Source organism: Elephas maximus, chromosome 3 (genome assembly GCF_024166365.1).
Source record: "Elephas maximus indicus isolate mEleMax1 chromosome 3, mEleMax1 primary haplotype, whole genome shotgun sequence".
Lineage (NCBI taxonomy): Eukaryota > Metazoa > Chordata > Mammalia > Proboscidea > Elephantidae > Elephas > Elephas maximus.
The window spans coordinates 63,598,212-63,670,300 of record NC_064821.1 but is presented as its reverse complement, the minus strand read 5'-3'; the positions used below and the strand labels follow the sequence as shown (position 1 = coordinate 63,670,300).

At 44.7% G+C, this 72,089-nt stretch overlaps 1 protein-coding gene across 2 annotated transcripts; it reads left to right on the top strand.

Annotated features, from left to right (window-relative positions):
• The first annotated feature begins 30,434 nt into the window (after nucleotides 1-30,434).
• Nucleotides 30,435-61,232, top strand: HTR1D (5-hydroxytryptamine receptor 1D). Of its 2 annotated transcripts, none has more exons than XM_049875897.1 (2): nucleotides 30,435-30,782; nucleotides 59,354-61,232. In XM_049875897.1, exon 2 carries the CDS (start codon nucleotides 60,050-60,052, stop codon nucleotides 61,181-61,183), a length of 1,134 nt encoding a protein of 377 aa, XP_049731854.1. In that variant the 5' UTR covers nucleotides 30,435-30,782; nucleotides 59,354-60,049; the 3' UTR covers nucleotides 61,184-61,232. The 2 variants fall into 2 exon arrangements, with proteins under 2 accessions (XP_049731854.1, XP_049731853.1); XM_049875896.1 differs by lacking the exon at nucleotides 30,435-30,782 and adding an exon at nucleotides 31,689-31,772.
• The last annotated feature ends 10,857 nt before the right edge of the window (nucleotides 61,233-72,089 follow it).

Genomic DNA, 72,089 nt, shown 5'->3' with positions numbered 1-72,089 from the left:
ACATCCCCACACCAGTGAGGTCACAGTACAGTGAGAGCAAGAGATGGCCTTAAAAATCTAGGGTCTTCTGCATCGCCGTAACCCCACAGCGCCACCTCCCACAGGCCAGTGGCTTAGATATAACACCTACTACATGCCAGGCTCACCAATAGCACCATTTTCTCTCACAACATTTTCATGGGAGAATAACTTTATCAGGCTCATTTTCCAGATGGGAAGACTGAGGCTTAGAGAGGTTAAATCACCCGCCCAGAATCACATAGGTAGTACGTAGCAGAGGTGAGGTTGAAGACTGGGTCTGCTGGGCCCTGGAGCTCTTGACCAGGGAGTTATTCCGGGAGAGCCACAGGTCAATGGAAACAAAATGTCATGGATTGAATTGTGTCCCACAAAAATACGTGTATCAATTTGGCTAGACCATGATTTCCGGTAGGTATTATGTGATTGTCCACCATTTTGTCATCTGATGTGATTTTCCCAAGTGTTGTAAATCCTATTTCTTTTTTTATGATGTTGATGAGATGGAAATTAGCAGCAGTTATGTTAATGAGGCAGGACTCAATCTACAAGATTGGACTGTGTCTTGAGCCAATCTCTTTTGAAATACAGGAGAGATAAATGAGTGGTGAGACAGGGAACTTCATACCACCAAGAAACAAAAGCCTGGAAAATAGCACGTCCTTTGGACCCAGGGTCCTTGCGCTGAGAAGCTTCTCTACCAGTGGAAGATTGGTGACAAAGACCTTCCTCCAGAGCCAACAGAGAGAGAAAGCCTTCTCCTGGACCTGAAGCCCTGAATTTGGACTTGTAGCCTACTAGACTGTGAGAGAATAAATTTCTCTTCGTTAGAGCCATCCACCTGTGGCATTTTTATTGTAGCAGCAGTAGATAACCAAGATAGCTGAAAATTCCTCTAGGACTAAGCATCTGAGACTCTGCCTGGCCCTCACACTTGTGTGAGAGTCAAGTGTCAGATGGATGTCACTGGGGAATGAAGCCCAACAACTATTTCTCCCTCCAAAATAACAAAAATACAACTCTCAAGGGCTGGAACAGCTCTAGTGACCCTGCACCTGGGCCGCCTGGGGAGTTCCCACTGAGCCCATCTCCCTGAAGACAGAGGCCCTGAAGCCATGGCCTTTCACCCTGCTGTCTCTCTGTTCTGTTTATGCGACATGCCCCAAATCCCTTTAACTTACTAGGAAAGTCTATATGTTCCCGGCCTGCTGGGAAAAGGAGGTACTTGGAGGGCCAAGTCTGCTGGACTAAAAATCCAAAACTTGCAGCTTCTGAGGACAAGGAAAGCTCTTCCCACCACAGCTGAGACACCAAGGGTCTGCATGAAGACCTTCCAGACCAGGGTCCTGGGTTTCTGTTAGCCCTCACTATCTTTATGGAAGGCTCAGGAGCTCTTTTAATGTTAATTAAGTGCCAAAATGAATTAAGCGTTGTACCAAAAAACAAATCAAAGCAATGGCAATTTATGTTTTGAAATACTTTTTCTTTATTTCAAAAGTTATACATGGTCATGTGTAAAAATATTTTTTGTTCAATGTCTAAAGAAATGTGTGTGTGGTGTTAGTTTTTGTTTTCTAAAACATGCTTTTTAAAATTTATTTAACAATATATTGTGCACCTCTTTCCAAGTCACTATGCATAGATACATCCATTTTGTGAGGGTGGATGGGACCAGGCAGTGTTTTGTTCTGTTGTACATAGGGTCCCTATGAGTAGGAAAAGACTCGATGTCACCAAACAACAATCATATCTAATTAATCTAAAATTTTAGTAAGTAATACATTCACATGGTTCAAAATTCCAGTGGTACGAAACAGTATTCAAGATGACCTTCCCTCTTGCCCCTCACCTCCAACCACCCAGTTATCGCCCCAGAAGCAACCAGTATTACGGTTCTAGCTTATCCCTCCAGAGCTATGTTAAGCAAATGTGTATATATATTGGCCTCCCATTTTGTGTGATAATACATATAATATATGTTGTTGCTGTTTGTTAGTTACTATTTAGTTGGTTCTGACTCATAGCGACCCTATGTACAACAGAATGAAACACTACCTGGTCTTGACCATCCTCACGATCTTTGATATGTTTGAACCCATTGTTGCAGCCATTGTTTCAGTCCATCTCATTGAGGGTCTTTCTCTTTTTCGATGATCCTCTAGTGAACCAAGCATAATGTCCTTCCCCAGGGACTGGTCACTCCTGATAACATGTCCAAAGTATGAGACAAAGTCTCGCCAACCTCAATTCTCATGAGCATTCTGGTTGTACTTCTTCCAAGACAGATTTGTTTGTACTGCTGGCAGTCCATGTATATTCAATATTCTCTACCAACACAATAATTCAAAGACATTAGTTCTTCTTTGATCATCCTCAGTCATTGTCCAGCTTTCACATGCATATGAGGTGATTGAAAATACCATAGCTTGGGTCAAGTGCACCTTAGTCCTCAAGGTGATATCTTAGCTTTATAATACTTTAAAGAGATATTTTGTAGCATATGTGCCCAATGCAATGAGTCCTTTGATTTCTTGACTGCTGCTTTCATGGGTGTTGATTGTGGATTCAAGTAAAATGAAATCCTTAACAACTCCAATCTTCTCTCTGTTTATCATGATGTTGCTTATTGGTCCAGTTGTAAGAATTTTTGTTTTCTTTATGTTGAGGTGTAATCGATACTGAAGGCTGTGACTTTTGATCTTCATTAAGTGCTTCAAGTCCTCTTTCAACAAGCAAGGCTGTGTCATCTGCCTATCACAGGTTGTTAACAAGCCTTCCTCCAATCCTGATGCCCCGTTCTTTTTTGTATAGTCTAGCTTCTCAGGTTATTTGCTCAGCATACAGATTGAATAAGTATGGTGAAAGTATACAACCATGACACACAACTTTCCTGACTTTAAACCATATGGTATCCCCTTGTCCTGTTCAAACAACTGCCTCTTGATCTGTGTACAGATTCCGCACGAGCACAATTAAGTGTTCCGGAATTCCCATTCTCCGCAATGTTATCCATAATTTGTTATGATCCACACAATTGAGTGCCTTTACGTAGTCAATAAAACACACATAAACATCTTTCTGGTTTTCAGCCAGGATCCCTCTGACATCAGCAATGATATCCCTTGTTCCACATCCTCTTCTGAATCCAGCTTCAATTTCTGGCAGTTCTCTGAAAATGCACTGGTGCATCCACTTTTGAATGATTACAAACAAAATTTTACTTGTGTGTGAATTAATGATATTGTTTGATAATTTCCACATTCTTTTGGATCACCTTTCTTTGTGATGGGTACAAATATGGATCTCTTCCAGTGGATTGGCCAGGTAGCTATCTTCCAAATTTCTTGGCGTACACAGTGAGCACTTTCAGTGCAGCAACTGTTTGTTGAACATCTCAGTTGGTAGTCTCTCAGTTCCTGCAGCCTTGCTTTTCCCCAGTGCCTTCAGTGCAGCTTGGACCTCTTCCTTCAGTACCACCAGTTCTTGATCATATGCTACCTCCTGAAATAGTTGAATGTCGACCAATTCTTTTTGGTACAGTGACTCTCTATATTCCTTCCGTCTTCTTTTGATACTTCCTGCATCATTTAGTATTTTCCCCATAGAGTCCTTCAATACTGCAGCTCGAGGTTTGAAATTTTTCTTCAGTTCTCTTAGCTTGAGAAATGCCAAGTGTGGTCTTCCCTTTTGGTTTTCTATTTCCCAGTCTTCACACATTTCATTACAATATTTTATCTTCTGATCTGTCCTTTGAAATCTTCTGTGCAGTTCTTCATTTCACTTTGGCTACTCTACGTTCAAGAGCAACTTTTAGAGCCTGTTCTGACATTCATTTTGGTCTTTTCTTTCTTTTCTGTCTTTTAAATGATTTCTTGCTTTCTTCATGTATGATGTCCTTTATGTCATTCCACAACTTGTTTGGTCTTCGGTCATTAGTGTTCAACGTGTCAAATCTGTTCTTGAAATGGTCTCTAAATTCAGGTGGGATACACTCAAGGTCGTACTTGGCTCTCATCGACTTGTTCTAATTTTCTTCAACTTCAACTTGAACTTACATAAGGGCAGTTGATGATCTGTTGCACAGCTGGCCCCTGGCCTTGTTCTGACTGATGATATTGAGTTTTTCCATTGCCTCTTTCCACAGATGTAATCGATTTGATTTCTGTGTATTTCATCTGGTGAGATCCTCATGTGTAATCGCCATTTATGTTGTTGAAAAAAGGTATTTGCAATGAAGAAGTCGTTGGTCTTGCAAAATTCTGTCATGGGATCTCTGGCATCATTTCTATCACCAAAGCCATATTTTCCAACTACCAATCCTTCGTTTCCAACTTTCAAATTCCAACTGCCAGAAATTATCATTGCATATTGATTACATGTTTGATCAATTTCAGACTGCAGAAGTTGATGAAAATCTTTAATATCTTCATCTTTGGGTTTAATGGTTCGTGCATAAATTTGAATAATAGTTGTATTAACTGGTGTTCTTGTAGGCATATGGATATTATCCTATCACCGACAGCTTTGTAGTTCAGGATAGATCTTGAAATGTTCTTTTTGACAATGAATGCAATGCCATTCCTCTTCAATTTGTCATTTCCGGCATAGTAGACCATATAATTGTCTGTCTGATTCAAAATGGCCAATACCATCCATTTCAGCTCACTAATGCCTAGGATATTGATGTTTGTGCATTCCTTTTCTTTTTTTTTTTTTATTGTGCTTTAAGTGAAAGTTTATAGCTCAAATTAGTTTCTCATACAAAAATTTATACATACATTATTATGTGACCCTCGTTGCTCTCTCCATATGTCAACATACTCCTCCTTTCCATCCCAGATTTCCCATGTCCATTTACCAGCTCCTGTCCCTTTCTGCCTTCTCATCTCACCTCCAGGCGGGAGCTGCCCATTTATTTTTATGTATCCACTTGAACTGAGAAGCAAACTCTTCACAAGCAGCATTTTATGTCTTATAGTCCAGTCTAATCTTTGTCTGAAGAGTTGGTTCAGGAATGGTTTTAGTTCTGGGTTAATAAAGAGTCTGGGGGCCATGTCTTCTGGGGTTCCTCCAGTCTCAGACCATTAAGTCTGGTCTTTTTACTAGAATTTGAGTTCTTCACCCCACTTTTTTCCTGCTCCATCAGGGACCCTATTATTTTGTTGCCTGTCGGGGTGGACATTGGTGGTAGTTGGGCACCATCTAGTTCTTCTGGTGTCAGGCTGATGGAGTCTCTGGTTTATGTGGCCCTTTCTGTCTCTTGGGCTCATATTTTCCTTGTGTCTTTGGTGTTCTTCATTCTTCTTTGCTCCAGGTGGGTTGGGACCAATTGATGCATCTTAGATAGCGTTTAAGACCCCAGACGCCACTCACCAAAGTGGGATGTAGAACATTTTCTTAATAAACTTTGTTATACCAATTGACCTAGATGTCCCCTGAAACCATGGTCCTTCATTATGTTGAGGAATTTCCCTTCTATTCCTATTTTGCTGAGAGTTTTAATCATGAATGCGCGTTGGACTTTGCCAAATGCCTTTCTGCATCAATTGATAAAATCATGTGGTTCTTGTCTTTTGTTTTATTTATGTGATGGATTACATTGATTGTTTTTCTAATGTTGAACCATCCCTGCATACCTGGTATGAATCCTACTTGGTCACAGTGAATTTTTTTTTGATATGCTGTATCAATCTATGGGCTAAAATTCTGTTGAGAATTTTTGCATCTATGTTCATGAGGGATATTGGTCTGTAATTTTCTTTTTTTGTGGTGTCTTTACCTGTTTTGGAAACCCTGGTGGCATAGTGGTTAAGAGCTATGGCTGCTAACCAAAAGTTCAGCAGTTCGAATCCACCAGGCACCCCTTGGAATCTGTATGGGGCAGTTCTACTCTGTCCTACAGGGTCTCTATGAGTTGAACTGACTCGATCGCAAAGGGTTTTTACCTGGCTTTGGTATCAGGGTTATGGTGGCTTCATAGAATGAGTTCAGGAGTATTCTACCTTTTTCTAGGCTCTGAAATACCTTTAGTAATATTGGTGTTAACTCTTCTCTGAAAGTTTGTTAGAATTCTCCACTGAAGCCGTCAGGGCCAGGGCCTTTTGTTGTTGTTGTTGGGCGTTTTTAAATTACCTTTTCAATCTCTTCTTTTGTTATAGGTTTATTTATTTGTTCTGCCTCTGCTTGTGTTAGTTTAGGTAGGTAGTATGTTTCTAGAAATTTGTTCATTTCCTCTAGGTTTTCAAATTTGTTGGAATACAATTTTTCATACTATTTTGTTATGATTCTTTTAATTTCAGTTGAGTCTGCTGTGTTATCTCCATCTCATTTCTTATTCAGGTTGCTTCCTCTCCTGTTTTTCTTTTGCCAGTTTGGCCAATGGTTTATCGACTTAAAGAACCAGTTTTGGTCTTTCAATTATTTTTCTATTCTCTATTTCATTTAATTCTGCTCTAATTTTCATTATTTGCTCTCTTCTGGTGACACTCCTTTTGCTGCTCTCTTTCTATTTGTTTGAGTTGTAGGGTTAATGTTTTGATTTGGCCTTTTCTTCTTTTTTGGATGTATGCTTTTATTGCTATAAATTGACCTGTTAGCACTGCTTTTGCTGCATCCCAAAGGTTCTGGTAGGATGCGTTTTCATTCTCATTTGAATCTGTGAATTTCTTTATTCCATTCTTAATTTCTTCTATAACCCAGTAACTTTTGAACAAGGTGTTGTTCAGTTTCCATGTATTTGATTTTTTCCCCCTTGCTTTATCTGTTATTGATGTCCACTTTTATGGCTTTATGGTCAGAAAAGACGCTTTGTAATATTTTGATGCTTTGGATTCTGTTAAGGCTTGCTTTGTGGCCTAATATGTGGTCTATTCTGGAGAATGTTCCATGTGAGTTGGAAAAGAAAGTATACTTGGCTGCTATTGGGTGGAGTATTCTGTAAATGTCTATGAGATCAAGTTGGTTGATCATGGCATTTAGATCTTTGGTGTCTTTATTGAGCTTCTTTCTGTATGTTCTGTCCTTCACCAAAAGTGGTGTGTTAAAGTCTCCTACTGTTATTGTGAAGCTGTCTAGTTCTCTTTTCAATGCTGTTAGAGTTTGTTTTATGTATTTTGGAGCCCTGTCATTGGGTGTATAAATATTTATTATGGCTATGTCCTCCTAGTGTGTTGGCCCTTTAATCCTTATATAGTGTCCTTCCTTATCCTTTGCGGTGGATTTTGCTTTAATGTCTATTTTGTCAGAGATTAATATTGGCACTCCTGCTTTTTTGCTTGATATTTTTTTTCATCCTTTGAGTTTTAGTTTGTTTTTGTCTTTAAGTCTAAGGTGTGTCTCTTATAGGCAGCATATAGACGGATCTTGTTTTTTATTCCATTCTGTCATTCTCTGTCTCTTTATTGGTGCACTTAGTCCATTTATATTCAGCATAATTATTGATAGGTATGAGCTTAGTGCTGTCATTTTGATGTGTGTGTGTTGTTGACAATTACTTTATTTTACTTAATTTTCTGTCCTGTGTCGTTTTTCTTTGTGTATTTTCTTTTCATCTTTTTCATTGTTGTTGATTTTGTATTTGCTGAGTCTTTATGTTTTTCTTTTTTTTAATTTTGATGTGTAGGATTGTTAGTTTCCTTTGTTGTTACCTTAATATTTACCCTTGTTTTTCTAAGTTTAAACCAATCTTTTATTTCTCCATATTGCCTTGACTTCCTTTCCGTTTGTAAGATCTATAACTACATTATTTAGTCTCTCTTTTTTGTTTTATTGTTGTCATCTTTTACATATTGACATCTCTGTTTCCCTATTTTCAGTGTTTTAGCTTTGATTTGTGTGTGTGTGTGACTACCCTATCTGGGTTGATATCTGGTTGTTTCGTCCTATGTTCTAGTCTTAGGTCATTATCTGATGTTATTGATTTTCTAACTAGAGAACTTCCTTTAGTATTTCTTGTGATTTTCATTTGGTTTTTACAAGTTCCCTAAACTCTGTTTACCTGGAAATGTCCTAATTTCACCATCATATTTGAGAGACAGTTTTGCTGGATATATAATTCTTGGCTGGCAATTTTTTTTCTTCAAGGCTTTATATATGTCATCCCATTACCTTCTTGCCTGCGTGGTTTCTGCTAAGTAGTCTGAGCTTAGTCTTATTGACTCACCTTTGTAGATGACTTTTTGTTTATCCCTAGCCACTCTTAAAATTCTCTCTTTATCTTTGGTTTTAGCAAGTGTGATTATAACATGTCTTGGTAACTTTCTTTTGGGATCTACTTTGTGTGAGGTTCGATGAGCTTCTTGGATAGATATCTTCTCATCTTTCACAATATCAGGGAAGCTTTCTGCCAACAAATCTTCAACAATCCTCTTTGTATTTTCTGTTATACCCCCACCCCGTTCTGATACTCCAATCACTCATAGGTTTTCCTCTTGATAGAGTCCCACATAACTTTTAGCGTTTCTTCATTTTTATCTGATTTTTCCTCAGATAAGTTGGTGTCAAGTACTGTATCTTCAACCTCACTAATTCTGACTTCCAGTTCCTCAGTGTTGCTCCTATGACTTTTTGCTGAGTTGTCTAATTCTGAAAATTTATTGTTAACCTTTTGAATTTTAGTTTGCTGTCTCTGGATTCTTGCAGCCTGTTAAATTTGTCATTATGGTCTTGTATAACCTTCTTAAGTTCCTTTATTGTGTTATCTGTGTGTTTCTTGGCTTGTTCTGCGTTTTGCCTGATCTTCCTGATCTCTTAAAGAGCTCTGTATATTAATCTTTTGAATTCTACCTCGGAATATCCAAAAACTTATCTTTCTCCAAAGGTTTCTTGACTGTTTTGGGCACTTGCTGAAGCCATCATGGTCTGCGTTTTTATGTGATTTGATATTGATTGTTGTCGCCAAGCCATCAATAAGTTATTACATTTATTTCTTTTATGTTTGCCTACTGCATGCTAGCTTCTAGTTTTGTTTTGATACATGCAAATAGGCGGGTCATATGAGCTAGATTGATTATTGAGGGCTTTGAAGCTCTCTTGTCCTGTTACCAGGTGATTAGAGCTGTTCCTAGGTATGTGAGCCCAGGAGTCTGTTTACTTTTCTTGTATGGATTCAGCTGAGGTGTCCAGGTAGTTGGTCACCAAGTGCATGGTACAGGTTCTTGCCTACAGTTCTAGACGGGCAGGATTGATTGGAGTAGGCAGAGGTATCTGGCTGCAGTAGGGGGTCATGTGCTGACCAAGGTAGGGGGCTGACGGCTGCCCCTAATCATCTGGGAGGAAAGTGTGTTCCTGTTCCGTAGAGCTTGTAGGTGGGTGGGTTTTGCAACCAGACTATGAGCACCCAGTGCTGTTGGCTGTAAGGATTGGGAGGCACCACTTATTCTTGGACCCCTTTCACAGGTGGCTAGGTGGTGTGGGTGGAGGCACCAGTCTTTTGGCCTCTGGTGTGGGTAAGAGAGAACCCTGCTTAATGGGCAAGGTGGTGTCAAATCCCACAAATCTGCCACTCCCCCTTATAGCTGATATAGTTGAAAATAGGCTTCAGGTATATACCCTGTTGCACTGTGCTAATGAGGGCCTATGCTGTTGAAAATGGGCCCACACTGGTCTATGCAGTGGTGAAAGGCATTCACAGTCCATGGACCACTTATACCTGTGCCTAGGCAAAGGGGTTGTGCCTGCCCTGAGTTCCTGGCCTAGGGGAGTTGGCTGATTATTTTTTCCTGTTTGTTAATTTGTTCCCTCTCCTAAGACAGGAGAATGTCTTAGGACGTGCAGTGGGTTCTACTTCTGGCTCAAGGACGAGGCAATCACTGAAGCCAGCTCAGACCTGGTGCAGAGCAGGGAAAGGGCAGGTAAATGGGAGAGAGATTCTTCCTAAAGGGACTGGGTTTTTGTTTTTTTTTTTTTGCTCCATATTGAAGGTTAGATGCACGTACTCATCTTCGGCCGATTCAGCGCCACTTCTTGCTGGTTTTAGAGGGTTGAGCAGACTCTCCGCCACTTGGTCTCTCCTGACATGGAGAACATGTCCCAAGTGCCACTGTTTGCCTCACTGTGCACGCCAGCTCATCTGGCATGCAGAGTGCCAGTTCCTGCCAGGTCAGGTCTGGCAACTCCTTGCTGCTTCTGAACCATCTTTCCCTCCCTCTTCTGGTCAGTCTGATCCCTCAACTTTGTCTTTGATGTTCAGGGCTCCTAGATTGTCATATATAATTGATTCACTTGTTTTTTCAGGTCTTTGTTATAAGAGGGACCACAGGAAGTGTCTGATTTCTCTGCCATCTTGGCTCTGCCTCCATTTCATTTTTAACAATTTCAATTTTCCTATATTTATATTCATACATTCCCTGTTCCTATTATTAATGGATGTTTGCAGCTGTTTCTTCTCATTTTGAGTCATGCCACATCAGCAAATGAAGTTCCTGAAAGCTTGACTCCATCTACATCATTAAGGTTGACTTCATTTTGAGGAGGCAGCTCTTCCCCGTTTGTAGTTTGAGTGCCTTCCAACCCGAGGGGCTCACCTTCCAGCACTATATCAGACAGTGTTCTGCTGTTATTCATAAGGTTTTCAGAGTGGTTAATTTTTTTCAGAAGTAGACTGCCAAGTCTCTCTTCCTAGTCTGTCTCAGTCTGGAAGTTCAGCTGAAACCTGTGCACCATGGGTGACCCTGCTAGTATTTGAAATACTGGTGGCATAGCTTCCAGCATCAGAGAAACACACAAGGCCCCACAGTAACCCAAACTGACAGACATGTGGGGAATATAATATAATAAATAGTGTATATATATGGAATTAAGGGAAAAAAGTAAGGTGCAGAACAGTATATGTTAATGTACTGTATATATATATGTGTACTAAAACTCGTTGCCCTTGAGTCAATTCCAACTCATAGCCACCTTATAAGACAGAGTAGAGTAGAACTGCCCCATAGGGCTTCCAAGGAGTGGCTGGTGGATTCGAACTGCTGAACTTTTGGTTAGCAGTCGAGCTCTTAACCACTATATACTGTTCTGCACCTTGGTTTTTTCTCTTAATTCCATGCCTTAGAGGCCATTCTATATCCACATGTAATGTTTCATTCTTTTTAGTTGCTAATAACATTCTATGGTAGACAGACATTTAGCCTTCTCCCACTGATGGTCATTTATGTTGCTTTCAGTTTTTGTTCTTTGCTGTTACGAAAAGTGTTTCAGTGAACCTCCTTATACACATATCTTTGTGTATGTATGCTTTTATTTTAGTAGGACAGACTCCTAGAAGTGGAATTGCTGAGTTAAGAAGTATGCATATTTTACATTTTCATCAATAGCGCTAGATTATTTTCCCAAAGGTTAAAACAATTTGTGGGCGCACCAATATTCCCCATATTTTACTGATTAAGTTTTAGCCAATCTGATGAGAGAAAAATGGCATCTTCTGGTTCTAAATGTTCATTTCCCTGACTACCTGGGAGGTGGAACATCTTTTCATAAGCTTTTTGGCCGTTTGCAATCAATTTCTATGAATTGTCTGTATCCTTTGCTGTTTTTTTTAGGGAGTTCTTTGTCTTATTTATTTCTTAGGACCACTTTTTATATTAACTCTTGTTTTATGTGGAAATATCTTCCCCTAATCTATTATTTGTTTCCCCTACTCGCTCTCTTTGCTTATAGTGTCTTTTGCAATAGAGAAAATCTACTTAATCCCCTGTGTTCCTAAATCACTCTATTTGTTTGTAGTGTATTTTGCAATAGAGGAAAGTTTATTTATATATCTTGTGTAGTCAGATCTGTCAAGCATGGTAATATTTTAAGGAAAAGAATTTTATTTTTATCTTACAAGATACATGTTTTTAATTTAGAGAGTGCGATTTCTATGTGAATGCTAATTTTGCTTGCTTGCCATATGCTTTACTATTCTAGATAATGTGAAAAAGATAGAAAATGACAGAAGCCAATGGATACAGCAAGTTCATTTTACACTGCTTTGTTTCAAATGACTCTCTCCCCTTTCAAATTTTCATAAGGATGATAAAGAAGAAAAAAGCATCCACTCTGTGCCAGGTACTGTGCTACACTCCTCACATATGTTATCTCATTTAAGCCTTACAACCGTTTTTGGAGGTAGGTGCTATGTTTTGTTTGTTTGTTTGTTTTTTCATTGAGATAGAATTCATATACCATAAAATTCACCCCTTTTTATTACTTTTTAAAATTTGTCTAAAATTTTAATTCACAATTTCTACATGAACGGTTCAACAGATTGGTTACATACTTCACATTGTGTCGCTACTCTCACTGTCTCCACACATATGGTTTCATCACCATTAAAGCAGGCTCTCTACCCCTTAAAGTTCTCATCTATGCTTTAGATTAACTGTTGTCAGTTTACACTCATATAGATAATTCTTTATAACGGCTCAAGGATCAAGGTGAACATTCCTTATTAATCCAGCTAAACTGTTGTTTAGTTGGCTACATGGAATAGTTTCGGTTCAAGGTTTAAAAAATTATTTGTGGGAAATAGATTCATAAGTTCCCCCAGTCTCAATGGATCCAGTAAATCTGGTTTCCATATGAAAATTCACCCTTTTAAAGTGTATAATTCAATGGTTTTTAGTACATTCATAAAATTGTGCAACCATCACCGCTATCTAATTCCAGAACGTTTTGATCACCCCCACAAAGAAACCCCATGGCAGGTGATGTTTTTATGTCCATTTTACAGATGAGGAAACTGAAGCTCAAGTAGATGAAGTAACCTGGCCAACACCACACAGTTAAGTCTGGATTTGAACCTAAGCCCCACTGTCTGGGATGGCATCTCCCTTAGTGAGAATCACTGTTCTAGATAGGAGTCAGCAAACTTCTCCTGTAAAGGGCCAGATAGTAAATATTTTAAGTTTTGTGAGCCATACTGTCTCTGATGTGACTACCCAACCCTACCATTGTAGCATAAAAGTAGCCAGAGACCATACATAAATGAGTGAGTGTGATTGTGTTCCAATGCAAATTTACTTATAGACATAGAAATTTGAATTTCGTATAATTTTCATGTGTCACAAAATACATTCTTCTTCTTTTGATTTTTATTTCAGCCATGTAAAAACATAAATAAATGTCCTTTGCTCACAAGCCATACAAAGACAGGTGGTGGGCCAAATTTGGCTCATGGGCCAACACCTATTCTAGACCACAGGCTCCTAGATGGCAGGGATGGAGCCCTGGTGACATAATGGTTAAGAGCTCAGCTGTTAACCAAAAGGTCTGCAGTTCAAATCCACCAGCTGATCCTTGGAAAAGCTTTGGAGCCCTTCTACTCTGTCCTATAGGGTCGCTATGAGTTGGAATCGACTCAACGGCAGCAGGTTTTTTTCTTTTTAATGTGTTAGATCCCTTTGTATCTGCTAAAGTGCCTCATACAGGACAAAGCCATAATGGGGGAACTAATAAATGTTCTTTAAATTAAATTTAGGGCAAAACCAGGACAAATCCATATGAAGAAGAAATTTCTAAATGCCCAAAAGTGGGTCATGATTCCGTGTGAGGCATTTAAGCAACGATTAGGCAAGTAGAGACAGAGTCTTAGAGGGTTAGATCCAGAATAGACCTAATGGAGCCAGAGTTGTGTTCAAAGTGAGGGGCATGAGACATGTGGGGTGTCTGCCATCTCAGCAATCCCCATGTCTAAGAGAGCACCTGGCAAATAATGGGCCCTTCAGTGGGCACCTGCTGCCCTTGCTTTTCCAGCATCCATTTTCCTTTCTTCAGGTGCCACCGACCTGATTTTTCCTTGGAGAGTGCCTTCCTTCTCATTCAGGCCTTGGGGTTCAGGTAGAGCAGCTCCTGGCCATAACTCGTCTATCTAATTAGCATATTCCATCCACATGCCATAGTGATTCGTTCAGAGATAGGAATGTGGCCCAATTTGATCCACTGAGAGTCATTCCAAGGACTTTTTACAGACCACTGGTGGCACCCACTTGGCTGCTAAATGAAAAAGGTTGGTGGTTCAAACCCACCAGCTCCTCCACAGGAGAAAGATGTGGCAGTCTGCTTCTGTAAGGATGACAGCCTTGAACCCTATGGGGAAGTTTCTATTCTGTTCTATAATATGGAGCCCTGGTGGCACAATGGTTAAGAGCTGGGCTGCTAACCAAAAGGTCGGCAGTTCAAATCCACCAGCCGCTCCTTGGAAACCCTATGGGAGAGTTCGGAACCGACTCAACGGTGTCACAATGAGTCGTAATTGACTCTATGGCAATGGGTTTGTTTTGTGTTGGTTTTTTTATTGAGGAAAAGGCATCCTCTTTCTGCTGGAGTTGCTGAGCAGATAAGACAGTCACCTGATGTTGCTGGTGGCCAACTTTGCTATACTTCATACTGTCTGAGAATGAAGGTGATACAGTGGAAAACAGAACCTGGATTCAGCTATACCTGAAGTGGTACTATTCCTAGACTTCCTCAGTTACACAAAACCCAAAGCCAAACCCATTGCCATTGAGTTGATTACGACTCATAGCAACCCTATAGGACAGATTAGAACTGCCCCACAGAGTTTCCAAAGAGTGCCTGGTGGATTTGAACTGCGGACCTTTTGGTTAGCAGCTGTAGCTCTTAACCACTATACCACCAGGGTTTCCTCCTCAGTTATATGAGCCAATAAATCCCTCTCTCTTCTTTTGCTTGATCCAAAAGAGTCTTGACTAACCATGTATTCATTAAATTTAAGTTGAATGAATGCAAGTATTCTCAGTGCTTGGTACACTCCTTGGCACACAGTAGGTACTTAACCAATCTTTATTGAATGAAGACCCCATTTAACAGAGGAGGAACATAATCTGTTGGAAACAGACAGAGCTAAGAAGTTTAAGGTGGTATGAATATTCTGGGCTGCACATTTTCATGTACTCAAGCCACTCACTAAAAGCCACCAAGAACCACATCCTTGCTGGGTCAGTATCACACATCTCTTGGTGGTCCTGTCCCCTGGTCCTTGGATAATAGGTTATCCAAACAGGAGGCCTTCCCCAGATGTGTGTAATGGTCTTTTTCAATGAAACATGTCAAAGAAAGAGTACCAAAGCTCAACAATATCTGATTTCTAGTGTAGCTCAATCTAATAACCACCGTTACAGGCTAGGCGGGGTAGATTACCTGAGTTCATGGACCCCCATGAGCTTCATGGATAGAAACAAGCGGTACATGCACTTGGATAGGGAAAAATTACATGTGGGCTTTCACTACCCTGTATCTGAAAGTTAGCATCCCCTTCAGTTGTGAATGAAGGCAATAAACCACACATTCTCAACAGTTCCTATGGCTTTGGTGCCAATAAAAATCACAGATATTTTGTATCACATTATGGTTACTGCAGATATCTTGAAATATTGTTTACGATCATCACAACTTTGAAATTAGAGTAGTTATTAGACCAGCCACTAGATCTTGTTATTTCATATGCTAATAAAGAAACAATTTTATTATTATATTATGGATTTGTTTTTTAATATCTCAACAACTGTATTTTATTGTAATTTCTTTCCCTTGTAATCCTATGTGTTTCTTTTTATGCACTTAGAGACATTTTTTGAGGAGTCCATGGGTTTCACCGGATTGGCAAAGGAATCTGTATCACACAAAGCAAGTTGTGGTTAGTTACCGTCAAGTTGGCTCTGACTCGTGATGACCCATGAGAAGAAAACATTGCCTGGTCCTGTGCCATCTTCATGATTAGTGGTATGTTTGTGTATTTTGAGTACCTTCCAACCTAGATAAATCATCTTCCAGCACTATATCAGGCAATATTCTAAAAGCAGACTGTTGTTGTGGTTAGGTGCCATCTTACCTTCTCAAGGCTGTTAACCTTCGGTATCCTACTGTTATTTTTAGGTGCCCTCAAGTTGATTCGGACTCATAGTGACCCCTTGTGATGGAGTAGAGCTGCCCCATAGGGTTTTCTTGGTTGTAATCTTTACGGAAGCAGATTGCCGGGTCTTTTTCCCACAGAGCCACTGGGTGGGTTGGAATTGTCAACCTTTTGGTTAGCGGCCGAGGGCTTAGCCATTTGCGCCACCAGGGCCCCATGAAAACAGGTTAGGAGCCCCTACTCCAGCCCAATTGTGTTGTTATCCCTTGAATCCAATTCTTAGCCTCACTGAACCTCAGTCTGTTCATCTGTAAAACGGGAACAATTATACAGACCTCACAAGATTGTTGGAAGTACAACAACATAATGTCTAGGTTCTGCTTAAAGCCTAAGTAGAAACCTGTACATGTTTATTTCCCCTCCTTCATCTCAGGCAGCCCCAACTGGTGACGTGACCAGCAGAACAGGGATTTGATGCCAGACCTCCCTGGGTTCGAATCTCACTTCAGTGGTCTTACTAGCTGTGTGACCTTAGCAAAAGGACTTAACCTTTCTAAATCTCAGTTTCCTCCATTTTCCAAATGGAGTCATTTCTTTCTAGCAGCGTTATGAGGATGAAAAGATTTTACATATGCAAATACACCATGAAAAGGCCTTATGTAATATAAAATGCCCTGCACAATGCCTGGCATACAGTGAAAAGCCAGTTGCACTTGAGTCGATTCTGACTCATGGCAACTCCATGTGTGTCAGACTACAGCTGTGCAACATAGGTTTTCAAGGCTGGTTTTTTGGAAGTAGATCTCCAGGCCTTTCTTCTGAGGTGTCTATGGGTGGACTTAAACCTCCAACCTTTCAGTTAGCAGCCGAGCACATTAACTATTTGCACTACCCAGTGGCTCCTGGTGCACCAAAAACCAAAACCAAACCCAGTATCGTCGAGTCGATTCCAACTCATAGCGTCCCGGTGCACAGTAGATTTCAAAAAATAGAAACTGACATTATCATTTATAGCCCCATCAATTCCTGTACAAAAAAAAGCTGGACACTGCCTTCCACAGGCCCATATCTTTCTTTGCCAGAGAATCGCCCTCATCCCTACTCCACCCTTTAATAGTCCCGGCTACATTCTTCTAAGTGATAAGCAAACCTGTGGGAGTTTCTCCTCCCTGATTCTGCTTCCCCCCACAGCCATGCCCCAGGCAGGCTTTGGAGGCAGTCTGGGAGGTCAAACCTGGTGTTATCATGCAGGAAATACTAGGCAGGCAGAGCTGAAACGGCCTCTAGAAGATCCTCACCCTCATGTCATGAATGCTTCAGGGACTTGGGTTAAGTTGCTGTCCTTTCTACAAATTGCTTCATCCTTTCTCTGCATCCTTGCCAGGGAGGTAAGAAAGGAGACAGACACACACCATGAAGGGGTCGGCCCCAGGCTTTTCTGGGAAGGCCAAGTGATAGTAATGAGAAATAATAACAAAAGGCACAGACTATCAAGTACTTAATCTTGTCAGGCGTCATGTTCAGGGCTATAGGCACATCACCTCACTTCACTTACTCCCGCTGTGAGGTAGGAATGACAATTTCCGTCTTACAGAGGAAGGAACTAAGGCCCAGAGAGGGTTACACAGCTAGTAAGTGGCAGGGCCAGGGTTTGAATGCAGGACTGTCTGATCCACCACGCATGCTCTTTCCGCTGTAACATCCAAGGCCCCTTATGTTTCTCACCTTTATCGAGCTCCAGTGACACTGTGACTTCACATTCCTGCAGCCTCTCCCTAGTGCCCGGCACTGTGCTGTCCCCCCAACCCTCATCATCAAAAGTCAGTGCCAGCTGCAGCTCCAGCATGCTCCAACTAAGAGTCAAGTTCAAATTCAAGAGGAGCACTGGAGCTGAGTTGACCTGCTGCCCACCCTGTGAGCAACACAGTCCCCCTTTCTTAAGATCACTGGGTGGCATGGACCTGCTAATTGTGTTTGTATTTCGGTTGATTTATATTTGTGCTGAGCATGAATCCACAACCCCCACCATGAAAGCAGATGGGCACGTTGTGCTTTGAATGAAATATAATTAAGATAATTTAGCATCTGCCTCAAAGGACGCTTTTCCTCTACGTGGGAGGAAATGTCTTTCGGAGCTGTTTCAGAAAGTTTCAGGTTTAATTCCGTGGTGCTCACAGCTGGTCCAACCTGGCAGGCTCACTGGGGAGGAAAGAGAAGCTTTTTTTTTTTTTTTTTGCGTAGGCTAGGACACTGGTAACTTGTTTTGTGACTTTGAGAAGGCCTCTTTCCCTCTCTGGGCCTCAGTTTCCTCATCTGTTTAAAACGAAAGGAAGAAAGACCCATAAAAATAAAACAACATCCGAGCAATCGTTTGACAGCAGCCACACAGATTCAGAACCTGGAAGTGCTTAATAAGTTTCACAGGTGATTCTGGACTCTGAACAGATTGCCAAACTGGGTTGGGAAACCTCTAGTTTTAAAATATTCTTTGCTTTACCGAAAATGCTTCTCTGTATTTGTAGAATTGTATCGCCAGAAGTAACCCTAGAAATCATAACTCAATCGCTTCTCTTATGTAATGTAGAGCATGAAGTCTGCTGATGTAAAGCGGCTTGCCCAGAAGCTTCAAATCACTTTTTTTTTCTTTCTTTTCTGTACACAGTCATGTAATTCATAACTTCCCTTAGAGCAACTTCTCACTGCATGGACTTCCGTGGTCCCATAAGGTTATACTCTTTCCTTTATTCCCTACAGAGCAATGAATAATAAGAGGTCTGGGATTCTAATCTTTGTTCTGTCATTAGCGTCTTGCATAACAAAATACCTCCCTGGGTCTCTTTCGTCCGCATAAGGAAGGGGTTTAGCTTGACATTCTCGAAACCCTTTAGGGCTCCAAAGTCAGAACTGAAACTCACGCAGCACTGAAGGCCCGCTCGCCTCAGGCGGGCTCCCTGGTGTGGGTTCGGTTCGTAAGGACCAAGGGCAGCGGGGCCGCTGGCAGACTAACCCCTGGTCCCCGCCGCCAAGAATCGCCACCCCGAGCCCGAGTGCACACCCCACACCGGCGCCAAAGCGCACAGACGGGTGTGTGCCCAGAGCCGAGGGGCGGCAGCGGTTGCCCACCCAGCCGCAGGCAGGGCGTGAGGCCCAGGAGTCCAGGCCTTCAGCGCCGGGAGGAGGAAGCGCCACCACAGGAGAGCGTCGTTGGTAAGATGTCCAAATCACAAAACTCCTATGTCACAGAATGTATCGTCGATGTTAAGCAACGCATGGCTGTATGTTTAAAATCACGCAAGTTACATGTCTGTAAAACATGTCAACAATATACTGTAGAGTGGTAGCTCTGTGGTAGAATTCTCGCCTTTCACCAGGGCAAGTGCAGCCAGCACCTGTCAGTGGAGGTTATGATGCCAAACAGCTTTCAGCAGGGCTTCCAGACTAAGACAGACTAGAAGGAAAGCATGGCGATTGACTTAGGAAAATCAGCCCCTGAAACCCTCTGAATCAGGACGGAGTCAGGGGCCGACTCAAAGGCAGGGAAAACCAACAGAGAGTTAAAGTCCTGTGCACACACCTGCACACACTCTCCCACCCACCCCCCCCCCACCCCAAGCACACACACACACACCATCCTTCTTCCTCCCCAAGCTGACTCCTGTTAGCAGCTTGGTGTTATTCCTTCCCGGTTACTTTTCTGGCATTTACATGCGCTTGTATAGCTGTATGTATACACACATAGTTTGGAAGTGTTTTGGGTACATGAATGAGATCACACCATACATACTATTCTGTAGCTTGCTTTTTTCACTTAAACGATGTGTCTTAGCTTATTGTATCAACACACAGAGACCTACCAAGTTGTTTTGACTTGCTTTTTGGTAGCTCATAATGTACATGTATTTATTTAGCCAAAGGTATTCAAAGGTGTTATGGATTGAGTTGTGTTCCCCCGCAAATTGTGTTCTAAATCTTAAACCTCCATGCCTATGGTGGAGCCCTGGTGGCACTGTGGTTAAGAGCTCAGCTGCTAACCAAAAGTTGGCAGTTTGAATCCATCAGCCGCTCCTTGGAAACCCTATGGGGCAGTTCTACTCTGTCCTATAGGGTTAGAATTGATGGCAAAGGGTTTTGTTTTTGTTTTTTTATGCCCATGGTTATAATCCCATTTATTATGTTAATGACATAGAATTAGTGTAGGGCGTGTCTTAAATCAATCTCTTATGAGATATAAAAGAGATCAAAACAAGTAAGCAAGATAAGCAGAGATGGGCAAAGAGAGATGCCAAGCCTAATAAAGATCACCAAGGAGCAGAAGCTCAAAGAGATAAGGACCTTCTTCCAGAGCCCAGAGGGAGAGAAAGCCTTCCCCTAGAGCCAGCACCCTGAATTCGGACTTAAAGCATCCTAAACTGTGAGAAAATAAATTTGTTTGTTAAAGACACCCAATTGTGGTATTTCTGTTATAGCAGCACTCGGCTGCTAACTAAAGGGTTGACAGTTCATATCTGCCAGGCGCTCTTTGGAAACTCTACGGGGCAGTTCTCCTCTGCCCTATAGGGTCACTGTGAGTCAGAATCGACTCGATGGCACTGGGTTGGGGTTATGAGTCGAAATAGACTCGACAGCAGTGGGTTTTTGGTTTTATGATAAACATACATCTGTGTGCATGTGTCAGAGTATGTTTGTAAAATGATGCCTAGAAATGGAAGAGTCAAAAAGCATGCTTAGTTAACATTTTGATAGATGCTGCCAAATTTTCCTCCAAAAAGGCCGTCCCAGCATGTACTTGTCCCAGTTGAGAATGAGCATCCCATGTCCCCACACCCTAGTCAACGCTGGATATCATCAATCTTTTTAAATTTCATCAGTCTGATGGGTGAACAGGAGCCTGGTGGCACAGTGGTGAAATGCTTGGCTACTAACCAAAAGGTTGGTGGTTCGAACCAACCAACAGCTCCACAGAAGAAAGATGTGGAAGCCTGCTTCTATAAAGATTTACAGCCTTGGAAATCCCATGGGGAAATTCTACCTATAGGGTCACTACGAGTCGGAATCATCGTGACGGCAACGGGTTTGGTTTTAGGTTGTTTTTGGGTGAGTGAAAATCAGCTTTTGAAAATTACCTGTTGAATGAATGTTTATTTCTACATGGAATTTGGTGGTTCTTTATGTTTTGAAGGAAATACCGAAGACTTTTAAAGGACACTTGGGAATTTCAAATGTGTCTGTCAACTAATTATCCATGCCACAAAGCTCCCTTGAATTGCAGAGGCTGTCAAACTGTCTTGTCTTGGGAGTGATGAGAGCCACTCATTTCACAGTCCCTGAAGGTTAAATTTGGAAGCTGCATTCGAGCATTATTTTTTTTTTTCTGAGCCACTTTTTAGAATTAAATCCTGCCTTTCAGCTTAGTTGGGTCCCAGTGGGAGTGGTACGACGGGATTATAAAGTCACAGGGCTGGTAGATGCCTGTGGTTTACAGCATCAGTCCTATTTCTCTCTGCTCAATTCAACGCTGAGAAAGAACCTGCTACCTACCAGATTCCTCTCTGTAATGACAATTAAACACACACGCAGAGCAGAAAAACCCTTCAGGAACAAGGCAGTCATGAGCTTTAGGGGAGAAAGGCAGGAAACTAGCTTTGTGGACTAGTCAGCAAGGGTCAGGTACACCACTGGGTACCAAAAAACAAACCAACAGTTGCCTTTGAATTGAGTCTAACTCATGGCGACCCCATGTGTGTCAGAGTAGAACTGTGCTCCATAGGGTTGTCAGTGGCTCATTTTTCAGAAGTAGATGGCCAGGCCTTTCTTCCGAGGTGCCTTTGGGTAGACTCAAACCTCCACCCTTTCAGTTAGGAGGCGAATGTCAATCGTCTGCCCTACCCAGGACAAACCATCCCTAATCTCCTTTAAGCTTGGTTCCAGAAAAGTAATCCCTCACTTCCTACTTGTGCTCTTCATAGTGCTCCCCTGTGAATTAGGATCTCATTTGTTCCCCCAGTCCTGTAGAGTAGACTCTACTATTCCTCTTTCATAGCTGAAGGAACACACTCCGGCAGAGTGGCGTTGGCTTCAGAGTCAGCTTGCCTGTGTTGGAATCCAGCTCTGTCTTTTTTTTTTTTTTTAGCTACGATACCTTAGGCAAGCTTCTGCCCTCTCTGTGGCTGCTTCCACACCTGTAAAATGGGAATAAACCACAGACCTAATGGATAAAAAAGATGGTCAGGAGGTATTGTATGTAAAGTGCTCCTCCAGGCAGTGCCTGGCTCCCAGTAAGCCCTCCTTAGCAGATGGCTTTAGTTTTTTTCCAGCTCTCCCCAGTGTGACCTGGGGAGAGTTATTGCAGCTGTGAGCCTCAGCTTGTTCATCCATAAAATGGGGGTGATAATTCCTTCCTCAAAGGCTGCTGCAAAGGTTAATTAAGGAATTAATTAAATGCTGTGCCAGTGCTTAGTACAACGTCAGAGTGGGTGATAGGCCTTGTGTTGGTCACATTCTTGGTCTCATCTGTTTCACCAAGTGACTGCAGCCTTCTCTCTTATTGATTGAAATGTTCAGAAGAGTATTGTTCTAAGATACTCTGTTAGCCAGCCACCGATGTGAATTCCAAGACTGTGGAGGGCGTCAGGGCATGTCTGTCTTTCTCTGGGTCTGGGATCGGTCTTATGAGAACCTAGTGGGTTTCTCAGAAATAGCCCTGATTTTTCTCCCCTCGTCTTCCCCACAGTGACTACTTTGGATCAGGCGGCTCCCATACTTCCTGCAACAGCCTCCTGCCTGGTCTCCCCCACTGCAGACTCGCCTTCACCCATCCTACATCTGGTTCTGGAATTTTCTCTACATCATACAACCAAGTCTGGTGGAAACCTTTCAATTCAACTACTGTCTGTTGAAGCCTAAAGCAATAGCTCAAACACCTGATTTTTATTGAACACTTACTGCGCACCGGCTCTATGCTAAGCACTTTACGGGCATCGTTTCATGTGTGCCTCTCACACAGGTGGATACTGTTATTATGTCAATTTTACATACAAGCAGGGACGTAACTCACCCAAGGTCCCATCACTGGTAAGTGGAGGAGTGGGATGTCAACAAACTTGAATCCTCGCCACAGTCCTGCCAGGTAAATAATAACCCCATTTTACATTATTTTATTCATTCAAGAGAACTATGTATATGGAATCAAACTGACAGCAGCAACTTGAAAGATTAGATAGGAAACTTAGGGGGCAGTGAGTTTATGTTAATGGGAGAGGAACAATTTGGAAAAGAAGGGTGAGAATGGCTGCACAACTCGAAGAATGTAGTCAATGTCACTGAATTGTACATGCAGAAATTGTTGAATTAATTGGTGTATGTTTTGCTGTGTATATTCTCAATAAAAACAACAAAAAATAAAATAAATTATGTATATATACCAAAACCCATTGCCGTCGAGTCGATTCCGACTCATAGCAACCCTATAGGACAGAGTAGAACTGCCCCATATGGTTTCCAAGGAGCGCCTGGTGGATTCGGACTGCCGACCTTTTGGTTAGCAGCCATAGCTCTTAGCCACTACGCTACCAGGGTTTCCATATATATATATATATATATGAAATACCTACGGTGTGTCTAGCACGTGCAGGCTTCCATCTAGGTCCTAGGGCAGTGTGGTAAACAAAGTAGACAAGGGTGCAAGGGGTAGATAATAAACAAAAAATATATATATATAATGTCCAGTAAGTGCTAAGAAAAAAAAAAAAACCCAAACTAAAACAGGGTAAGAGACTAGAGAGTGATGGAGGGTGTGGTGTTGGGGAGGCTTCTTGAGCAAGTGCTATTTGAGTGGAGACCTGAATGGAGGGAGGGAGAGAAGGAACTGAGGCTCAGAGAGAGGATGGGACCTAGCTGAGGTCACACAGCAAGAACTAACGGTCAATATGTAGGATCAAATTGATACCAGCAACTCGAAAAACTAGAGAGGAACCTTAGTGGGCAGTGAGTTTATATTAACGGGGGAGGAACAACTCAGAAAAGGAGCGTGAGGATGGTGGGACAACTCAAAGGATGAAATCAATGTCACTGAGTTGTACATGTATGTGTAGAAACTGTACATGTATGTTTTGCTGTATATATGCTCAACAACAATAACCAAAAAAAAAAAAAATTAGTTTTTAAAAAAAGAACTCAAAGGTTCTGGTGGTTCCTGCCTCTGTTTCTCATGACCTCAGTTCTTCTTAAGAGAACAGATAAGGGCTCCCCAGTCCCAGAGGAGGTGGCTCCTGATGAGGCCTTCACAGGTAAGGAATGTCGGCTGGCAGAGCTGGTCCCTGTTAGTTACCCTTAATAGTCAAAGGCTTGCAGGTCAGGGCAGGGAGAGTTGCAGGCCGGGGGGGTCTTGCCCTGTGCCCCAAATCAGGCCACACTAAGGGTTTGAGTAGGGCGAGCTGGCCCTAACTGGTATGTATCCTAGAAGGGACCACCGCCCCAAGTCTCTATCTTTCAGCTGGGGCGTAAAGATAAAGGCTTCCTTCTGGCCATTTGACAGCAGAAACACGAAAGTCCTCCTCTACTGGCTTCGTCAAGAATTAATCCCCGAAACCCCGTCTTAAAACAAAATACCAGAACACCAGCTCCTCCTGGGCGTGCGTATCTAATCACAAATCATGTCAGCCCTTTTGCTGAAATGATTAGTTTTAGTTCAGCATTCCTGGGGCTTTTATTTATTTCTTTGTTTATTTTTAACAGCACTGATCAGTGGATTTGGTCAAATGACTAATCTGGTCCTAGTACCAGTTGCTGTCGAGTTCATTCTGACTCCTGGTGACCCCACATATGTCAGAGCAAAACTCTGCTCCATAGGGTTTTCAGTGGCTGAGTTTTCAAAAGTAGATCTCCAGGCCTTCCTTCCAAGGTGCCTCTGGGTGGACTTGAACTGCCAACCTTTTGGTTTTTTTTTTTGAACTGCCAACCTTTTGGTTAGCAGCTGAGTGCTTAACTGTTTGCACGACCCAGGGACTCCAATCTGGTCCTGGGCCCAGTCGACCTTGCAGGAAGTTGAGGAAAATGGGTCCTTGTCTTTGCAAATGACAAGCTCTCCAGTCCAGCCCCGAGAAGGTTCAGAGAGCTGAGAGGCAGACAATTCTGCTAAATGACAAGCAATTCCTCCTCAGAAACTCCTTTCCTCCATGAAAAGTCCTGGGAGGCTGGTAGTGGTGGAGGGGTAAGGAGTGTTCAGATTTGACAAACATTTAAGGAGCGCCCTCTGCCGGCCAGGCCCAGTGGGTAATCCCATGAAGAAGAAACTATCGTCCCCGCTTTACAGATGGAAAAACCGGGGCTCCATGAAGTGCTGAGCCTACCCAAGTTTACATAGCTGGTGAGCAGCAGAGCTGGGATTTTCTCCCAGGCCTGTCTAATTCCAAAACTCAGGCTGTTTTCTCTCTGACACACCATCTCCCTTAAAAAAAAAAAAAAAAATCTGCCAGGTCCTTGTTTATTCCTCACTCCAACTTGGCAAGAAAGATACTGTCCTCATTTCATAGGTGGATCAAGTGATGGAGTAGGAGAAATTGTTCCCATTTTACAGATGCGGATACTGAGGTTCAGGGAAGTGAAATATCTGAATTTGAACTCAGGCCCACTGACATTGCTCTATACCCCAGCAATTCCAGGGAAGACAGTTGGAGTGGTGTGAGTGGAGATGATTGGGAATATCAAACTTTCCTTTTTCTTTGGCTGGTTTATACTTCTCTTAATTTGCACTGCAGAATCTAAAGCTTCCCAAGTTCCTATAGAGAGAGATTCTTGTGGTCAGACCAAATGTCCCCTGTGAGGTGAACTTCTCAGCTGAAGTTTAAACTGGCCTCCTTCTGATCTGAGTCTAGAGGGCCCCGCCCTCCCTCCCTGGCGGCTACCAGCCTCAGCCCCGCTGTCCCTTTGGATTTATATTCCCCAGACGAGGCAGTTGAGATCTTAATTAAATTCTCTCATTAGAAGTCAAGCCTGAGGAAAACAAACAGAAAAACCTCCTCTGAGGGCCCTGTCTCTTCCTGGCTCTGAGGCCCAGACTTGAGCTGGAGATAGCAGCACCACCACCCTGGGACAGCCATCCCTCACTGCTCCCTGGGAATTTTCTCTTGGCGCGGTCTCCACACAGTCGGGCAGAGAGGAAATTGCACCAGGAGGTGTGGGGATGTTATCAGGAGTCTCAGTGCATGTTCCAGTCAGGAGTGAGTCTCTGGCCTCCAGTCAACTGGGGGAGGCTTCAAAGAGGAGGAAGGTAGGCAGGAGGCACTGGGAGGCCACAGACATGGGTGGTTCACAGATCACTTAGGCCAGGCTGGGAGTGGTCAGGGCTGCCCAGGATGTGGCCTCAGGGACTACCTAGGAACTTGTCCTCAAGGACAGCAGACAGCTGACCACATGCCTCCCCCCAAAAAAGAACAAAATCAATTGATTCCAACACATGGTGACCCCGTGTGTGTCAGAGTAGAACATTGTTCCATAGGATTTTCATGGCTGTGACTTTCAGAAGCAGATTGCCAGACCTTTCTTGTGAGATGTCTCTGGGTGGATTTGAACTGCCAAACTTTCAGTTAGCTGAGCTCTTAGCCACTTTCACCACCCAGGGACTGTTTCTCTAGCCACATTCTAATGGACACAAGGAACCATAGGGAGCTAGAAAGAGCACTGGACTGGGAGTCAGGAAGCCTGGGTCTAGTCCAGGTCTGTTACTAATGCACTATGTGACCGTGGTTACCAGTAATCAAAGGAAAAAGTGTTATGTGTTATGATAAAGCTCGTAACATCACTTAACCGTCACAGCTTTATCCCTCTTTTTCAGATGAGGAAAGTGAGGGTCAGAGAGGTTGGGTAACCAATCTAAAGTCACACAGCTAGTAGGTGGTAGAGCTGGGATTCGAACCCAGGTAATCTGACTCCAGAGCCCAAGCTCCTAACCACACTCTCAAGTTAGTTCTGCCTTCTGGGTCTCAATTTACCATCTGTAACTGAAAAAGCTTGGAGTATTTGAACTCCAAGGACACTTCCAGCTCTGACAAGCTGTGCTTTGTGCAGCACTCACTGTATTGCCAGGCCTGAGCTGGGAATACAAAGATAAATAAAGCTGGACCTCTGTCCTCAGTTACAAATGTCTTGAGGGTAGAAATCACATTATAATTATCCTTACTAGCCCTGCACCACTTACCACCTCAATGTACCAAGAGAAGGTGCTCAAAATATTTGTTGTCTGAACCAGTGGTTCATGAAGAGGTGTATGGGCTTAGGGAGAAAGACAATTGAGGTCCCATCCTGTCATTACCTTTGCAAGAGAAACTCCCTTAACTTCTGTGGTTGTTTCCTCATTTATAGAGTGGGTATAAGTGACAGGACTTTCCTCCCAGGGCTATGGAGAAGACAACGCATGTTGAACACTTAGCACAGTGCCTGGTACACAGAAGCTGCTCGATAAATGCTGGTTCCTTTCCTTGTGGACTCTTGGTCCTTCACTTTTCCCCTGTCACCAGCAGGCCATGTTGTTCCCCTCTCTGTTGTCCCCATAGGAACACTGTGAATTGGTTTCCACTCTGGGGGCAAGTAGTAAACTTGCTCAGCTAAGTCCTGAGTAGCAAAGAAGGAAAAAAGAAGAGAAGAGGCTGGGCTTCTGGTTTCCTGAGAAGCCCTTCCTGGGATTCTGATTCCCACACAGTCCCTGCCCCTCCCCAGTGCAGACATCCCCTCTGTCTAGACAGCTCTTCCCTGAAGAAGAAATTGCAAACCACAGACCGTCTGATGATAACGCTTGCCCCAGACACTAGTGTCCTGACACAAATTCATTCAACCCTCTTCAGAAAAGAGCAAACCCGGCTCTCACTTCTGAAACGGAGGGGACTCTATATGTATAGGGGTGGCTAGGTAGCTTTATTCATTCATCCATTTATCCAGCAATCTTTGGTTGAATGCCTACAATGTGTCAGACCCAGTGCTAGGCATGGGGCATACCCCTGCCCTCCTGAAACTCATAATAATGGACACAAAATAATTGTAGTTGCGTGTCATCCCGATACAATTATAGTGATAGGGACCACTCCCAGAAGGTTTACTGCAGGCCAAGCACTCTGCTATGTCTTTTATATGCATGATTTCAACTTAACCCTCACCATAACCCCATGAGGTGGGTACTATTATAATGGTCATTTTACAGATTAGGAAACTGAGGCTCACAGAATTTAGATAATTTGTCCCGAGTTGCACAGCTACTGAGTGGTGAAATCAGGGTTCGAACCCAGTCTGATCCCTGAGTTAACACATTAACACCCACTGTGCCCCTGTACCTCCAAGGATCCATACCCTCAGCTCAGGAAGGATGAGGGGAGCTCCACAGAGAGAGGATTTGGGAGCTGGGTCTTGAGAGATGAGTCACGGTAGGCAGAGGGAACAGCTTTCAAAAAGCCAAGGAGACATGAAAGATTCTGGAAGCAAGGTGGAATGGAAATGGGGGTCTGAACTTTCCAGAAGGAGGGAAAACCATAAGCCAGGTCTGAGGCCAGGGAAGACAGGAAATACAGGGTGGGAAACAGACTGGGAGGAGTCTGGAATGCCAGGATAAGGGAGAGTGGGGACCTCCTCAGGGCGCAGTGGGCGGGGAATCAGAGCCTTGCTTTAGGAAGTCTGCTTTAGTGAAGCGCTGAGGACAGTTTGGAGGTGGCAGGGCAAGAAGCTAATCAGGCAATTGCCTCAAAGTTTTCTTTTTTTAAAACTTTAAAAATTTAGATCAAAGTTTTACATAACATAAAATTCACCATTTTAGCCATTTTAAAGTGCACAATTCACTAGTTTTACGTATATTCATAATTTTGTGCAGTTATCACTTTTGTCTAATTCCAAAAGATTTTCATCACCCCAAACAGAAACTCAGTGTCATGGATTGAATTGTGTCTCCCAAAAATATGCGTCCACTTGGTTAGACCATGATTCCCAGTATTGTGTGGTTGTCCTCCATTTTGTGATTGTAATTTTATGTTAAAGAGGATTAGGGTAGGATTGTAACACCCTTACCAGGTCACATCCCTGATCCAATGTAAAGGGTATTTTCCTGGAGTGTGCCCTACACCACCTTTCATCTTACAAGAGATAAAAGGAAAGGGAAGCAAGCAGAGAGTGGGGACCTCATACCACCAAGAAAGCAGAGCACGTCCTTCAGACCTGGGGTTCCTGCAAGATGAAGCTCCTAGACCAGAGGAAGATTGATGACAAGAACCTTCCCCCAGAGCCAACAGAGATAGAAAGCCTTCCCCTGGAGCTGACGTCCTGAGTTTGGACTTCTAGCCTACTAGACTGTGAGAGAATAAACTTCCATTTGTTAAAGCCATCCACTTGTAGTATTTCTGTTACAGCAGGACTAGGTAACTAAGACACTCAGTATCCCGTAATCAACAACTCCCCGCTCTTTCCATCCCCCAGCCCCTGGTAACCACTAAAGAACGTTTGTGTCCATGCGTTTACCCATTCTATATATTTCCTATAAGCGGGATCATAAAACATTTGTCCTTTTGTGTCAGACTTATTTCACTACGCCCAGCCCCCCGATGCCTGTGTAGCTGTGCAGCTCCTCTGAACCCCTTAGGCTCTCTGCTACCTGCCTCCTGGTCTTTCCCACACTGTGCTGTGCTTGATGTTGTGTGGGCTTTCTCTTGAGGACTGTGTATCTGACCCATCTGCTGGCCCAGGATAGGGACTGAGAGGTTGAAGTTAACCCTCTCCAGCAGTCTCAGCCTTTTCCTTAAATCAGCTCTCCAATGCTGTTTACCATCTTTGGCTGCTTTTAATTTTAAAGGCTATAAACCAGCCAGTGTTTTATTAGCATATGCCGAGATCATGCACAAGGTTTACCCCTCTCTCCTGCCCCTTACGTTTCTCATCCCTGGCCAGGGTGTCTTCTAGGGATGACAGAATCTTTTCACTGAGGACACACATCCAGGGCGTGTCTCCATTTCCTGGATCTGGTGGATTTTCCTGACTGCAGGATCCCAGCGTGGGACCCTCAAAGCAGCTGCAAACGCTGCATAGACAGGACATTGGTGACTGTTGACCCTGGGGCCACAACAGGAGCGCCTATTTTGAGAAATGCCTACTTTGGGCGTTGTTCGATCTTCCTGTTTCCTATTTGGGAAAAGAGCCCAGGGTCTGAGTAGAGCAGAGAAGACCGAGGTGTGGTTGCCGATAACCCTGGTCTATTTGGCAGTGATTTATTTGCCTGGAATTTGCACTAAGACAAAACGAACTTTTGCATTATTAACGATCATTGATCACAGCCTTCCAAAAGAGAGACTGAGAGAGATGGAGGCTCCAGGCCAATCACCAAATGGTAAACCCAGGAGGGTGAGGTGTGGGGAAAGGACGGGAGGGACAGGTGGGTAGGGGATTTTGTGTAGACAGAAGGACACAGAAGGACGCTAAAAAGAAAGCCTGGATAAGCTGCTGAGTTTGGGTCTGCCAGATGTCAAACAGCTGTGTGGGCTGTAAATAAACCAGTGCCAGTCAGTGCTGCTGGCCTCTGCCTATACCCAGCCAAGGAGCCTTCAAGACCAGAGTTAAAGGGTCGCTTCATAATGACAAAAACATCAATTCATTAAGAAGACATAACAATCCTAACTGCGTATACACCTAATAACAAAGCTTCAAAATGCATGAAGAAAAAAATGGGCAACAACAACAAAAAAAATTGAGGCTAAAGAAGGACCATTCCACTTCAGCTGCGTGAATCCTGCGTGTGTACTTATGCCTCTTCAGTGGAAGTTTCTTGGTGTTTTTGTCTTTGTGCAAAAGTCTTTCCTCTCTCCTGTTTGAGAGGAAGGAAGGAACCAGCCAGATTCATCTCAGCACCCCAACAACTGCTGGAACCTGGTGCCAAGGTAGCTCAAAATCGGTGAGTAGGAAACTGTCTTCTTCTGCCTCTCTGACCTCAACTCCTAGTATTCACTGCCAGTCCTTGGTCCACCTCAGGGTCTCTGCAGGTGCCGTTCCCTCTACTTGGGATGCTGTTCCCCTCACATCTACAGGACCCACTCCCTCACCTCTTCAGTCTTTGCTGAAACATCTCTTTCCCAGTGCCACCGTCCCTGATCACCCCTTTCAAAATCCCCACTCCACTCTCTACTCTCTTTCCCGGATTTATTTTCCTCCATCCCATTTACCGCCACATTCTTTATATTTTACTTATATTTTTTGCCTGTCTCCTCCAAATAGAATGTAAGCTCCATTCGGTACCTCCTCTGTTTTTTTTCACTGCTATAACTTTTTATATATATATATATATATCCCCACTGCCTAGATCATAGTAGATTAATAAATATGTGTTAAATGAAGACCCCCCCCCCCCCCCGCCCAGAACTACAGATGAACGCAGGGGCCAGGGATGGACGCAGGAAGCTGGGCTTCCCCCCCGCCCCCGCCCCAGGGTCTCTGGGCACGGTCCACCTTCCCACCACCCTACCACCCCGGACCCAGCCCACCTGCTCTCCTACAGATCACTGTTCAGGGGCCTGCCCCACCTCCCTTCCTCGGCACTCACCCACCCCAGGGGCTGGGTTAGGGACTTTGTAAAGGGGAGGCAAGGTCTCGCGCTCCTCCTAGGCCAGCCGGCCGGCCAGAGCCAGAGCCAGAGCCAGGGCTGCAGGTGTCCGAGCCTCCTGGTGGGCGGGGGCCGAGTGGGGAGGAGCTGGGGGAGGGGAGCGGAGGAGCGGGCAGCAGGAGCGGGAAGGGGAGCGGGGAATCGCGCCGCACGGCGGCGGGAGGCGCGAGAGCGAGAGGGCACAGACGAGCCCCGGGGCGCGGCGGGGCGGTGAGACGAGCGCTGCGAGAGGACGGAGGCGCCGGGAGGGCAAGCCTGTGGCCGCACCTGCGTGGCTAGAAGCGGGTAAGCGTTCAGAGCCGAGTGCGTCCCGGGAGAGGCTCGTCCGGGTCCCGGGAGAGCTGGGCAGGGAGGGCGCCCTCCTCGGGGCCGGGGACCGGGGCGTCCCGCCGCGAGGGGCGCGCAGGGGTAAGAGGGTCCCGGAGGGCCAGCCCGGTCCGAGGGGAGCGTCCAGGGGTCGCGGTCCGGAGCCCTGGAATCAAGGGGCGGGGCAGCGCCCCGAAGCGACTGCAGAACCCAAGGTGCACGCTCGGGGTGCCCAGCGCCAAAGGCGCGGCCCCGGGACTGGGGGCTGCTACGCCCCGACGTGGCCCGGGGCTGCCGAGGTAATCGGGGTGCTGCCCCCTGCCGGCCAGGTCGGGGCGCAGTGGCGGCAGCCGCGGGGGTCGCCCCTTTCCGGAGGGCGGTTGAAGCAGCGACCAGTGTGGAACCCGGGTCCCCAACTGGTCGGCCCTGACTTGCTGTGTGACCTTGGGCAGATCGCTGCACCTCTCTAAGCCTCAGCCTGCACATCTATCAAATGGAGGGGATACTTCTCCGGCTCTGCAGAATCCACAGAAGTGAGTGAGGGAAAAAAGAAAAAAAAAGATGGGAATGCCGTTTTATAATCTGTGAAGTTCATTGCAAATCCTAGCTAACCACATAATGTCAGAGCTGGAAGAGCACTAAGAAATCTGCTTTATCGCAGACGAGGAGAGTGGGGAGTAAATCTTCTCCAAGGTCGCACTGTCTGTGGAAGATAAGACTGAAGTCCTCTGCGTCACTCTTCCTGAGAAATTCTAGGATTAAGAGAAAAGGCTCTCAAATTGAACTACCCGTATTAGCAAACGGGGCGTGGCCACTTACGAGCTGTGTGACCTTGGCCAAGTCTCTTCACCTCCCTGAGCCTCCCTCCCATGCGAAATGCCCACCTCGCAGGCTTGCTGTGCGGATCATTGCTCCACGCAGGACCTGGCCCCAAACCAGGGTTCAGCCATCAGTCGCCATCATTGCTCTGATTAGTAGGAGCAATCTGTCAATCTCTTCCTTGGCGTTGGCTTCCAGTGTTTTCTAATTCAGCGCCCATTGTGGGTCTGTGCTCTCCTCTGGACTACACAGCCACTGGCCAGGGTCTCCACCCTCCTCAGGGGGACATGAAGGGGTCCTTCACTGGTAACTGCAGTGAGGCCACTTGGGCAGATGGGCCTTCTCCAGCCTTTCGTCCTGTCCAGCTAGTGGGGAGAAGTGGGTGGACTTTGTCATGGAAGCACCCAGGAAGCCAGTGGTAGAGGAGGGAGGGGGCTGGCCACCTGGAAATGGCTGGCACGGCGTGGGGCCTCCTCTCTTCGCCATGGCTCCTAGTACAGGGTCGGAAATACAGAGGTGCTGGTTACCTAATGGATAAAGATTGGGGTGGAGGAGGGAGTACACTGGGTCAACTCTTCTCTCCTAGGCCACAGATGACCATTCTCTTTGGCAAGAATGATGTGACTTTGAGCAGAAAAACAGATTCTCAGCATTTGGCATTCGCAGGACTTGCATAGTGGCTGCCTCTCGTTGCACAGTGGCTCCATCTGAGGCCCACAGAGGGGAAAGGGTTTGCCCAACATCATCAATGTCCTCCAGGAAGCTGAATTTGGCAGGCACTGTTTAGTTTTTAACCTGCTCTCTCAGCAGCAGTTGGCCCTGTTGACCACCCCTTCCTTCCAGAAACTGTCTTTTCTTGGCTCCTGCAACGGTTTTGCAACATAACACTTCCCTATTTCCCTCCCCTTCTTCCCTGTTGTTTTTGCAGCCTCCCCTCCTTACTACAGCCATTCGATGCTCCGCTTTCCCAGGTCACCTCCCTCCTCACAGTAGACACTCTCTCTGGGTGACCTCATCCACCCCTTTGGCTTTAGTAACCACACCTCTATGCACATGACTCATAAATTTATGTCTCCAACCCAGATTGCTCTTCTGGGTTATAGACCCATCTATTTATTGTCAGCCAGGCACTGTTCTAGGCCCTAGGGGATATAGTGATGAGCTAGACAGAAGGTGGAGAGGGGGGAGAAGATAAGCAATACACAAACAAACCAGAAATATCAGATAGGGTTAAGTGCTAAGGTGAGCATAAACCAGGGTGAGTGAGAGCTATTTCATGTTGGCTGGTCAAAGCTTGGTGATATTTAACTTGACCCTTGAATGCTAGAAAGAACCAGTCATGCTGAGGTCTGAGAGAAGAGGGAGTGGCATTTGCTAGACCATAGGGCAGGAATAAGGAGCCCTGGTGGTGCAGAGATTAAAAGTGCTCGGCTGCTAACTGAAATGTCGGTAATTGGAACCCACCAGCCGCTCCGTGAGAGAAAGATGTGGCAGCCTGCTTCTATAAAGATTACAGCCTTGGAAACCCAATGGGGCAGTTCTGCTCTGTCTTAGAGTGTTGCTATCAGTTGGACTGACAAGTGAGGAGTTTTCGGTTTTGGTTGTAAGGTAGGAATGAACTTGGGGAATGTGGTAAGAAATTAGAAGAAGCAAGAGGGGATAGCAGGTAGGATATGAGGGCGGAGAGGTAGGCCAGGCCTTGTAGGCCATGGTGAAGGCCATGGTGACGACTTTGAGGTTTTTCCTGAGTGAGATGAGAGGCATTGGAAGGTTTTATACAGGGAAACTTGAATGTTGTTATTTCTCCAGGGCTCTTCTGAGCTCCCCAAGAGGAGTTATTCTATACTGATTACAAGCCTACTGTGCTCTGGGCACTGGAGTGGGAGGGAATATGCAGACCTTCAAGGAGCTTCCAGCCACCAGTAGTAAGAGGTGCTGACAAAGCTGGAGGCAGGAGACGGTTTGGAGAAGGGAGATCTTGCCTCCAGTTGACTAGGGAAGGCTTCCTGGAGGAAGTGGCATTTGAGAAGGGCCCTGGAGAGCAGAGAGAGGATTACAGTAGACATATGTGAAAGGGAATGGAGAAGATTGGGCTTCCAGACAGAGGGAACAGCCTGAACCAAGACACAAATGAATGTGTAGAGAAGACAGCAGATGGGCAGGAAGCTGTAGGGGAGTGAGAGGCCAGGCTAGGGAGGGAGTCTGAGCCACTAAGAGCAAGGCCCCGGACCTGACCTTTTACTTGCTGTGTGTGACCAGGGGCCAATGGCATTACCTTTCTGAGCTTCGGCTTCCTCATTCATAAAATGGAAATAATTGGCTAAGTGCTGGGGAGAAGGAGGAGGTAGGATTTCAAGTTTCGAGGCTGGATAAGAACCAGATAATCCCTGCACAGGAAGAGACAGTAGGAGGGGCCTGTGTAGATGAAGAAGGTGGTGGCTCAGTTGAGTTTGTGGTCCCTGTGGGACATTTAGGAGGGGTGACCAAAGGGCACTTGGGGCCAGAGGTACAGAGAGAGGGGTCAGTGCCAGAGGTAAAATTGTCAGTGTTTTTTTTTTTCAAAAGTTGCTACATTTTATTGTTTGTTTTGTGGGTTTTTTTTTTTTTAAACCTTTTATTGTGATTTGGGTGAAAGTTTACAGAGCAAATTAGTTTCCATTCAACAATTTATACACATTTTGTTTCGTGATTCCTCCCTGGGTTCCCGTTTCCGTTCACCCATCTTTCTTGCCCCTCCCTGCCTTCTGAACTTTGTTTTTGGGCAAATGCTGTCCTTCAGTCTCCTGCAGTTGATTGGTCTGAGAAGCACGTTCCTCACGGGTGTTATTGTTTCACTTTATAGGCTTGTCTATTGTTTGGTTGAAAGGTGATTTCAGGGAGTGGGTTCAGTTCCAGATTTGAAGGGTATCTAAGGGCCTTAGTCTTGGGGGTGCCACAAGTCTCTATCAGACCAATAAGTCTGGTTTTTTGTCTTTTTTAATTTGAATTTTGATCTACATTTTTCTTCCATTCTGTCCAGGACCTTCTACTGTGATCCTGCTCACAGTGGTAGGTAGTGGTGGTCGGGCACCATCTCGTTCTTCTGGTCTCAGGTTAGTGGAGGCTGTGGTTCGTGTGGTCCATTAGTCCTTTGGCCTAATTGTTTCCTTGAGACTTTGATTTTCTTCACTCTTCTTTGCTCTGGAAGGGAATAGACCAGTAGTTATATCTTAGATAGCTACTCGCAAGCTTTTTTAAGACCTTGGTTGCTATTCACAAAAGTAGGATGTAGAACATTGTCTTTATGAACTATGTAATGCCGGTTGACCTAGATATCCCCCCGAGACTATGGTCCTAAGCCCTCAAGCCCAGTGACTCAGTCCCTTGAGGTGTGTGGTTATGGCTAAGAAGTTTTCATAACTGTGCCCCTGTGTGCTCTACTATATACATGGATATATTGGTAGCACGTAGAAATATGTATGTAGAAATAGCCTCTGCCAAACCTATGTATGCGTGGGGAGTGTACTCCTATACGCCATCCCACACCTCTTCAGCTTACATACCTATGTATCTACTCCTAAATTATTGTTTGTTATTACCATTATTGAAGGACTGTGTGTGTACTAGTGTTTGCCATTGTTGCCTTTTACTCTCGCGTACCTCTCAGTGTCTTCTTTGACTTGGTCGTGTTGTGCTGACTTCCCCCATATTGTGTATTGTCTTTCCCTTTACCCAGGTTAATACGTGTCTACTCTCTAGTTAGTGATTTTCCCTTCCTCCTCTTTACGTTGCTGGTAACCATCAAAGAATGTTTCTTTCTGCGTGTCAACCTTTTCTTGACTTTTTATAATAGTAGTCTCATACAATATTTGTCCTTTTGTGATTGATTTCGTGTAGCATAATGTCCTCCAGGTTCATCCATGTCGTGGGATGTTCCGCAGATTCATTGTTATTCTTTAACGTTGTGCAGTGTTCCATTGTGTGTAGGCACCATAGTTTGTTTATCCACTCATTCACTGAGGGGCACGTAGGTTGTTTCCATCTTTTTGCTATTGTGAATAATGCTGCAATGAACATGGGTGTGCATATGTCTATCTGTGCCACGGCACTTATCTCTCTAGGATATATGCCTGATAGTGGGATTGCTGGATCCTATGGTATTCGTCAGTATTCTTCTTTCATTCATTTTTTGAGTAAATCTTTTTTGAACAATTAGAAGTATTAAAGGTCCCTAGGTGGTGCAAACAGTTTGCACTTGACTGCTAACCTGAAGGTTGGCAGTTTGAATCCATCAGCAGTGCTGTGGAAGAAAGGCCTGCCAGTGCCACAGAAGAAAGACCTGGCCATCTGTTTCTGTAAAGATTAAAGCCAGGAAGACCCTATGGAGCAGTTCTACTGTGTAATACATGGAGTCACTATGAGTCAGAATGGACGCAACAGCAATGATTTTGGGGTTTTTTTTTGTTTTGTTTTTTGTTTTGGTATTAAGCCCCAAACATACAGCTGTGACCAAAATCCAGTCCTTGCCCCAGGAATGTAACATCTTGTGGGGAGAGAGACTCACAGCATTGGACCGCACGATGGTGTGAGGTTCACAGTATGAATCATAAGCACGAGGCAGGGTTGGTCCAGAGGAGAAAGGTTGGGTCCTGCTTAGGTGGAAGGAACAGGTCAAGTTTCAGGAACAAGGAGACAGTTGAACTTGGGCCTGAGTGTTAAATTTAAGCTGGGTGGGTGGACGAAGGAGAAGGGTACCCCACACAGAGGGCACTGGGCTTCACAACAGATATGGCCCCCTCCTCTTAAAGGACCCAAGTCTAGCAGGGTGACAGGGAGTTCAGAGTCCCAGGCAGACCAGTGTGATGCATACATATGAAGCCCAGTGAGGCTGAGAGAGCAGTCCCTTGGTGGTACAAACGATTAAGTGCTTGGCTGCTAGCCAAAAGTTTGGAGGTTTAAGTCTACCCAGAGGTACCTCGGAAGAAAGGCCTGGCAATCTACTTCCAAAAAATCAGCCACTGAAGACCCTGTGGAGCACAGCTCTACTCTGGCACACATGGGGTTGCCATGAATTGGAACTCACTTGATGGCAACTGGTTTTGTTTGTTTGTTTGGGGACCAGAAGAGGGAGTGATCAATTCCATCTCTAGGAGCCAGAGAAACTTTCAGACAGGGCAGAGGAGATGAGAGGAAGGGCATTCCAAGTAGAGGAAATAGCCTGTGCAAAGCCTCAGAAGAGTGAAAGAACCAAAAGTGGTTTTGCGAGAGGAAGTCTCAGCCAAGCTGGAGGTGGGTCTTTTGCTGAGTCCAGGCAAACAGGTAGATGAGAGGAAAGGGCTGGCTGTGCGATTTCTGGATGGGGATTTAATAGGAAATGAAGAAAACAGATTTGGGGTGGATAGCAGGGAATGATTCTCCAACTTCAGTGCTGCGAAATAGGTGTCACTGCCCACAGTCCTCTTCACTTACCGATCTGTTTGTCCTCCAGTGGGTTAGCTTAAAAGCCATTTTCTGAGGGGAGCCTCGAGGCTGCAGCAGGTTTCACTGTCCCTCCTACTTTTGCATGGCTTACTGCACACTCTGCTGTCATCCTCATCACGTCTGTGACCCTGGGTTCCTGGAGGGTTTTCCCAGGGCCACTGTAAAAACCAAAAAACCCATTGCTGTCAAGTCAATTCCAACACATAGCAACCCTAAAGGACAGAGTAGAACTGCCCCACAGGGTTTCCAAGAAGTGGCTGGTGGATTCAAACAGCCAACCTTTTGGTTAACAGCCAAGCTCATAACCACTGCTCCACCAGGGCTCCAGAGAAATATAATGTGAGCCACAAATGTAAATTTTTTATTGTGATAAAAATATATATAACAAAACATTTACCAATTGAACATTGGTGGGTAAGTCTTCCTAAGAGCAGAGTCCACATCTGTGTTGTTCACACCAACATGTGGCAGGCTGTAAGTACATTGACCTTGAGCATGAGGAAACAGGCTCAGAGAGGGTAAGTAACTTACCCAAGGTGACAGAGCTAGTAAATGGCACAGCTGGGTTGCAGATTTAGTCTGCCTGACTTTAAAGCTCTACCTGACTCCGAAGCTTGTGCTCTTAGTCACAGCTGTATTGTGCCTCCCAGCAGGGAAAGCAGATGGTGAATAGTGGGTTTGGAGCCTGTAAACAGTAACAAATGCAGCGCTTGTCTTCTAGGAAATGAATTCCTGTTGTTAGTACCTTGTTTATCCAGTCTGGAGAAAACAGCCTGTCCTCTGTTCTGAAAATGATTTCACTCCATCAGCTCAAGTGCTCTCTGGGGACCCAAATGTTCAGCATCTGGGTAAGGCGAGAGGGCAGAGGCAAGCTGAGCTACAGGACAGAGGGGTGTAACCCTAAAGACGTCTTATAGATGCCCCTAGTCAACCTCCAGGATCATTCCCTGGTGTGGAAACTCAGATGGGGAGAGACTTGTAATGCCAAAAAGCATATGGTGAGAAACAGGCATGAGAAATTGAGAGCCTCTGAATATTTCTGTCCTTAGTCTTGAGTTCCTGCTGCAAGTGAGAGGCTTGTGGTTGGCAGCAGGCAGTGGAAGGAGCGCTGGATGGGAATCTGAAGACTTGAGTCTCTGCCTTTAACTCATTGTGTGACCTGGGATGACTGTCTTACCCTCTCTGGTCCTGTCACCCTGGGACACCATGAGTTGAATGAGATGGATTTCAAACATCCTTCCTTCACACTCTGATGCTCAGGGGTCCTTCTTAAGTCCCAGGGCTGGCATTTCTATTACCCCTCGCACTACTCAGTGTGACCCAAGGGCCAGCAGTATCACCGGGAAGCTTGTCAGAAACAAGAATCTCAAGTCCTGCTCCAGACCCACAGAATCAGAATCCGTATTTCTAATGAGCTCCCAGGTAATTCCTGTGCACATTCAAGTGTGGGAAGCATGGTGGTAACCACATTCCTGCTCTTTTTCTCTGGATGTTGCTATGAAGGCGGCAAAGGATTGCGTGCTGAGGGCTAAATGATGTTGCTGCATCCCCTGTCACCAGGCCTGGCAGAGAGAGAGGCCTCAGTCCGGTGAGAGTGCAGAGCCCCGCACACAACTGGTACTCAGTAAAGATGTCTCACGTGTGTGCAGGCATGTGCGGGATGGATATTTGTGGAAACGAAGGAACGGGTGGGAACCGACTCTACCCGGCACGTTTTATGGGTGGTGGAGTATGCAGTCAGGCAAGCCCGGCTTCCAGTCCTAGATCCACACTGTGTTCCGCTTGTGGAGCCGTAGGCAAGTCATTTCTCTGTGCCTCAGTTCCCTCCCCTCAAATGAGAATAATGGTGATAATAACAGAACTGAACCTAGAGGGTTGTGGCCAGAATTCAATGAATTAATAGAGAAGTGCAGGGCAATGCTGTCAATAAATGCTGACCATTACTTTACTACTAGAATTCTAGCCCCTGCCCACACCCATGCCCCCACAGCACCCTCCACTGTCCCCATCTATATGCCAAGTTCCTGGAGAATAACTTCCAATGAGTTGTCAACTACAAAGGCAGACATCTTTGCACGGTGTATTTACTTGCCTGCTGAAGGTTTGTCATGACCCTGTTCTCTGAGTGCAAGGCTGAAATAGGAAAAGTTTGGGCTCTTGTACTTCCTTACTGTCGCAAAGGCCTGGGAGACAGGCTTTACCTGTCTTTGACTTTCTAAAGATAACTAAAGATGACGGTAACCAGAGATCACCCAGGCCAGTGGTTTTCAACCCCGGCTGCATCCTAGAAACACATGGGGAGTTGTTAAAAAGTACAGTGCCTGGGCCCTACCCTAGGCTGGTTGAAACTGAACTTCTAGGAGACAGTGCCTGGACATCTGTATTTTTAAAACAGTATTTGTATTTTTAAACCTCCCCAGGCGATTCTGATACACAGCAAGAGAATTTCTGGTCTGGTCCAACTTGCTCATTTTCCATACGGGAAACTGAGGCCCAGAGAGGATATTGTCTTATCCAGGGTCACACAGAGAGTTAATGCATGTTGGGGTTACAAATGGTAAAATAAAACATAGTCCCTGCCATCAAGGAGCTCATGGTCTGGTGACAGAGACAGTCCAGTGTGGTAAGAGGTATGATGGTGGGCACTCGGGAGAGGGGTACCTAACCAGGCTGGTGAGAGAGGGATCAGGGGAAGAGTAACACACTTGCCTGACTCCCATCACTGTAGGTCACTGTTGCCTGTTCTTGATTTTTGAAGTTTGAATCACACACGGTGCCTGGGTTCTTCTGCTCCATGTTATGCCTGTGAGGTTTCCCCATGTGGTGGTGTGTAGCTGGGGTTTATTATGCTCACTGATGTATAGTATTCTATTGTATGAATGTGCCACAATTAATTTACCCATTCTACTGTGGATGTTTAAGTAGTTCCCAGTTTGGGGTTGTTATGAACAGTGCTGCTATGGACAGTTCTTGTACTTGTCTTTTGGTGACTGTGTTTCTGTTGGGTATATACCTAGGAGTAGAGTGCACCACATGTCTGTCAGTTTGTCATACTGTGGTGGTGGCTTGCATGTTGCTGTGATTCTGGAAGCTATACCACCGGTATTTCAAATACCAGCAGGTCACCCATGGTGGACAGGTCTCACCTGAGCTTCCAGACTAAGACAGACTAGGAAGAAGGAGCTGGCATTCTACTTCTGAAAAAAACGACCAGTGAAAACTTTACGAATAGCAGCAGAACGTCGTCTGATACAGTGCCAGAAGACGAGCCCCTCAGATTGCAAGACACTCAAAAAACGACGGGGGAAGAGCTGCCTCCTGAAAGTGGAGTCTACATTAATGATGTGGATGGAGTCAAGCAGCACCTGAGTCCTCAAAGTGACATCTTTGTTGTTTAACACTTTAAAGAAAGCAACAGACTTGCCCAGTGCAATGCATCATTGGATTTCTTCACTGCTGCAACCATGGGCGTTGATTGTGGATGCAAGTAAAATGAAATCCTTGATAACTTCAGTCTTTTCTCCATTTATCATCATGTTGCTTATTGGTCCAGTTATGAGAATTTTTGTTTTCTTTATTTTGAGGTGCAATCCACACTGAAGGCTGTGGCCTTTGATCTTCCTCAGTACTAGTATCCACAATCAATACCCATGGAAACAGCAATTAAGAAATCAAATGGTGCATTGCATTGGGCAAATCTGCTGCTTTCTTTAAAGTGTTGAAAAACAAAGATGTCACTTTGAGGACTAAGATGCACTTGACCCAAGCCATTGTGTTTTCAGTCACCTCATATGCATGTGAGGGCTGGAAAATGAATAAAGAAGACCGAAGAAGAATCAATACCTTTGAATTTTGCTATTGGTGAAAAATATTGAATATACCATGGACTGCCAGAAAAATGAACAAATCTGTCTTGGAAGAAGTACACCTAGAATGCTCCTTAGAAGCAAGAATGGCAAGACTTTGGACCTGTTATCAGGAGGGAGCAGTTCCTGGAGAAGGGCATCATGCTTGGTAAAGAAGAGGGTCGGGGAAAAAGCAGAAGACCCACAGGAAGATGGATTGATACAGTGGCTGCAACAGTGGGCCAAGCATAGCAACAATTGTGAGGATGGTGCAGGACTGGGCAGTATTTCGTTCTGTTGTACATAGGGTTGCTGTGAGTCAGAAATGACTCAATGGCCTCTAACAACACCAACAGTAGAGTGCTGGGTCAGAGGTTTGGCCACTTTTTGTTTACTATATTTTCCAGTTAAAGAAATTAAAATGAAAGACTGACTTGCTCAAGATCTTGGACTCAGAGATGGATCAATGAATGGATAAATGGATGGATGACGGACGGACAGACAGATGGACAGAAACATATATACACAGACCCATTTTAAAACTGTTCATTTTTCCCCACATATATTATTTAACCTTCATGACACCCCGCAGGAGGTAGATCTGAGACCTTTATTTTACAGAGGAGAAAACTGAGGCTGAGGGAGCTCCAAGGCAGTGGAGAGCATAAGATGAAATAACAGCTGTAGATGCATTTTGTAAAACACAAAGCCCTCTCCACATTTGTGGTGAATGACTTCCCCATCCTGGGCTCGCTCATCCATACCACACAGCTTCTAGAAAAAGAACAGACATGAATTCCTCTGTGGGGGGTTTATTCTACTGCAACAAATACTGATCACAGAGCCTTGATTTTTTTGTTTTGTTTTGTGTTTCCTACAAAAGGATGAGACTCTGGCCCCTGAGGAGACATTAAACCCATACATTTTCTTAGTTTCTAGCAAGGTTTTATGACTCACTTAGTTAAAATAAAGACCCTTTGGAAAGGGGAGGTGACTGATTTGCCTGTAGAGTGAATGAGCCCTGGATGGGAAGCCCTTGTTAAGAGTGATCAAAAGAGCACCTGCTGTGGGCCAGCCACTGTGCCAGGAGGGTCATCCTGACTTCTCTGAATCCACATGACAATCCTGGGAGAGAGGAAGAGAGGCCTAGGAGGTGCAATGACTGGCCCCAGGTCCCACAGTCAGGATTGTTTGGTTGGAAACCAAAATAACCAAAACCAAACTCGTTGCCGTCGAGTTGATTCCGACTCACAGCGACCCTGTAGGACAGAGTAGAACTGCCCCGTAGAGTTTCCGAGGGGCGCCTGGTGGATTTGAACTGCCAACCTTTTGATGAGCAGGTATAGCGCTTAACCACCCTGCCATGAGGTTTTCCATTTGATGGAAAGGAACAGAAAATCCTCTGTCTTATTACCATGTTCTAGGGCCTGCTGTGTCCCTTTGAACTGGCTCAGCTGGGAAAGTATGAAAATATGAGTTGGTACAAATGAGGTTTATTGGGTCCAGAGGTCACTCATAGGTATCCAAGGACAGGAAAGGGTATCACCAGGCCTGGAAGGCTCCTTCTTCCTTTCCTGGGGCAGGTGGTTCCTCTCTGCTTCTCTGTGTTGCATTCTCCTGCTTCTCTCTGAAGACCTGTTTTCTTTGTTTACTTGTGGCTTCTCTACTCTTCCCAAACTTGCCACAGCCTTGGCCGTGGCTTTGGCCTGAATCTAATCTCAAGTCCTTGGCCTTCAGGGTTTAGTGGCTCCCCTCCATCATCTGTCTGGTCCAGCAACTCCCAGTCTCCATCTAAATTCCCAAGAGAGAATCTGATTGGTTCATTTGGGGCCACATGTCCACCCTCTCCAATAAGCTGTACCTGGAGGTGTTCTATGGAACAGGTTGGAGTTGGGACCCAGGTCTGTCTGTCTGCTTATTCCCCTCTACTCTTCCATCTTTATTACCATTATTACATTTGTTCAGGATTCTATAGTTTACTGATCTTATTGGAACCACTCAACACCCCTTTGAGGCAGCATAGCCATGCTTCTCTTCCCATTTTAGCAAGGGAAAAAACAGGTCCAAAGAAACATCATGACTTGCCTGAGTCCCTGGTGGTGCAAACGATTAATGTGCCTGGCTGCTAAGATTGGAAGTTCTGGTCCACTCAGAGGCAGCTCACAAGAAAGGCCTAGTGATCTACTTCTGAAAAAGCAGCCATTGAAAACCCTATGGAGCACAGTTCTACTCTGACACACATGGGGTCGCCATGAGTTGGAATCGCCTCAATAGCAGCTGGTACTGGTATGACTGCCTAGCTGCTCTATGGCAGAGCTGGAACCAAAACCCAAATCTGGATTAAAATACATCGGTAGGTACTAATGCATCAACGTATATCAGTATGCTATTGCTGGTAGTGTGGGTCCCTTTTTTTTATAATGTGCAAAATTAATTGTTTAAAAAAAGTTACATATATATACATATAAAAAACCAAAACCAAACCCATTGCCACTGAGTCAGTTCCAACTCATAGCAACCCTAGAGGACAGAGTAGAACTGCCCCATAGAGTTTCCAAGGAGCACCTGGTGGATTTGAACTGCTGATCTTTTGGTTAGCAGCTGTAGCACTTAACCACTACGCCACCAGGGTTTCCATATATACATCTGTACACACATATATATATGTGTGTGTACACACACGTGCATATATATATGCATATGTATTTGTAACTTTTCATTAACCATATATGTATTCCAGTTGCCTTTGAGTTGACTTCAACTCATGGTGGCCCCATGTATGTCAAAGCAGAATTGTGCTCCATAGGGTTTTCAGTGGCTGTTTTTTTGGAAGTAGATCACCAGGCCTTTCCTCCAAGATGCCTGCCAACTTTTTGGTTAACAGCCGAGCACGTTAACAGTCCACCCAAGGATCCCATTATTCCCTATAAAAGAGTATACACAACATACGCACAGCTTAAAGGATAATAATAAATACCCATGTACCCACCAACCACCTTAAAAATATGACATCCTTGATACCTTTAAGGCCCCTCCACGATTACAGTCTAGCTTCCTCCTCCTTCAGGGGTAACCATTATTCCGAATTTTGTATTTATTATTCTTTTGCTTTTCCTGTGGTTTTGCCACGTATATTTATATCCTTGAGCAGTTCCTTTTGGCATATTTTTGACTTTGACACTCAGTGTTATGCCTGTGAAAATCTCCCGTTTTGAGGCGTGTAGCTTCAGTTTCCTCATTTGCGCTTCTCGGTCGCACTCCGTGGTAGGAATATGCCCCATTTTACCATTCTGCTGTTGATGAGGGTTTGGGTTGTTTCTAGTTGCTTGCTATTGCAGTCAGTGCTACTGTGACCATTATTCCTGTCTCCTGATGAACACGTCTGGGAGTTTCTCTATCATGTATAAGGAGCCCTTGTGGCGCAGTGGTTAAGCGCTCGTCTGCTAACTGAAAGGCCAGTGGTTTGAACCCACCAACTGCTCCGCAGGAAGAAGATCCGGCAGTTTGCTTCCATAAAGAATTTACAGGCTTGGAAACCCTTTGGGGCAGTTCTACCCTGTCCTGTAGGATCACTATGAGTTGGAATTCACTCGATGGCAGTGAGTTAGGATTCCTTTTTTCTTTTTTTTTTTTTTTGGTGTACCATGTGTACCTGGGAGAAGAATGACTGGGTCATGAGCTAGTCATCACATCTTTAGCTTTATGAGATAATACCAAATTGTGTGCTGAAGGGCTTTAATTTATACTGTCCTCATAGTGGGTGGTGCAGTGGTTAAGAGCTACAGCGAGCTAAGGCTGCTGACCAAAAGCTTGAAAGTTCTAATCAACCAGCCGCTCCTTGGAAACCCTATGGAGCCGTTCTACTCTGTCCTATAGTGTCACTATAAGTTGAAATCGACAGGACGGCAATGGTTTTTAGTAGTGGGTAGGAGCCCTGGTTGCCCAGTGGTTAAGAGGTAGCTGCTAACCAAAGGGTCAGGAGTTCAAATCCACCAGCTGCTCCTTCGAAACCCTATGAGGCAGTTCTACTCTGTCCTATGGGGTCGCTATGAGTTGGAATCAACTCGACGGCAGTGGGTTTGCTTTTTTTTTTAGCAGTAGGTAGGAGCCTTGGTGGCACAGTGGTTAAGCGCTCAGCTGCTAACTGAAAGGTCAGCAATTCAAACCCACCAGCCTCTCCGCAGGAGAAAGATGTGGCAATTTGCTTCTGTAAAGATTTTCAGCCTTGGAAACCCTGTGGGGCAGTTCTACTCCGTCCAATAGGGTCTCTATGAGTTGGGATTAACTTGACAGCAACAGGTTTGTTTTTTTTGGTTTTAGTGGGTGGGATAAGGTTCACGGGTGGCACATATGATTTGCAGCTGGCTGCTATCCTGAAGGTTGGAGGTTGAAACCCACCCAGCAGCGCCATGGAAGAGAGGTCTGGCAATCTGCTTCCATAAAGACTGCTACCAAGAAAACCTTGTAGAGCAATTCTACTCTGTAATGCACGGGGTTGCCTTGAGTCAGAATTGACTGAACGGCAATGGTTTTGTTTTTTCTTTTTTAAAGTAGTGACTGGAGTCCCTCGTGCAAATGGTTAAGCGCTTAACTACAAACTGCAAGGTTGGCAGTTTGAATCCACCCAGAGGTGTCTCGGCAAAAAGGTCTCACTATCTACTTCCAAGAGATCACAGCCATTGCAAACCCTACAGAGCAGAGTTCTACTCTGATACAAACGGGGTTGCCATGAGTTGGAATCAACTCAATGACAACTGGAAAAATAGTGGGGACAGTTACTGTTGCTCCACACCTTCACTAACACTTGGCATGGTTAGAGTTTAAAACTCTTACCAGTCTGCTGGGTGAAGATGCTGGCTCACTGTCATTTTAAGTTGCATTTTTTAATTCTTATTTTTTGAAGTGTGATGGGAGAGCGGTGGTTGCTTATAGAACCAGAGTCTGTGTCTCTAAAGACTACTGGATTATGGGAAAGTCCCCCAACTTTGCTCAACAGGCAGGAGAAGGGGGAGAAGGAGCAGAAAGGCCTCAGAATTGTGTAGCTGCCTGCAAAACTAGCAACCTTTCTGACTGAGGCCATCCACCTTGCCTCTGCCCTTCTTATTAAGATCTCACCGAAGGGCTGAGGGCTTGCTCACCCACCAGCAGCTCAGGCCTTACTGAGCCCACACCTTTCACTGAAGTGAGCTCACTGGAATGCCTGGAACCCAAGGAGTGACTGCATGAGTTTATGGAGCAAGCACACCAGCCTTCCGTGGGAAATGACGCCACCTCACATACCCAGACTGTCTGGAAGGAGGAAAATTCCAAACAGTCCAACTCAACTTCACATTTTCTGTGTAAGCTTAAGTAGTTGGCTTTTGGGGTGGAGCATGAGGTGCGTGGGGGCAGGGGAGATCATCGTTGTCACCTGTCATTGGGGGTCCCAAACCGGCTTCACTTCTGGGAGCACATGTGCCTTAAGGCTTTTCTTCCTGAATTGAGGCAGTATGGAGAAGAGTGGAAATTTAAAGAGCTGGCTCAGGACCTGGTTCTTCTACTTCCAGCAGGGTGACCTTGGGCAGGTGATGTCGCCTCTCTGAGACTGGCTTATTTGTAAGCTGGGGCCATACTGTTCACTCCACAGGTGGAGTGACTCTTAGCCCCAGGGCTAGCTCAGTCCTGGTACATTGCAAGAGCCTGACAAAAAGGCGATTGTAATAATATCCTTAAAGCCTTGGAGTGTTTTGGAGCAGATGGCTTAGGACTGGTTTTCTTAAAGCAAGGCCATTTCCCTTCCTCTGGGTACATATTTCTTTAAGATGAACCACCCCCCACAAGTTTGGGGAGAAGGAAGGAAACTACTGCATTGCTGGTTTAGCTGCTTAATGTTTTAAAAATCAGTCAACAAACACTGAGCCTTCCCAACAAAGCCCTGAGCTGAGCTGTGGGCATGGGAGTAGGATAGTAATGATTCTTGACTCCGCTCTGCGTTTTACTGGGTGCCAAGGGTCAGCCCTGCCAGGAGCAACAGAAACCCCACAGGAGTCTTGGGTGCACACAGGATGGCCATTATTATCCCCATGGTTTTGAGGAAGAAATCTGCGACTTAGAAAGGGGAAGAGACTTGGCCAAGGTCACACAGCATGGCAGGGATAGAGTGTGGGATAGAGCACAGATGGCCCCAGGCCAAGGCAACTCTCCTTGTGCCCTGCCACCTCCCTGGCACCAGCCACCCCCTGAGCCTCATCACCTGACTCTGCTCTCTGCACTCCAGCCCAGCCGGTCTTTTAGCTATCCCCTGACCATGCCTTGCCCTTTCTAACCTCTGGGACTTTGCTCCTGTCTTTCCTGCCACCAGGAATGCCATCTCTCCTCCCTTTGACTATTGAAATCCTTCCCCTTAATGGAGCCACACAGTGACACAACATGTGGCCCTTAAGAAGGATATTGTGGGAATGAGTGATGGAAAATTGTTCAAATATATTAAGTTGGAAAACCTACAAACTATGAAACAAATTTGTACATAATCATGATGATCACTTTTTAAAAGTATTTTATTTGTCGTTGTTGAAAAGGTACAGAGCAAAAATACACCAATTCAATAATTTCTGCATGTACAATTCAGTGACATTGATTATGTTCTTCAAGTTGTACAACCATCCTCACCCTCCTTTTCTGAATTATTCCTCTACCATTAATATGAACTCACTGCATTAACAGGAACTCACCCCTAAGTTTCTTCTCTAACCTTTTGAGTTGCTGTTGTCAGTTTGATCCCATAATGATAATTCTTAAAACAGCACAGTGCTCAAGGCGGGCCCAAGATAGCAGAGTAGTTAGACACTTCCTGTGGTCCCTCTGACAACAAAGACCTGAAAAAACAAGTGAATCAATTATATATGACAATCTAGGAGCCCTGAACATCCAAGACAAAGTTGAGGAGTCGGACTGAACAGCAGGGGAAGTTCAGAAGCTGCAAGGATTTGCCAGGCCTGAACTGGCTGGCTCCCTGTAGGCTGGATTGGCTGGTGTACGTGGGCTGAGGCAAGCAGTGGTGCTCAGGACATGTTTTCCACACCGGCAGAGGCCAAGTGGCGAAGAGTCTGTACAGGCCTGTGGAACCAGGGAGAAGCAGCACTGAATCTGCAAAAGTTAAGTGTAAGAATCTAACCTACTGCCCGGGTTCATAAAATCCTTCTACCTCTGAGAAGTACGTCTCTCCCATTCAAACTCCCCCTCCCTGCTCTGCTCCAGTCCTGGTCCTGGTTCAGTGATTTCTGTACCCCCTGGGCCAGAAGTAGGACCCGTCGTGTGCCCCAAGCCATTCTCCCAGCTTTGGAGAGGGAACAAACTAACAAACAGGAGAAAATAATCTGCCAGCTCTCCTCAGCTGGGAACTCAGGGCAGGCATAGTTGCTTTGCCTAGGCACAGGTATAAGGAGTCCACGGACTTTGAATGCCTTTCACCCCTGCATAGACCTGTGTGGGCCCATTTCTGTTGCTCCTCATTAGCATAGTGCAACAGGGTGTATATCTGAAGCCTGTTTTCAACTGCACAGCTAAGAGGGAGTGGCAGATATGTGACGTTTGACACCACCCTGCCCGTTAAGCAGTAAACTCATACTTCAATAATTACACTGAACATAAATGGACTAAATGCACCAATAAAGAGACATAGAGTAGCAGAATGGGTAAAAAGCATGATCTGTCTGTATGCTGCCTACAAGAGAAACACCTTAGACTCAAAGACACAAACTAAAACTCAAAGAATGGGAAAAAAAGCTATCAAGCAAACAACAATTAAAAAAGAGTAGGAGTGGCAATATTAATCTCTGACGAAATAGAGTTGAAGGTAAAATTCACCACGAAGGATAAGGAAGGACACTATATAATGACTAAGAGGTCAGTACACCAGGAGGCCATAACCATAATAAAGATTTATGCACCCAATGACAGGGCTCCAAAATACATAAAACAAACTCTACAGCATTGAAAAGAGAACTAAACAGCGCCACAATAATAGTAGGAGACTTCAAAACACCACTTTTGGTGAAGGACAGAAGATCCAGAAGGAAGCTCAATAAAGACATGGAAGATCTAAACCAACTTGATCTCATAGACATATACGGAACACTCTACCCAACCATAGCCAAGTATACTTTGTTTTCCAGCTCACATGGAACATTCTCCAGAATAGATCACATATTGGGCCACAAAGCAAGCTTTTACAGAACCCAAAACATCAAAATATTACAAAGCATCTTTTCTGATGATAAAGCCATAAAAGAACAGATCAATAACAGAAAGAGCAAGGAAAAAAAAAAATCAAATACATGGAAACTGAACAACACCTTGCCTAAAAACTACTGGGTTATAGAAGAAATTAAGGACAGAATAAAGAAATTCACAGAATCAAATGAGAATGAAAACACATCCTAGCAGAACGTATGGGACATAGCAAAAGCAGTGCTCACAGGTCAATTTATAGCAATAAATGCACACATACAAAAAGTAAAAAGGGCCAAAATCAAAACATCATCCCTACAGCTTGAACAAATAGAAAGAGAACAGCAAAAGCCCACTGGCACCAGAAGAAAGCAAATAATAAAAATTAGAGCAGAATTAAATGAAATAGAAAAACAATTTAAAAAATCAACAAGACCAAAACGTGGCTCTTTGAAAAGATCAACAAAATTGATAAATCATTGGTCAGACTGAAAAAAGAAAAAACAGAAGAGGAAGCAAATAACCCAAACAAGAAATGAGATGGGCGATATCACAAATGACCCAACTGAAATTAAAGAATCGTACAGAATACTATAAAAAATTGTACTCTAACAAATTAGAAAACCTAGAGGAAATGGACAAATTTCTAGAAACACACTACCTACCTAAACTGATAGAAACCGAGGTAAAACGACTAAATAAACCTATAACAAAAGAAGAGATTGAAGAGGTAATTTAAAAACTCCCAACAACAACAAAAAAAAGCCTTGGCCCTGACAGCTTCACTAGAGAATTCTACCAAACTTTCAGAGAAGAGTTAACACCAGTACTACTAAAGGTATTTCAGAGCATAGAAAAGAATGGAATACTCCCGAAATTGTTCTATGAAGCCACCATAACCCTGATACCAAAACCGGGTAAAGACACCACAAAAAAAGAAAATTAAAAATTAATATCCTCATGAACTTAGACGCAAAAATCCTCAACAAAATTCTAGCCAATAGAATTCAACAATGTATCAAAAAAATAATTCACCATGACCAAGTGGGATTCATACCAGGTGTTGTGGGATGTTTCAACATTAGAAAAACAATCAATGTAATCCATCACATAAATAAAACAAAAGACAAGAACCACATGATCTTATAAGTTGATGCAGAGGAGGCATTTGACAAAGTCCAACACCCATTATGATAAAAACTCTCAGCAAAATAAGAATAGAAGGAAAATTCCTCAGCATAATAAAGGGCATTTATACAAAGCCAACAGCCAACATCATCTAAATGGAGAGAGTCTGAAAGCATTCTCCTTGAAAACAGAAACCAAACAAACAAAAAAACCATTGCCATCCAGTCAATTCCAACTCATAGTGACCCTAAAGGACAGAGTAGAACTGCCCCATAGGGTTTCCAAGGAGCACCTGGTGGATTTGAACTGCAGACCTTTTGGTTACCAGCCACAGCTCTTAACCACTATGCCACCAGGGAACCAGACAAAGATGCCCTTTATCACCACTCCTATTCAACAGTGTGCTGGAGGTCCTAGCCAGAGCAATAAGGCAAGAAAAAGAAATAAAGAGCATCCAAATTGGTAAGGAAGTAGTAAAAGTATCCCTATTTGCAGATGATATGATCTTATACACAGAAAACACCCAAGAATCTACAAGAAAACTACTGGAACTAACAGAAGATTTCAGCTAAGTATCAGGATACAAGAAAAACATACAAAAATCAGTTTATTTGTCTACGTCAACAAAGAGAACATCAAAGAGGAAATCACCAAATCAATACCATTTAAATAGCCCCCAAGGAGATAAAATACTTAGGAGTAAATCTAGCCAGAGATGGAAAAGGCCTATACAAAGAAAACTACAAGACACTACTCAACATTGTGAAAATGTCAGTTCTACCCAAAGCGATCTACAGATACAGTACAATCCAGATCCAAATTCCAACTACATTTTTTAATGAGATGGAGAAACAAATGACCACCTTCATAATAGAAAGGGAAGAGGCTCTGGATAAGTAAAGCATTACTGAAGAACAACAAAGTGGGAGGCCTAACACTATCTGATTTTAGAACCTATTATACCGCCACTGCAGTCAAAACAGCCTGGTACTTGTACAATAACAGATACATAGACCAATGGAATTGAGAATCCAAATGTAAATTCATCCACCTATAAGCTGCTGATCTTTGACAAAGGCCCAAAGTCCATTAAATGGGGAAAAGACAGTCTCTTTAACAAAAGGTGCTGGCATAACTGGATATCCATCTGCAAAAAAATGAAACAAGACCCATACCTCACACTATGCACAAAAATGAACTCAAAATGGATCAAAGACCTAAATATAAAATCTAAAACGATGAAAATCATGGAAGAAAAAATTGGGACAATGCTAGGAACCCTAATTCATGGCATAAACAGAATACAAACATAACTAACAATGCACAAACACCAAAAGAGAAAGTAAATAATTGAGAGCTCCTAAAAATCAAACATTTATGCTCATCAAAAGACTTCACCAAAAGAGTAAAAAGACAACCTACAGACGGGGGAAAATTTTTTGACTATGACATATCCGATTAGCATCTAATTTCTAAAATCTGTAAAATACTGCAAAACCTCAACAACAAAAGGATAAATATCCCAATTAAAAAAGGATATGAACAGGCACTTCACCAAAGAAGACATTGAGGCAGCTAACAGATACCTGAAAAAATGCTCATGATCATTAGCCATTACAGAAGTACAAATCAAAACTACAATGAAGTACCACTCACTCCAACAAGGCTGGCATTAATGCAAAAAACACAAAATAATAAATGCTGTAGAGGTTGTGGAGAGACTGGAACACTTACACATTGTTGGTAGGAATGTGAAATGGTACAACCACTTTGGAAATTGATTTGGTGCTTCCTTAAAAAGCTAGAAATAGAACTGCCAGAAGATCCAGCAATCCCACACCTTGGAATATATCCTAGAGAAATAAGAGCCTTTACATGAATAGATATATGCACACCCATGTTCATTGCAGTACTGTTTACAATAGCAAAAAGTTGGAAGCAACCAAGGTGCCCATCCATGGATGGATGGATAAATAAATTATGGTATATTCACACAATGGAATACTGTGCATCCATAAAGAACAGTGAGGAATCTGCGAAACATTTCATAACACGGAGGAATCTGGAAGGCATTACTGCTGAGTGAAATTAGTCAGTTGCACAAGGACAAATATGGTATGAGACCACTATTATAAGGACTCAAGAAATAGTTTAAACACAGAAGAAAATATTCTTTGATGGTTATGAGGGTGGGGAGGGAGGGAGGGAGAGAGATGGGTATTCACTAATTAGATAGTAGACGAGAACTAATTTAGGTGAAGGGAAAGACAACACACAATGTGAGAAGTCAGCACAACTGGACTAAACCAAAAGCATTTTCCTGAATAAACCCAAAGCTTCGAAGGCCAGAGTAGCAGGGGTGGGGATCTGGAGACCATGGTTTCAGGGGACATCTAGGTCAATTGGCAAGTGGCATCTGGGGTCTTAAATGCTAATGAGTGGCCATCTAAGATGCATCAATTGGTCTCTCCCCACCTGAAGCAAAGGAGAATGAAGAACACCAAAGACACAAGGTAATTATGAGCCCAAGAGACAGAAAGGGGTACATAAACCAGAGACTACATCAGCCTGAGACCAGAAGAACTAGATGGTGCCCGGCTACAACCAATAACTGCCCTGACAGGGAACACAAGAGAGAATCCCTGATGGAGCAGGAGAGCAGTGGGATGCAGACCTCAAATTCTTGTAAAAAGACCAGACTTAATGGTCTGACTGAGACTAGAAGGATCCCAGAGGTCATGGTCCCCAGACCTTCTGTTAGCCCAAGACTAGAACCATTCCCAAGGCCAACTCTTCAGACAGGGATTGGACTGGACTATGGGATAGAAAATGATACTGGTAAGGAGTGAGCTTCTTGGCTCAAGTAGACACATGAGACTATGTGGCAGTGCCTGTCTGGAGGAAGGATGACAAGGCAGAGGGGGACAGAAGATGGCTAAATGGACTTGGGGAATACAGAGTGGTGAGAGGGAGTGTGCTGTCTCATCGGGGGGAGAGCAGCTAGGAGTACGTGGCGAGGTGTGTATAAGTCTTTGCATGAGTGACTGACTTGATCTGTAAACTTTCACTTAAAGCACAATAAAAATGGAAAAAAAACAGTTTAAAACTAAAAAAGAAAAAAAGCTAGAAATATAAGTACCATAAGATTCAGCAATCCCACTCCCTGGAATATATTCTAGAGAAGTAAGAGTCCTCATATGAATAGATATATGCACATCCATGCTCATTGCAGCAATGTTCACAAAAGCAAAAAGGTGGAAACAACTTAGGTGCCCATCAACGGACAAATGGATAAATAAATTATGGTATATTCATACAATGGACTACTACCCAATGATGAACAATGATGCCTCCTCAAAACATCTCACAACATGGAGGAATCTGGAATGCATTATGCTGAGTGAAATTAGTTGCAAAAGGACAAGTATTGTATGAAAACACTATTATAAGAACTCAAGAAAAGGTTTAAAAACAGAAGAAAACATTCTTTGATGGTTATGAGGGCAGGGAGAGAGGGATAGGGGAATTTACTAACTAGAAGAAACCCAAAAAACCAAACCTATTGCCATTGAGTCGATTCCAGTTCATAGTGACCCTATAGGACAGGGTAGAACTGGTTAGCAGCGATAGTAGACAAGAATTATCTTAGGTGAAGGGAAGGACAACACACAATACAGGGGAGGTCAGCACAGCTGGACTAAACCAAAAGATAAGGAGTTTTCTGAACATAACCAAACACTTCGAGGGACAGAGTAGCAGGGGTGGGGGTCTGAGGGCCATGGTTTCAGGGGACATCTAGGTCAATTAGCATAAAAAAGTTTATTAAGAAAATGTTCTGCATTCCACTTTGATGAGTCATGTCTGGGGTCTTAACAGGTTGTGAGCAGCCATCTAAGATGTATCAATTGTTCCCAACCCACAAGGAGAATGAAAAACACCAAAGACACAAGGAAAATATTAGCCCAAGAGAGAAAAGGGCCAGATAAACCAGAGACTCCACCAGCCTGAAACCAGAAAACCTAGGTGGTACCTGGCTACCACCAAACACAGTCCTGACAGGGAAAACAACAGAGAGTCCCTGATGGAGCAGGAGAAAAGTGTGGTGTAGAACTCAAATTCACTTAAAAAGAGCTGACTTAATGGTCTGAGACTGGAGGAACCCTCAAAGCTATGGCCCCCAGATGCTCTGTTAACCCAGAACTAAAACCATTCCCGAAGCCTACTCTTCAGACAAAGATTAGACCGGAGTTGTTGTTAGGTACCGTTGAGTTGGTTCCGACTCATAGCGACCCTATGCACAACAGGACGAAACACTGCCCGGTCCTGAGCCATCCTTACAATCATTGTTATGCTTGAGCTCATTGTTGCAGCCACTGTGTCAATCCACCTCGTTGAGGGCCTTCCTCTTTTCCGCTGACCCTGTACTCTGCCAAGCATGATATCCTTCTCCAGGGACTGATCCCTCCTGACAACATGTCCAAAGTATGTAAGATGCAGTCTCACCATCCTTGCTTCTAAGGAGCATTCTGATTGTACTTCTTCTAAGACAGATTTGTTCATTCTTTTGGCAGTCCGTGGCATATTCAATATTCTTTGCCAAAACCCCAATTCAAAGGCGTCAATTCTTCTTTGGTCTTCCCTATTCATTGTCCAGCTTTCACATGCATATGATGCGATTGAAAATACCATGGCTTGGGTCAGGCGCACCTTAGTCTTCAAGGTGACATCTTTGCTCTTCAACACTTCACAGAGGTCCTTTGCAGCAGATTTACCCAATGCAATGAGTCTTTTGATTTCTTGACTGCTGCTTCCATGGCTGTTGATTGTGGATCCAAGTAAAATGAAATCCTTGACAACTTCAATCTTTTCTCCATTTATCATGATGTTGCTCATTGGTCCAGTTGTGAGGGATTTTTGTTTTCTTTATGTTGAGTGTAATCCATACTGAAGGCTGTAGTCTTTGATCTTCATTAGTAAGTGCTTCAAGTCCTCTTCACTTTCAGCAAGCAAGGTTGTGTCATCTGCATAACACAGGTTGTTAATGAGTCTTCCTCCAATCCTGATGCCCCGTTCTTCTTCATATAGTCCAGCTTCTCAGATTATTTGCTCAGCATACAGATTGAGTAGGTATGGTGAAAGGATACAAGCCTGATGCACACCTTTCCTGACTTTAAGCCAATCAGTATCCCCTTGTTCTGTCTGAACAACTGCCTCTTGATCTATGTAAAGGTTCCTCATGAGCACAATTAAGTGTTCTCGAATTCCCATTCTTCGCAGTGTTATCCATAGCTTGTTATGATCCACAGAGCCAAATGCCTTTGCATAGTCAATAAAACACAGGTAAACATCCTTCTGGTATCCTCTGCTTTCAGCTAGGATCCATCTGACATCAGCAATGATATCCCTGGTTCCACATCCTCTTCTGAAACCGGCCTGAATTTCTGGCAGTTCCCTGTCAACATACTGCTGCAGCTGTTTTTGAATGATCTTCAGCAAAATTTTGCTTGTGTGTGATATTAATGATATTGTTCTATAAGTTCCACATTCAATTGGATCACCTTTCTTGGAAATAGGCATAAATATGGATCTCTTCCAGTCAGTTGGCCAGGAAGCTGTCTTCCGTATTTTTTGGCATACACAAGTGAGCACCTCCAGTGCTGCATCTGTTTGTTGAAACATCTCAATTGATATTCCATCAATTCCTGGAGCCTTGTTTTTTGCCAATGCCTTCAGAGCAGCTTGGACTTCTTCCTTCAGTACCATCGGTTCCTGATCATATGCCACCTCTTGAAACGGTTGAACATCGACTAATTCTTTTTGGTATAATGACTCTGTGTATTCCTTCCATCTTCTTTTGATGCTTCCTGCATTGTTTAATATTTTCCCCATAGAATCCTTCACTGGAGTATAAAACAGAAAATAGTACTCATGAAGAGTGTGCTTCTTAGTTCAAGTAGATACACGAGACCAAATGGGCAGCTCCTGTCGAGAGGCAAGGTGAGAAGGCAGAAACGGATGGGAGCTGGCTGAATGGACATGGGAAACCCATAGTGGAAAGGGGGAGTGTGCTGTCACATTATAGGGATTGCAACTAGGGTCACAAAGTAGTTCATGTATAAATTTTTGTATGAGAAATTATCTTGAACTGTAAACTTTCACCTGAAGCACAATACATAAATAAATTAATTAAAAAAAAAAAAGAACACAATGCTCAAGGCAGACATTCTTTACTAATTAAGCTAAACTGTTGTTTGGTTTAAAGAAGACTTCAGGGGACATTTTTGGTTTAAGATGTAAGGTTTAAAGGTTATCTCAGAGCAATAGTTTTGGGGGTTCATCCAGCCTCTGTGGCACCAGAAAATTTGCGTTCTATGAGAATTTGGAAATTCTGTTCTATATTTTCCTCCTTTTGATCAGGATTCATCTATAGGTTTTTTATGACCCTTTTTTTTTTTAATGTGAATGGATAAACATAATGTAGAAACATACAATGGAATATTACTCAGCCATAAAGAGAAGTGAAGTTCTGATACATGCTACAACATGGATGAACCTTGAAAATATGATGCTGAGTGAAATAAGTCAGTCACAAAAGGCAGATATTGTATGACTGTATGATTTCACATAGATGGGAGTGGATAAAGGTGTTGAACATGATGAATGTAACTAATGTCACTGAAGTGTACACGTGAAAATTATGGAAATGGCAAATGTTTTGTAACATCTTTGTCTCTGAGTCTCCTATTTACCACAATTAGAAAAAGGTGTGGGAGTGTGTATAAATTCTACCTTGCCAGCTCCATCCCAGAGTCCTTGAAGCGACAAAGCCGGGCTGTGCATGCTCCCAGGGAAGGACCTGTTTGCTAAGTTGAGCTGCAAGAAATAAAATGAGTCACAGGCCTTGCTGGTGGAGTTGTAGCATCCCACACAACATGGGGCACAAGATAGTAGGGGTGTGGCTGAGGCTCAGAGGTCTTGGTATTCCTCTTGCCAGCCCCACAGCACCTGGGGGCTGCCTGCTGGGACGCAGACTTCAGCTGGGGTCACGGGAAGCTTCCACTGCATCCTCAGAGATGAGCCTGGACCAACTCCATCCACTCTGGCTCTCACCCTGATCATCGATACCGAGGTCCCTAATCCAAGGACCCTAGCACTTGCCCATGTCCTAATACTTAAGCCCAGACCCGAGGCCAAGAGGTACACAGAGGAGAAAAGAAAATAAATCCATAAAATTTTTTTGCACCTAAATTTTCAGCTTCCTTTTGGAAAATCAAATGTATTTTCTGTCTTTGAACTTCTACCATGAAAAATGCTCAAGGTTTTAAGTTTCTGCAGTTAATTTCTTACCTTAAAAGTGATGCTTCTGCCAAGGAAATACTCACGGCAAGGGAGGCAGCCGAATGTGCTCTTCGTTTCACGGGTATGGACATTTTCACATTCAAGGCTGACATGCAGATTTTGTTTGTTTTACTCTTAAATATGGGGATGGGGATGGGGTATTTAAATATGGGGATGTCAAGCGCTTAAAGATGCTACCTTTTTCCCCTTGCCCAGCACTACACACACACACACACACACACACACACACGGTGTTTGTTTCTATTTTTGCCTTTTTTTGTTTGGTTGATAGGTTTTAAGAGTAATTCATGCTCACTGTAGAAAAATTGGAAAATTCAAATGAATAGAAGAAAATTCACCCCCCCCCCCCCGCCCCACTTAGAGAAATGCATCGTAAGAATTTGATGTCTTTCTTGGAGGTCTTTCATTACTATGCATAGTTTTGTTTTGTTTCGTTTCCAAGTTTCCATTTTTGCTGAATAAACAGAAGGATGATTCCTGATTCACCATTTACAAGCTGATTTCATGTACTTGTAACAAGCCTGTGAAGCTTCCAGAAGTTGTGATACTTTGTCCCCTCTGGGAATTGTGGGGGTGGGACACGTCGTCCTCCTGGATGTTCTCCTGACGAAGGCCAGTTTCACTGCACCACTGCCAGTGTTTAGCTGGCATATCCCTTTAATCCCATAGTTCGTTTCAAGCATCCAGTTTATCCTTCTAGAACCTAACTCTTTATTGTTATTTTTCTTTTTTAAACTCCAGAGCTCCTGAGCACATGCCCTTCTTGGTGAACTCACAGTGATCCGTTTGTTTTGCCTTCTCCCAGCTCATGCATTCTTCAAGTCTTGGTAACTGAGAATGTTTTGTCTGTTCAGGCTCAAAACCATCAGTGAAACAGGAACTCAGCTTAAGCACCTCATCATGTGTCAGACTGAATCTGGGAAAACTGGGCTGCTCCTCCAAATCAGCCCCGACTTCCTTTTGTCTTTAAGTTTTTAAAGCTCCCAGGAGGCAGCCTGAAATTTAGAATCTTCTCACGATAGGATGGGGAAATTCTGAAGTTCTCATTAAACACATTTGTGTCTCAAGCTTTGGAAAAAGCCAAAATGCCAAAAGCAAGAATCCCAGAAAATAGCTCCCACTGCTGTGATACCCCGATAATTGTCTAATGAATTCAGCATGTGTCCACTGGACTTGACCATCTGCCAGGCAAAGTTCCAGAACAGTGAGATGTCTTATGATTCATCTGCTTGGGGAAAGGCCTTTAACTACCCACCGGTGGTCACTGCCGTTTTCTTTAAGTAAGCAAGTCTTGAGGTCTTTTCACTGGCGTATGTTCTTCTGATATATGGCTCCCACCAGTGTGAAGCAGAAGGATGACCTCGTTCGGTGGGCAGGACAACTGTGAAAGAAGTTGCTGTGTGTGTAGAAGTCTGTGGGAAAAGAGAGCCACCTAGAATGCCCCCACCAAACCAGTCAGTGGAAGGTCTCCCCCAGGAGGCCTCCAACAGTGCGCTGAACGCTACAGATACTCTAGAGGCTTGGGATCCAGGAACCCTCCAGGCACTCAAGATCTCTCTTGCAGTAGTCCTTTCTGTCATCACACTGGCCACTGTCCTCTCCAATGCCTTTGTGCTTACCACCATCTTCCTCACCAGGAAGCTCCACACCCCAGCCAACTATCTCATTGGCTCCTTGGCCACGACTGACCTTTTGGTTTCCATCTTGGTCATGCCCATCAGCATTGTATATACTATCACCCGCACCTGGAGCTTTGGCCAAATCCTGTGTGACATCTGGCTGTCTTCTGACATCACGTGCTGTACAGCCTCCATCCTGCATCTCTGTGTCATTGCTCTGGACAGATACTGGGCCATCACCGATGCCCTGGAGTATAGTAAACGCCGGACAGCAGGCCACGCGGCTGCCATGATTGCCATTGTCTGGGCCATCTCCATCTGCATCTCCATCCCACCGCTTTTCTGGCGGCAGGCCAAAGCTCATGAAGAGATGTCTGACTGCCAGGTGAATACCTCCCACATCGCCTACACCATCTACTCCACATGTGGGGCCTTCTATATCCCGTCCGTGTTGCTCATCATCCTTTATGGCCAGATATACATGGCTGCCCGGAGCCGCATCCTGAACCCACCATCACTCTATGGGAAGCGCTTCACCACAGCCCATCTCATCACAGGTTCTGCGGGGTCCTCACTCTGCTCCCTCAACCCCAGCCTCCATGAAGGGCACTCACACTCAGTCGGCTCCCCTCTCTTCTTCAACCATGTGAAAACCAAGCTTGCTGATAGTGTCCTGGAGCGTAAGAGAATTTCTGCTGCTCGAGAAAGGAAAGCCACAAAAACCCTGGGGATCATTCTAGGTGCCTTTATCATCTGCTGGCTGCCTTTCTTTGTTGCATCTCTGGTCCTCCCCATTTGCCGGGACTCCTGCTGGCTCCACCCAGCCGTCTTTGACTTCTTCACCTGGCTAGGCTATTTAAACTCCCTCCTCAATCCAGTAATCTACACTGTATTTAACGAAGATTTTCGGCAAGCATTTCAGAAAGTTGTCCATTTCCGGAAAGCCTCCTAGTCTTATTTGGTGGTGACTCTTGTTATTTTGTGACCTATGATCCAGTTTTTTTTTTTCCTGAGACTTGGTTTAATTCATGATATCTTGGGTCTTCGTTCAGTCAGTAGAATTGATTTGATTTCCTTTCCTTATTGCCTACTTGACTGTTGAGCCCCCAACCTAGGCAGCCCTGTGAAAGGAGACAGGACTGAAACTTGATAGGACAGAGGCTGGCAGAAACATAATCCACAGGATTCCTCATGTATGCAATTCAAATGGAAGCTGTCTGGCTCAAAGGGAAGGCTTCCTGGTCTACTGAAACTAGTATGGTGCTCAAAGGAGGGTGGAGGAGATTAGTGACCGACCTGAGTTGAAAGAGAATTTGGAGTCAGGGTGGAGAGGTCTCCACTCCATGTGGTACCTTGATTGAAAAATAACACCCAGACATTTCTTCCACTGAGTCCTTCTTAGACTGAAACTTTCCCAGTTACCTGTGGGAAGAAATTTGGTATTTGGGATCTGACAAGAAAGAGTGACTTGGAGAGAGAGTCAGAACTTGGGGCAGGGGCATGGGATGGTTGAAACCTGATCAGCTAAACTGTGCCCTTTCTTCCCCAGTAATTCTGCACCATCTTAACGTTCTGAAGTTAAAATCCATGATCACCCTCATTCGAGTAGATTGACAGGCTATGGACCCACCAAGCTTTGAGTGGAACACCATTCTGAATTTTTTTTTATATTTCATTTTCATTAAGGATCTGAAGACGTTGGGTCTTATCAAATAAAAAGCATGAGACATCATGACCAGCAAAGTCTTTGGGTGATTCCCCCCCCCCTTCCTGGATATAGAAACCTTTCACCTCAATTCAGTTTCCAGCATTTATTGAGCACCTACCACATGCCAGGCTCTGTTCTCTAGTCTTGGCATTTTTTATCTCATTGGAGCCTCATAACAGTGAAAAGCTGTATAAGCATGGCAACTAAGAGCTCAGGACCTGGAGCCTGATACCTCAGTTCAAATACAAGTGCTGTCAATCGCTAGCTGGGTGACCTTGGACAAGTTTCTTAATCCCTCTTTTCCTCATTTAATCTACTGTAAAATGGGGATGATACTAGATGTGTTATTGTATAAATAAATACAGTGCTTGGCACCTCATAAGAGCTCAATAATGTTAACACTTATTATTTTAGAGATACAGAAACTGAACCACCCAAGGTCAAACAGCAATATAAAATAACAGCTACTATTTATTGAGTGCCCGCAGCACGCCTTATATGCATTTTCTTGATTACTCTTCATCTTCATTTTATAGATGCAGTAAAGAAACTTGCCTGTGGTCAGGGGAGGTTTGATAAAGAGGCGGCCCTTGAATAGACTGCTAAAAGATGAGCCCTTGTTGGGTGGGAGGCCAAGGGAGGGGCGATGTGATGAGGCCTCTTGGGAAGGGCATGCTGGGTGTGGGGAAGAGCAAGGACAGAGGCTGGAAGACCTAGAACGCTCACTGGGGTCTCTGGACACAAGGAAAAGAATGAGGGCCAAGAATATGGGATGTCAGAAGGGAAAGGGGAGGAGGGATGCCAATTGGGGGGCAGAGGATATCTCTAGGAGTCTTGTGCTGACCTTAAAGTTTATGCTGGACATTGTGTGGTGTGATCCCCAGACCACCAGCCTTCCTTAGAATCATCTCACCAGAGAGCTTGTTAACATCACATTCCTGGTTCCTGCCTCAGACCCACTGAATCAGAATCTCTGACATTGAGGCCCAGGAGTCTGCATTTTAAACAAGCCTCTCTCCCCCTCCCCCACCAGGTGATTTCTATGCCCCTAAAGTTTGGAGCCCTGGTGGCAAAGTGGTTAAGAGCTCAGGCTGCTAACCAAAAGGCTGGCAGTTCGAATCCACCAGCTTCTCAGAAACCCTATGGGACAGTTCTACTCTCTCCTATAGGGTCGCTATGAGTTGGAATCGATGGCACACGACAACAACAACAAAGTTTGAGAAAGGAGCCCTGGTGGCGAAATGGTTAAGTGCTCGGTTGCTAACCAAAAGGTCAGTGGTTCGAACCAACCAGCCAGTCCGTGGGAGAAAAGACCTGATGATCTGCCCCTGTAAAGACTGCTCCCTTGAATGCCCTATGGGGCAGTTCTACTGTGTATGTAGGGTTGCTATGGGTCAGAATCAACGTGACGGCACGCAACAACAAAGTTTGGGAACCACTGGGGTAGGGTCTTGTTTACTCTCTGAAGCCCTTCAGTGAGCTCAGAGACACCTCTGAGCTTGCTCACTGCTCTCTGCACCTGGCGTGCTCTTCCCCACCTTCCTCCAAGGCTGTGCTTTGCCCCCATCTCCTCCATCTTGCTTTGCACCATCTTTTTGACCTGGGAAAGGTCCAGCACTCAGAGATCGGGCAGGGAACAAAGTGCAGTGTGTATTTGTTCTTGCTTATTGTCTCTTCTAGAGTGTCAGATCCTTGAGGGTCACAATCTTATCTGTCAAACTCACTATTGGGTCCCCAGCACCTTGCAGTGCCTGGCACATAGTAGGTGCTCAATAAATATTTGATTAAATGAATGAGTGACTGACTGAATGAATGGAACACTATTTCCAGGTTCAAAAATGACTTGTCTTTAAAATTTTAAAAGAAAATGACTGTCCCTGGGGTTGAAGCCTCACAAATCATGAGTTTTGGTGTCGGGTAGACTTGTGTCGCACTTGGGGCAGGTCTGTCCTGAGTGTCGCTGAGGAATAAGGTGAATGAGGAGGCTGCGCAGAGACCCCAGTGCCCCCATGGGGCTGGGGCTGACCCCTTAGCCACACTCGGTCCAGCCCCTCTGCCCTTTGGCTCAGATCCCCTCTTCAGCTCCAGCAATTATTACACAATGAGAGTCAAAGGAAAGTCCGGCTTAGAGAAAACTGTTTTCTGGTCTTTGTTGTTGTTACCTGAAAACTGCCCATTTGAATATCACGCCTGGAGAACTGCGCTAATTAGGCACATGAAGGTCAAATTATAAATAAACATTTCCCATGACTACAGAAGAAGCCTGTACTGAAGGCCTTTCTCCTCCCCCTCATCCCGGTCGTGCTCCTAATTCTTTCACACTTAGTCACAGACACACAGTGTGGCAGTGATGCTGGGGGAGGGCAGAGGCTTGTCTAGCACAGGACTCTGCTAATTTCCTGGCCAGCAAGTGTGGCAGAAGGAGCCCCGGTGGTGCAAAGATTCAGCACTTGGGTGCTAAGTGAAAGGTTAGCGGTTTGACCCCACCCGGCGGCTCTGCAGGAGAACGACCTGGTGATCTGCTCCCATAAAGATTACAGCCTAGAAAACGCTATGAGGCGGTTCTACTCTGTCACATGGGGTCACCGTGGGTCGAAAATTGACTTCACAGCTTTTAAGACAAGTGTGGCAGACACTGTGCGTACCCACCCAGCAGCCAATCCTGCTTCTTTGCTCATACAACTTGATTTTGTTTAAATGGCAATACGTTCTGTTCCCCACAAGGTGAACCCTGATTGGTTTAAACCAGTCAGGGGTCATTCCATTCCCTTTGCCAGGGATTGGTCAGGGTATGAGCATGTGACCCAGTTCTGGCCAATGAGAAGTAAGCAGAGTGACTGTCTAGGTTTGCCAGAGACGGGGCTTCCCAGGACAAGAGAATTTCAGTGCTAAAACTGGGAAAGTACCAGGCAAACTGAGAAAAGTTGGTCACTTTAGATGTAAGGGGAAGTCTGCTGGGGGCTTTGGGAAAGATAGTCCTTGCAGGAAAAGAGAGATATGCAATGAAAAAAAAAAGAAAAAGTCCTTCTGGCTCAGGATCAGTCCTGTGAGAATGAGAGGCTTGGTAGCCATCTTGTGACCATGAGGGGAAACATCGTTGACACCTTGAGGATGGCAGAGTTGGAAGAACGGTCAGTGCTGATCAGAATGGGAAGAGCAAGCCCAGTTCCTTGGCAGCATTGTTGAGGAACCAATGCATTCCTAAGACCACCTGTCACCAGATTTCTTAATTGAACAGTAACTATCCTTAAGGTTTAAGTACCGTCAGGTTGTTACTTGCTGCTCAACGTATCCTAACAGGTACCAGCAGGACACACCTCTCTCCTCTTACCTTGCCCTCTGGGCAGCATGAGCCGCTCTCAGGTTGGAGCCTTGGGCAGAAGCTGAGCTTCAGGGTGAGCCAGCGAATATGATAAACAGAGGTGACCCAAGGACCCAGGGATTACCAGGGCAGCACAAGCACTCCCTCAGGCCTGCAGGGCCCATTGGCAGTAGAGGAAATCAAGGCTCAGGATAAATGACCCATCTGAGGTCACACTCACATAACTAAGTTCCTGTCTGGCCAGCATTCCAATCTAGTTCAGTCTGACCCAAACGGAATGCTCTTTCTTCTCACAGTGCTGTCTCAGTTATGTGGTGAAGAAGGGATACCCTGGAACCTGCCTGGTGACAGGGAGATCAGTACCCACAAGATACCCCAGTCCATCTTTGGTCAACACTGACTGTACTTCCCACTGGGCCCAAATCTGATTTCCAGTAACTTCCACCTGCCCGTCCTAATTCTGCCCTGCCGAAACCTGGAGACAAGGACTGTGACACCTAAGGCTGTGCTTTCCCAGGCTGATCGTGTCCCCTTCTACCTTATTTTCTCTTAACCCAACCCAGGAAAGAATTGGTTCATCTTGCATTTGTGGTCAGACTAAAATATTAAGGGCTGTGGATGCCAAGTGCTTTCAAGCTGTCTGTCTCCCCACCACCACCACTTCTATATCTGCACAGCTGATTCCGTGAACCCAAGGGGAGGACTTTTCATTGATCCTATTCCATTGCTTCCTAGGTTCCTACCCATCGTTCTACAGAGTGAGTGGTGTTCACATCCTGAGTCTTTCAGCCTCTACATGTGCTGTCCCTCCCAGCTTTGTGGACTCCACATAGTAAATGCATCCCAATCATGGAAGCACTGTTAAACTCGTTGGGGACAGGGTCAGAGCCCTTTGGGTGACCTCCTCTAGGTTGGCATTGCCAGAAGTAATGAGATTACCTCTTCTGGCAGAGGTAATGGTGCCCCCATCTTGCCTTCATGGCCAGGCAGGCTCTGTTACAGCACGTGGCACTCAGCACCGTGAGCACGTGGTTGCTGTCTGCCTCTCATCAGACTATGAGCCCTGCAGAGTCTTGCAGTGATCTTTGTGCTCTTAGTATCTGGCACACAGCCAGTGCTCAATGAATGATAATAATAGTATTTATTGAGCTTTTACTGTGTACCCAAGTCCTACCCTAAGCATATTATGAGCATTAACTCATTTAAAGGTCCCTGGGTGGCACAAACGATTTGTGTTCAACTACTAGTCTAAAGTCACTGAGTCGGAAGTGACTCCACACCAATGGGTTTGTTTTGTTTTGTTTTTTGACTAGCCTAAAGGTTGGTAATTTGAATCCACCTAGCTGCCCAATGGAAGAAAGTCCTGGCAATCTGCTTCCATAGAGATCACAGCCAAGAAAACCCTATGGAGCAGTTCTGTAACACATGGGGTCTCCATGAAGTTCGTCCCATTATTATCCTGCAGATGAAGAACCGGAAGCCCAAAGAAATTAGAGTTTGCCTAGGGTCACATTCTTGGTAAGTGGTAGAGCCAGGATTTGAGGCAGACAATTGTACCCCGGAATCCACGCTCTTAACCAACAGTGAGTGTAGCCAGGGCCAAAATGGCACACGGCTGTGAAGGGCAGTGTAAGGTAGTGGGAAAAGCACAGATTTGGAAATCAGACAGACTGGGATACCTATCCTAGTACTTCCACATACTTGCTTAGTCTCTCTATATCTCAGTTTGCTCATCTGTAAAAGATGGGTAATAATAATACCAGCCTTATAGGGTGATTGGGCTGAATAAATGATAGGATACTTTTAAGGGGCCTGGTGCTGTAGTAAGGAGCCCTGGTGGTGCAGTGGTTAAGCGCTTGGGTGCTAACTGAAATGGTGGTTTGAAGCCACCAGCTGCTACGTGGCAGAAAGGTGTGGCAGTCTGCTTCCATAAAGATTACAGCCTTGGACACCCCGTGGGGCAGTTCTGCTCTGTCCTCTAGGGTCGCGATGAGTCCTAATCGACTTGAGGGCAATGAGTTCAGGTGATGCATTTGAAACTGTAGCATTCAAAACTGGGGGCGGTGATTGAATGCTACCAGGCCACAGGTTACTCACGGGGAACTTCGCTTGAGCACTTACCATGTTCCAGGTGCTTTACAGACATTTTCTTATTTAATCCTCACATCAGCCCTGGAAGGAGTATGTGTCCACATTTCTTTTATGGATGAGAGAGTGGAGCTTGAAGCACTATTGAGCCACATAACCAGGCTGGGATTTGAACCCAGGGATCTGCTTATTGCAAAGCCAGTGCCCTTTCCTCTATCCCAGGGGTGACAAACTCAGGGACTGCAGGGACCATTCATAAATCAGTGAAGCAGGCTGGGTGTAGTATAATAAGGAGATGTGGGGACATAGGTGACCTGGGGTTCACACGCACCACCCAAGGGTCGCAGCTGCTCTTCATCTCCAGCTAACTCTTTCTCTTTTTTCTTTAATTGTGCTGAAACCATACACAACAAAACATACACCTGTTCAGCAATTTCTACACGTACAATTCAGTGACATTGATCACATTCTTCAAGTCGCGCAGCCATTCTCGTTATCCTTTTCCAAATTATTCCACCACCATGAATATAACCTCACTGCCCCTAAGCAAAAACTCCCCCTTCCGCCCTACCTCCCACCCCTGGTAACCACTAATTATTTTTTGGTTGGTATATACTTGCTTTATAAGGAGCCCTGGTGGCTCAGTGGTTAAACTGCCCAGCTGCTAACCAAAAGGTCAGCAGTTCAAACCCACCTGCTGCTCTGCAGGAGAAAGATGTGGCAGTCTGCTTCCGTAAAGATTACAGCCTTGGAAACCCTATGGGGGCAGTTCTACTCTGTCCTGATGGTCACTGTGAGTTGGAATAGACGCGATGGCAACAGGTTTGGTTTTTGGTTTATGCGTTTGTTTATTTCATGCAAGTGAGATCATACAGTATTTGCCCCTTTGCGACTGACTTTTTTTGGTTGGCATAATGTTTTCAAGGTTCACCCATGTGGCATCCGGACTTCATCTCTCTTTATGGCTGAGCCGAGTCCCACTGTCTCTTGCCGCGCAGAAATGTGCCAACTCGGATGATTGTTAAGAGAATCTGGATTTTCTGTGGAATTCCCTTACTTTTAAATGCTGGCAACTAATTAAAAAGAAAAAAAAAAAGGCACTGTGCTGCTGTGTAGGCCACAGGACAGACCTATGAGCCACGTTTGGCCCCTGGGCCACCTGTTGGCAGCCTCTGGTCCTCCCCCATGCTACTGGCTAATTTCTGAACTCCATAGGGAGGTTGGATCCCTGGTGGAGCTCACAGTTTATCTGGGGACCACAGTGCGCCAAGCACATCAGCAAACCAGGCATCCTACAAGCCTCCACTGTGCCCGCCCAGCCCCACCCCCTCAGCTCCTGTCACAGGAGGGCTGGCTGGGGCAGGGGCAGTGCCCTGTTCACACTGCCACTGGCAAGGACCAGGTGCAAACAGTCTTCTGCCTCTGGGGGCTTAGGACATTCAAACAGTGTATTTACTTGCTTCGTCAGGCACCCTCCCCCCGCCCTTGCATTTTGCTCCCAAAGGCAGGAGCAGGGAGGGATTCCACATATGAAGGATGTCAGACGGGAGAGGAATTTTAAGATCATCCAGGGCAACCTCAATTAGATTCCTAACATCAGAGCAGCAGCTCATCCACTTTGAGGGCTTTACCTCCTGTGAAGCGGGAAATACTGTTATCCCCATTTTGCAGAGAAGGAGACCAAGGCTCTGAATGGTTAAGTAATTTGCCCAGGGCATCACAGCAAGTAAAAGCAAAGCCAGCATTCAGACCCAGGCAGTGAGAGTCAGAACCAGCTCCCCTAGCCACCAGGGTACTCTGCCTCCCTTAGCCACACTCCTGCCAATTGCTTGACTCCTCACCATTCCCACTGTGTATCCTTCAGACTCTGCTCTTTCACACGTCCCGTGGCAAGGAGCTTACTACCTTTCTGGTTTTTTTTTAAACCATAGCTGCACTCACCGAGTACTGACCAGGCACTAGGCCTTGCACTGGGCACTTTAAATGCTTTGTAACATTCCATTCTCACAATAGTCCTGCATGCTCCATTAAAAAAAAAAAAAAAAAAAACCCCGTTGCTGTTGAGTTGATTCTAACTCATAGCGACCCTATAAGACAGAATAGAACTGCTCCATAGGGTTTCCAAGGAGTGGCTGGTAGATTCAAACTGCTGACCTTTTGGCTAGCAGGCAAACTCTTAATTGCTGCGCCCCCACGGCCTTGCATGCTCCATACCCAAACCCACTGCCGTCGAGTTGATTCCAACTCATAGCGACCCTATAGGACAGTATAGAACTGCCCCTTAGTTTCCAAGGAGCGCCTGGTGGATTCAAACTGTCAACCTTTTAGTTAGCAGCCATAGCATTTAACCACTACACCACTGGGGTTGCCCATGCTCCATAGTATACCCATTTCATAAGTGGGAAAAGTGAGACTTCAAGTGGTGACAGAACTTGGCCAAGGTTACAAAGCTAGTCAGAGGCAGAACCAAGATTCAAATCCAGGTCAGTTTTTTTTTTTCTGGCTCAGACTGAAAGCTTCCCTTGGTTTTGAGGGGAGAAAAATTGGTCTCCCTGAAGCAACAGCCCCTGATTCCCAGTTCTCCCAGGTGCCCTCTTCAGAGGTTTGAAAACAGATGCATATATTCCTTGGGTCTTTTTTATACCAGAGCCAATATTCTGGCTCCTTCAACTGTCCCCCATAAAATGTGGCTTTGAGGTCCCTTCTCAGCCATCACCTTGTTCATCCTCCTAGGGATGAGTTACACTTTTCCATGTCCCACTCAAAGCTCTGATTCCAAAAATGGAACACAGTACTCCTCACATGGGCAGAGGATTGTCACCTCCCTCACTGCACGTGAGCAGCCTCAGTCAAGCCCAGTAGAGCATCTTCTATGTGCAGAGCCCTGCCCCAGGCACTTGGAAAAGAGGCTGAAGCCAGCAACTTCCCTGCCCGCATGGAGCTTATATTCTGCCCACTGAGCTAAGGAAGGACATAGTTACAGATCACTTCACGCACTTTATTCACAGATGGTCAAATGTCAAAGCTGGCTGGGCCCAATCCCCTCCCACCCCTTTTACAGGTGAGGAGGCTGAGCCCAGATATAGACAAGATTACACGGTGGGAAAGAATCGGGACTTCTGCCTTTCTAAGCACCTTAGGCACAGGTGAACCTTGGTTCTTAGGAGAGAGATGTAGACTGGGATGAAAATGCCACCTTTGAGAATTTTGTGGGCAATGGACCCATGTTGGATCACCTCCGTGCCATCAAGTCAGAATTCCTGGCCTATTCCATGTGTCGCCACCAGGTGGCGGAGGGGCACTAGGGAAGGGCGTGAAAATTGAAGGTAGGTGGGCAGTTCTTTATTCAGGGCAATTTTCCTTAGCAAGTGAGAATAAGTGAGGTGGGAAGCATGTGGCAGCTCTAGGACAGCACTCAGGCAACTGTGTACATTATATACACATATAGAGGTGAACTTTGCCTCAAAACCAAGGAGGTAGCATTATTGGTTAAAATCTCAGAAGCAGCATCAATCAGACTCTGTAGGAGCTCAAGCTCCCCTTGGCTGTTTTGTCATGTCACCTCCCCAACACCTATCTTATAAGGTAGCCTCTGACACATACAGTGGGCAGGAGATAAGGTCCTCACTTCCCATGCTTTTACACAGAAATGGGATCACTGGCACTCTTATCCGGACTGTCCCTTTACAAGGTGGATGGTGGGCGACTCCTGCAGACAGAGAGGCCCTGGTGATATGGAAGGAAGTCTTTGCTGCTGCCTGGAGAAGGTAGGGCTAGTGGAATCGGACAGCCTCACAGTCCAGGTTAGGCTAGTCAGGTCAGTCACACATTTGTTCATCTCATACCACACAGGGAATACATGTGCAAAGGCTCTGAAGCTGGGAACCATGAATGGTTTGAGGCCAAGGGTGCCAGAGAGAAATGAGAAGGTTGGAAAAGTAGGCTTTGTCTTGGGCGCTAAACCAAGCTAACAATTTTGATCTTTATCCTGGGAGCAACAGAAAGCTATAGAAGGTTATTCAGCAGGGGTATGACAAGGTCAGATGAGTGTTTAGAACGATCACCCTGGCCAACAACTTCGTGTTGTTGTCCTAACACAGTTGTGTGAAGGAAGAATGGAAGTGGAGGAGCTCAGAGGCAAAGAGGCCAACCTGAAGCACAGCAAGAAAAGTTACAGTCTGGACTAGGGTGATGGCAATGGTGGCTGATTTTCGATCCAGTCAGAGCTTCTTGGGAACCCTGATGGTGTAGTGGTTAAGAGCTACAGCTGCTAACCAAAAGGTTGGTGGTTTGAATCCACCAGGCACTCCTTGAAAACCCTATGAGGGAGTTATACTCTGTGCTATAGAGTCACGACTATGAGTTGGACTCAACCCCAGGGCAAAGGGGTTTTTTATTCGCTTCAGGCACCCCAGGGAGACTTCTTTGTCTCACACGAGAGACAGTTTCCACAGGGCAAGGGGCTGCCCTGGGGCCAGGCAGGCAGAGTGATCACAGCAGCAGAGGTTTCCTAGAAGACTCTTCATGAAAACAGACAGTTTAGGAAGAGAGAGGTTGGCCAATGAGAGAAAAAAGATTTTGGGAGAGGGTGGAGACAGTGTAGTCTAGTGGTTAGGAACAGAGGCTTTGGCCTCAGACACATCTGAGGAGGTCCAGAACGGTTTCATCTCTAACCTTCTCTTTTAGACACTCAGATTTTCTTGTTCTGGCTCTATGATGTGTGAAGGTGGACAAGTAATT

Bases quoted from the DNA above. Each gene is read 5' to 3' on its own strand.
- HTR1D (XM_049875897.1), top strand. From the start codon at position 60,050: ATGCCCCCACCAAACCAGTCAGTGGAAGGTCTCCCCCAGGAGGCCTCC.